At 41.6% G+C, this 63,504-nt stretch overlaps 1 protein-coding gene across 1 annotated transcript; it reads left to right on the forward strand.

Annotated features, from left to right (window-relative positions):
- Positions 1-30,364: 30,364 nt before the first annotated feature.
- On the forward strand, positions 30,365-60,135 carry ERCC4 (ERCC excision repair 4, endonuclease catalytic subunit). The gene is made up of 11 exons (XM_080680557.1): positions 30,365-30,602; positions 31,841-32,021; positions 35,229-35,424; positions 36,775-36,982; positions 39,190-39,370; positions 40,365-40,493; positions 41,877-41,987; positions 43,721-44,318; positions 46,080-46,172; positions 53,649-53,761; positions 58,399-60,135. The coding sequence occupies exons 1-11, from the start codon at positions 30,396-30,398 to the stop codon at positions 59,130-59,132; spliced, it is 2,751 nt and encodes a 916-aa protein (XP_080536683.1). The 5' UTR covers positions 30,365-30,395; the 3' UTR covers positions 59,133-60,135.
- Positions 60,136-63,504: the final 3,369 nt, after the last annotated feature.

Genomic DNA, 63,504 nt, shown 5'->3' on the forward strand with positions numbered 1-63,504 from the left:
AACCCTTTTTGGATTGCTTGCTTCTGGGCTTCTTGTCACATGAAAAAAAAAGTTACAATGTTTAAGCGACTATTTGTTCCCTGCAGCCAAACACATTCCCAATTGCTACACTGTTACATACAATCTAGAATTAGAACTTCTGAAGTTTGTCTAGGGTGACAAGGGATCTTACTCAAGGTACATTTGGGATACCAGATCATTCAGGCCAAAAGGTCAGGGTCTCCTCTGATAAGTGTCCCTCCACCTTCCCCCACCACAGACTGTGACCACAGATGAATGGAAGGCTACTGGGTTATGCTGGGAAGGGGAAAGACTTGCCCAGAGAGGACTTTTGAACTTATAAAATCTTTGTAAAAGCCTCTCTCCCTAAGTAAGGCTTGGGCCAGGGTGTTTCATGAGCCCCATGTTGTGGGATGTTGGAGTTTTTCCCAAGGCTGTGTGATGACTGGGGGCGTGCAAATCTCCCCCACTTCTGATACTACTAGGCCCCCACCACTCCAGGTGCTAGCGGCTTAATAAGGGCATCAGGAAACTTGTACTATGGGTTTTCACCTGAGGATCAATTTTTCAGTAATTCATTGAAAAGGCTGCCTGTGATGGGAGAGTCACCGAGTAGTACCTGACCCAATTGTTCTCAACCCCGGGACCTAAGAACGGTGCTAAGGTTTAAGCTCTCTGGACATGTGGGTCTGCCTCATCACCCCAAGCCAGAGATGCCTCCCAGGCACCAATCATTATCAGATAATGCTCTTATTCTTGTTTCTTATGGGAAGGGGAATAGAAATACAGACCCCTGGGATTCTGTACGCATGATCATGGCAGGGTTTTAGGAGTTTTAGATGAAAGTCTTCGTGAACCATGCATGCTGCCTATCTGAGTAAGCTTTCCAGCCCAGTGTTGGGTTCAACATGTGGCCCAAAATGCCCCCACTGTATAAATAGAGCCATTCGCTTTAATTCTCTCCAACCAGTGATCTTTGTCTTCATTACAGTGCAGTAGCTACACTGGAGGACCAGATCCTGGGAGCCAGGACAGAATTATAAAATCAGTTTTTCATGTCCTGCCCTCCCTCCTGTGTGCCCTGCCAGTGTCTCCCTTCCCATGGCCCCTCCCCCGCCTGCCCCACCTGCCAGTTAAACCAGGCAGGGGAGAAATGATGGCCATGATTAGGCCCCCAGGCCGCTCCATTTGAAGGCGGCTATTTCTCAAGAGGCAGAATGTGTCCCTGAGGGTCAGGAAAGCCTGTCCAACAGAGCAAGCCTCAATGGTCTGAGAGACACAGGGGAGGCGGGAAGGAAGGAAGACATGCTGAGAGCTGACAATGCTGTTGGCCTCAAGAGTCCTCGAGCATTGGAATAAACCCTGATTCAAGTCTCTCTGAAGGGGCTGAGGGAGGACAGCCAGCAGCCTCCTTCCTGAAGTGGCTCCAAGCGAGTGCACTTTTAGAGATGGAAGGTGAGGCGTTTGATGAGTTTGCTTTTGAGGGATGGAGTGGGGAAATGAAGCCCTCTGTCATGGTCTCCCACCCCCACCCCCTGTATGAAGCCTCTGACTTGATCTGCACGGTTTCCTTGGGAGCAGAGTGACAGAAGCTGGTACTTTAAGGAGTCTGTTGCCCCAGGAGCTGGACAGAGCTTGGAGCCAACCTCACTGCGGATGTGCACTTCTCTGGATGCCACTGACCCTTAGGATTTTGTGGGGGAGCTAGGGACGGGGAGTGGGGAATATGCCCACACAAGTGCAATGTATCTGTGAATGATTTTACATCATAGCCATTTTTAAAGCTTGACTGGTGATTTAATTAAAGCTATTAAATAATGTTTGGGGAGGATGACAAAAAGGTTAAAGAGACCCAAATTTTCATCTACAATAAATCTAGAAAATTGGTGATTAATGTTTCAAAATGATAAATCAAAAAGTGGAATAGCCACCATATTATTTAGAAATGTGGAGGTAGTAAGGACACTTGTATAAGCGATAGAGAGGCTTTTAAATCTCCAGGCTTTTAAATCTGTCTATCAACTTACAGGTAAAGGAGACACTGTATTAACATGGCCCGTATGACCCTTCTTAAGTGGTGCAGCAAAGACTCACCCACAGTGAACTCTCCACTCTGTCTAGAAACATCCATGTTTCATGTCCACGATTTTCCTTATTCCTGGAAATTGCTTCCCCCAGTTCTCCATCTAGTGAACCCTATTCCAACCCTTTCCCCGAGCAAAGTTAATCACTTCTTCCTCTGGTTCCCATAAGTGGTGTTCACTCCTCAATTAGCAATAGGTGACTCTACTCAAGTATCCCTCGTCCTGGCCACATGATTGCTTCTGAGAAGGGCTGGAGAGGCAAGCCCAGCCAATCAGAGCCAAAGAGAGGCAGTCCCACCACACTTGTTGAAAATGTTGGGAAATAACCTCTTTCCACTGAAGCTGCTAAAAGAAGAGAATATGGGCTTAGAATTGTTGACAGTTGTCTTATTCCCGGTGGAAACACTTGGCTGAGTGAGGCCAACACAGAAAAAAAGCAAGAGACAGAGACAGACATTTTTTAATGTGGTAAAATACCCATAAAATTTACCATTTTAAACATTTAAAATATGCAATTCAGTAGCATTTAGTACACTCACAATATTGTGCCACCATCGCAAGTTCCAGAATGTTTTTGTTATCCCAAAGGGAAAGCTACTACCCATTCTCCATTCACTAGCTCTCCCACCAGCCCCTGGTAACTACAAACATACAGTTTGTTTCTGTAAATTAGCCTATTTAAGACATTTCATACAATACTTGTCCTTTTATGTCTGGCTTATTTCACTTACCTTAATGTTTTCAAGGATCATCCATGTTGTAACATGTATCACAACTTCCTTTTATGGCTAAATAACATTCTATTGTATGTCTATAACACATCTTGTTTATCCATTCATTTATTAATGGACATGAGCCATTCCCACATTTTGTGTATAAACATTGGTGTACAAGTATCTGTTTGAGTTCCTGTTTTCAATTTGGGGATATACCAATATACCTAGTAGTAGACATTGTAGTTTATATGATAATTCTATGTTTTCTTTCTGAGGAGCCACTAAACTGTTTTCCATGGAGGCTACACCATTTTCCATTCTCACCAGCAATTCACAAGGGTCCCAACTTCTCTACATCCTCACCAATACTTGTTATACGATGATTATTATTACCATTCTAGTGGGTGTGAGGTTGCATTTTATTGTAGTTTTGATTTGCACTTCCATACCAACTGACATTGAGCATCTTCTCATGTGCTTTTTAGCCATTCTTTCATGTGATTTTTGGCCATATATCTTCTCTGGATAATGATCTATTCAAGTCTTTTGCCAATTTTTTTAATTGGGTTGTTAGGAGATACACAATCTTTTTCTTTCTCTCTCTCTCTCTCTCTTTTTTTTTTAAATCCTCATCCGAGGATATTTTTCATTGATTTTTAGGGAGAGTGGAAGAGAGAGGGAAAGACAGAGAGAAACATTGATGTGAGAGAAACACATCGATGGGTTGCCTCCTGCACAAACCCCAACCAGGGCATGGGCCAGGAAGGAGCCTGCAACCAAGGTATGTGCCCTTGACTGAAATAGAACCCAGGACCCTTTGGTCCGCAGGCCAATGCTCTATCCACTGAGAAAAACTGGCTAGGGTGGAGATACACAATTTTGTTGACATTACCTGAGCTCTGGGTATAGCCATGCCTGAAGTCTTGCCCTTGTCAGTTACAAATTAACATATTTTCTTTTCTGATTCAGCTATGTTCAATGTGTCTATGTCACTCACAACCAAAAAGTCCTGACAAATAGGCTAAGTCTAGGGCAGCAAACCTGCATTTAATCTACCACCTAAGTCATTATACAGTGGCCCATTAAATGATTGCTCCTGCACTTATACTAGTATTTGTTTCAGTCAGAACCTTTTTGTTTTTTTAATCAACAACCAACTTTAAAATTAGGGAGGTTTTGTGGTGTTTTTTTAGGGCAGTGAACATACTCTGTATAGTATTACTAGTATAGTAATGAAATGTATGCCATTACTTGTGTCCAAACCCATAGAATGTACAACACCAAGAGTGAACCCTTAAGTAAATGATGGACTTCAGGTGATTATGATGTGTCAATGTAGGTTCACCCTTGTAAAAAAAATGTTCCACTCTGGTGAGTGATGTTGATACTGAGGGAGGCTGTGCATGGGAGCAGGGTCTATATGAGAAATCTCTGTACCTTCCTCTCCATTCTATTGTCAACCTAAAAAAATGCTCCCAAAAGTGAATTCTTTTTTAACTATGACCTGAAGAATGAGGAGCTGGGGCCAACCAGAAGCTGTCTCCTTAGGCATATCAAGTACTCTCTGGTTTAGTAAAGTCCTACCTTTTCCAGCCCCTGCAGGATTTTGAGTTTGCAATTTCTCACTTAAAATATGTGTGGCCCAGCCAGTGTTGCTCAGTGGTTGAGCACCGGTCCATGAATCAGGAGGTCATAGTTCAATTCCCAGTCAGGGCACATGCCCGGGTTGTAGGCTCAGTCCCCACTGGATGGTGTGCAGAAGAAAGCCAATCATCTCATCGATGTTTCTATCCCTTTATCCCTCTCCCTTCCTCTCTCTAAAATCAATAAAAATATATATTTTTTAAAAAGATGTGTAAATTTAGCCAAGTCTCTTATCCTCCTTTTTTCTCAATGGTTAAAGTGAGAGTGATGATACTTCAAAGGTTAATGTGTGGTTTAGATATCAAGTAATAATAGTTATTATTATTTATTTATTATCATCATTATTGTTGACTGCCATTGTAGCAGACAAATTTTTAGATTGGCCCCCATAATCCCCACCTCCTGGTGTTTACATCCTTGTGTGTTCCCCTCCCTTAAGTGTAGAAACACCCCACGACCTGCTTATAACCAATAGAAGATGGTCAAGCTGACCAGCTATCCATGAATATGTGAAGTAAGCTTGTAGCATCTGTCCTGCTGGAGTCTTTCTCTCCTTTGTTGGCTTTGAGAAAGAAAGAGACAATCTTGAGAAGCTCCATGTCAAGAGGAATTAGAGGCAGCCTCTATGAGGCTGAAGCCCTTAGTCTCATAGCAAGGAACTGAAATTTTCCAACAACCATGTGAGCTTGGAAACAGATCCTTCCCCACTTGAGTGTCAGATGAAACCGCAGCCCCAGCTGACACCCTGAATGTAGTCTCCCAGAGGACCCAGCTATGCCATGTCCAAACTCCTGACCCAGAGAAACTGAGATAACAAATTGTTTTAAGCTGCAAAATTCATTGTAATATTGCTATGGAGCAAAAAGATAACTAGTACATTAACTATTAATGTACTAAGTATTAATTCATTAAGTATTAAGTAATAATACATTAAGTATTAATGTAGTAATTATTGATGTACATAAACTAGCAGGAAGAATATAGAAGAAACTGTCTAGATAAGAAGGAAGAGAAAAAAATGGCTTATAGGGGATTTCTAATAATTCTAGAACAGCAATCAGTCACACAGACAAGCAATGCAAAAGGCTTCATTTCCCCAGTTTCCAAGGACAGTTTATCCCTTTTCTGATCCACTCCCCCGCTCCCAAACAAACACTGCTTTTGACTGTCAATGAGAAGTTTCATGCAAATTAGACATCCTATTGGAAAAGATAGATGATCCCAGGGTTGGAGAGCAAAAAAGAAATCTGATTCAGTGGATCCTAGCCAAGGCGCTTATGAAACCAATATTTCAGGCCCTAACTTATAATAAAACGCCTAGCTAAGACTTGATTAAGTGTATCGCCGGAGAAAGGAAAGAGAGGGAGAGACATTCCCCATCTTGAAGCCGCTATACTTCACATTCGAAGTTATAAATGCAAAGATTAATGGTTCCTCACAACCGTAAATATTTTTTTTTCTCTTTGGTTAGTCCTGGGGGACAGGAATCTCGTTATAATTGGATGTGTTGCAATATTGCTTTTCATTTACAATTACAGTACCTAGAAAATTAAATGGAATAGCATAGGTTTGAGTGCAGTAGTGACTGAAAATGTGCACCATGGGACGAGGCAGGCCCTAGAAGATTGTGACTGCCACACTTCCTTTGGCTGACGTTCAAGGCAGGGCACATTTCTTCAGCTTTTTCTCTGTGTTTTGCCCATCTTAGATCATGACATAATTACCCAAATTTGGGAATCAAGAAAAAGAAGAAACTCTAATTTCTCCTGCCTTATCTTTGCTGCTTTCCTTCTCAGTTCTCTGCAGTGGAGTAAATGGACACTACCTGACCTTCATGCTTACTTGTTTCCATGGCATCCTCTCTGTGAATGCATTTACTAATGAGGGAGGATGTTAAAGGAAATGATATATGTAAAATACATTGCACTTGGTGCTCAGTGCCTTGTAGGTGCTTAATCAATGGGGTGTTTCCTTCACTCTTTCATATTACTCCCCTCCTTCTACCCCTCGCCTCACTCACATTCTTACTGAAATGCTTCAGAATTGGTCCCTGACTCTAACCTAGTGGTTCTCAAAGTGTGAAGTGTGGTTCCCCGAACCAGCAGCATTGGCACCACCTGAGAACATGTTAGAAATGCAAACTCTCAGGTCCCAGTCCAGACCTGCTGAATCTGAAACTCGGAATGTGAGACCTAGCAATCTCAGCGTTAGCGAGCCACCCAGAGGATTGTGAGTCAGGTTCAAGTGTGATACCCTAATCTCTTTTAGTGCCTAATGGATCATCCACATCAGTTCCCATTATGACAAATTCTAGATTCACTGGAATTGTTTTGGGAAAAACAGAAGGCCAAAACAGAGCTTAGAAATCGATTTGAGAAATTTCTCTTGCTGCATGTGGGTTGTGAGAGGCTTTAGTCTGAATAGTAAATATAACTTACTGATGAATTACTCTCTGGCTCCACTCTGTGGATCTTTTCTGTCTGTACATACCTGCATTCAGAGGTGTGCTGCTAAGTGTTTAAAATTACTCTCTGGGAATAACATGCCCTGGTGTGTAGTATTTGCCAGTTACCATGGTGTAAATACTCCTGCCGTGGCCTATGTCAGGCTACCAATATGACATCACCACATGCAGAGTTAGGAAAGGATGCGTACAATTGGCTCCTGCAAGCCAGCACCAGCTAGTTCCAGCACCTCACTGCCTGCTTTGCAACTAGAACCAACATTCTCTTTTTGGTAGAGAATATGTCTCCAGCTTCTTTGGCATTGCCCCCCAAGGGTCCTGACAGGGGAGGACAGGGTGTTTAAGCCTCCATACTTAGGGGGAGTAGGCTCCCTGACTCTTTCCCCAATCGTTTTGTCCCTTTTGTTCATGCCAGCCCATGGGAGGAGGACTTGCTGTGATTGATGGGGACACCCTGAGACAGTCGGGGGAGCCCATTTGACTAGTCAACAGGGTATGATGACAAAGGTAGGAGTCACCTAGACCCTTCCTCTTTCTCCTCTGTGCCTGTACAGGGTGGGCCCATTCCTACTTCTATTTCTCTTTCCCTGTCATGAAGCAAGAAGACTAAGCAGCAATGGCTGGTGGAGTCTGTGGTCCCTGAGAAGCTCACAAACTCAGCATTATGAGTTCTAGGGAGTACAGCCCAGGAAGCCCTCTCGGACTCCCACACCTGGGCACACACACAAGAGAAGTCCACTGCTGTGGAGGCAGAGGGAGGAAGGCACCAGGCACTGCGACCACCCTTAAGGCAGCCCGCACGTCACTTCTTTCTTGACCATTGTCTTGGGGGGTTGGGCAACCTTAGAATCAAACCCTAAAGCTCTAACCCCTAGCTCATTGCTTGGAAAAGAGCAGGTACTTAGTTCCTTATGGCATAAGAAGAGCCTGGGGTTGGTGTCAGACAGTCCTGAGTTTAAATCCCACCCTATCACTTATGGGCCAATGGCTCCTGAAAAAACCACTCAACCACTCTGGGCCTCAGTTTCCTCATTTATAAAATGGTAATAGTGAGAGCTACTTTTCAGAAGGGTTTGAATTGAATGAGATGATGTGCATAAGGCAGCTAGATCAGTGCCTGGGAGATAGTGAGTGCTCAATAAATGAGACACTTTTTAAGTCTTGTTTTATTGTGTCTTTAGCCAAAAGGCTCAAGTTTAGCCCAGTGTCTCAAGTTCAGCCTTTTAAGAGCTCCTCAGCCCTAGAGACCCTGGAGGTCTGTGCTGCCAACCCCCTCCCCAGGGCAGCAGGCCCTGTAGGGTAAGGTGGGCCCCACAGTGGTCAGCCCGGTCCCATGTGGTAGCTGCAATGCAGATCTCTCCACTCCAAGCCCAGGCAATTCCAGCCAAGTTTTCTCTACACAAATTAATTTACTGTCAAGGGGCCGTTCTCTTCACCATGTAGCTCATCTCCTTCAGGAAAGCAGGGCCAAGTCCAAGTTCTCTGCCTCCTTGTTTAAGGGTCCTACAAATCAAGGGCTGTGGCTGAGCATTTGTTTCAGTGAACCTGACATTGAAAGAAATCCTTATATAAGGATGGTCGTGCCCAGGGGCATAGAAGGAACCTCTAGGGTGATAAAGATAGATTCTGTTGCTTCTCACTAACCATGCACAGGAATCCCCTGGGGTCGTGTTAAAATGCAGATTCTAATACAGAAAAGTCTGGGGCAGGGCCTGACATTTTGCATTTCTATCAACTCCCAGGTGAGGCCAATGCTGCAGGCCCATAGGCCCTGCTTTTAATAGTAAGGGATTAGACAATAATGAGACTGCCGGCTGGGAGACTGGGGAAATACTGGCCTGCAGGGTATAAAGGCCCCCATCAACTGACTTCAAAAACAAATGAGGTTCTCTAACACCTTACTGCAAGGGAAGCTTTTAGAAAATGAGAAGAGTTTGGCTCCTGACTATATAAAAATTCAGGAACATGAAGTTAAGCTTATTTATGGTTTTATATTTATATCTTTAAAACTTATTGGTGGTGTGCAAATCCCATCCTTTTTTTTTTTTTATAACTCCATGCTTTTGTTACCCTGACATAATCCAGTCATAAATTAGAGTTATTGTGATTTTGAATTTAATTTAGAATTTTCTTTTATGTTGTAATCATGCTTAGAGGGATACGCAAAATCAATATATCATGTTTTTGCATGTTATTGGTTAGGATTTAAATACATTCGTTCATTTGACTACTCACTAATTGCATTCTTAAATATAATCTATTTTAATGCTATTTTTCTCTATCACACACAAAATATTTTAAAGCCATAAAATTTTGTGATGAACAGTAACTCCTGTTAGAAACCAATGCATTAGTGATTCCTTTGAAAAATTTCTTAAAAATGACTCTTCAAAGATGAAATAATGTGGTTGTGTCTATGTGACATCAAAAACATCTGCAGCAGGACTGTTTTGTCTACCCTGAGCCGAGTCTTGAGATAGTTACACTTTTGAAGACAGAGCGGAAAAAGCATCCTGGCAAATGACTGATGCCTGCGCCCAAGTAAAGATGGGGATCACACCAAATAACAGCAGGAGTTCAAACATCCAAAGGGAAATAAGAAGCCAGCAAAGGCCACAAATCACCCAAGCATCTCAATGAAATTACAGTCTACTTCAATCTAATTAGTGGCAGCCTCCAATGGAATCCAGACCAGAGCTAGGAGGAGAGGCTAAAATACCGCCAGGCCGGTTCTACGTGGGAGAGGATGATTCTGTCAAGTTCAAAGTAGAACTTGGCTAATTCTGTTGCAGTGTGGCCCAAATTCTAAAAAGTGTAACTGATTATTTCAGGAAGCAGGACTCCAGTGTGAGGGAACACCAGATCAGGCCATTATTGCCATAATAATGCTGCATAACTAATACTCCCCACCCCAACCCCCGTGGTTTACAAAATGAGGATTTATTCTCGTGTGTTCATGGGTCTGTTGATCGGATGGTTTGGCTGATCTAGGCTGCAATTAGCAGGTGCCTTGGCTCCAACCTCTGAGTTCCTTCAGCTTAGGTTTGCTCCAGGGCCCCAAACTGAAGGAGCAGTGGTTTCTTAGTCACTAGAATGCAAGAGAGTAAGTCCTATTATATAAGCACATTGCAAACCTCTGCTCACGTGACAAGCTCTAACATCCACTGGCCAAAACAAATGACAACCTGAACCCAAAGTCAAGAAATGGGGTGAAGGATTGAAGAACTGGGGTCACTAATAAAATTCACCACGCTAGATACACCAGTGTTTCTCAATCTTATTTTCATTGTCAATCCCCCTCAGGCTTTTTATTTTCCTAATCTCCCCTCCCGCCATGATATCCTGGATATGTTTTCGTACTGTTTATATCTGTGTCTTAAATATAAAAAGCATAAGATTTATTTACACCCCCCCAAAAAAAAACAAACAAACAGGATTTGTCCCCTTGGAGGCAATAGCAACCCTATTAGAATGCATGAGATGCCTTTTACCAGAAGTAAAGCAAAGTCCACTCACTCATTTCCTCCCAATGTTGCAATCTGAGCTCACCTCCACTGCTCTATAGGAAGATGAAACCTGCCACACATTTTTACTTCCAGTCCATTTGTTGCACACATCTACTCAACCACCTGTGTGACCTGGCTCTCACGTTCACATGAATCATTTTTGTTTAAAGAAATCATCTTATTTGATGCACCAAAGACTCTCAAATGCAGCAGGAGCATTATTACCAGTTTACCCAAGTTTGCATGACCTCTCAAACAGCCAGCCAATCAGAGCACTGATCCTGTGGTTGCTACCAAGATCTTGGCTGTAGCTGGAAGTGTCATCTTCTATTAGGGGAAAGGCAGGTTGCAGCTAACTTCAGATTATGCTTGTTATTGATATCACTAGCTTAATATTAGAGTCTACTTCCCCTTTAATAAAAACACTGCCATTTTTCACATTAATGACAACAGTGATTAATGTGCCTACAAGCACATCACAGAGACAGTGAAAAATGTCTGCATCAGCTAGGAATTGCATTCAGCAGCTAGTGACAAATCCCTAAAAGATAACAGTGGCTTAAACAAATTCAGGGTTTATTTTCTCATACATAAATGAAGCCCAGAGGTATATAGAACAAGGCTAGAAGGAGATGTACATCATGTAATTAAGCTTCTGTTTTCTTTCTACACTGTTATCCTCAGCAAGTGGCGTCTATCCTCATTGTTGCCTCATGGTAAAAAAAAATGACTGATAGAGCTCCAGATACCACATTCATGTACCAGGCAGGAAAAAAAAGGAGGAAAAGTGGAAAGACAAAGGGTATGCATTTCAGCAGATCCCACTGAGCTCATTTATTGCAGATGCTATTGATGTTGTTTCTGTGTACCATCTCAAGTTGTCTCTTGTACCACGGGAGGTACATATTACACACTTTGGCTGCAAGTACATGGGTGCACAATTGTCACTCTTAAATATGTCTTCTCTGAAACACTTCTCTTCCCCTTAGTTCAGTGTCCTTCATTCTCCCCAAGGTCACCCCCACAAAGTGTGCAGTTACTGTACTGTGACATTCCTATTGAAGACCCAGGTCAGCTGCAGAAGGAAACTTTGACATAGGAAGGAAAAGTTTCAAGTCCTCACTGCTGAGCTTTTCTTTTCTTTTCTTTTTTCTTGTTCTTAATCCTTGCCTGGGGGTATTTTTCCCATTGATTTTTAGAGAGAGGGGAAGGAAGAGAGGGGAAGAGAGGAAGACATAACTTCGATGTGAGAGAGGCAGATTGATTGGTTGCCTCCCATATATGCCCCAACCAGGCCAGAGAATGAATCGGCAACCCAAGTACGTGCCCTTGACTGGGAATTGAACCCAAAACCCTTTGGTGTGCAGGGCAAAGCTCTAACCACACCGGCAAGGGCTAGGGCTTTTCTTTGAGTTGCCAAAGAAAACCACCAACAAACATGGACCTTTCACAAGGCTAAATCCCTCAGGTGCCATCTTCTCTGCTCCTGATCTGGCTTAGCCTAACTCAGGTCTGCAATTCTCCCCCAAAACTTTTCTCCAGATCTCTCTGTTCAAATCTTTATCAAAACTTCCTGGGAAAGTGGGGAGGAGAGCCACTATTTTCTTAAAAAGAAAGAATACCTGCCCTGGCCAGTTGATTGGAACACCTCTCTTCACTAATCCGGAGTTATTTGGCTTTCTTTTCTATGCATCTGCTGAACCTTATTCTAACTGATACAGCAATCCCTGGCTTAAAGATTTCATTCCAAATGTGAGTGAACTCACTAGCTCAGTGGTTCTCACACCTTGGCATGCATCAGAGCCACTGGTTGGCTTGTTAAAACACAGATTGCTGGGCCCATCCCTGGAGTTCCTGACTTGGTCATTCTGAGGTAAGCCTGAAGATCTGTACTTCTAACCCGTCCCAGGGAGGCTCTGGGACCACACTTTGAGAAACATTAAACTGGCTCATTCATAGTTTATTTGGGTAATTTTCTTCTTAGAGACTGTGAAGAAAACAATCCACTGGGAACTAAGTCATTCTTATTCTTCCTTTTCCGGCTTTTTGGCCCAAGAATTCCTTTCCCAGACATAACACACTGTACCTTTTGCCTGATTTTTTTTTCTTTTTGGGCAACCTGCCCCTGCAAGTCTACCATTGTAAGAACCATTGCTAACTTGCTAACGTGGGCTTTTGGTCCTGGCAGCGATCCACGCAATTAATGTAAATCCACAATCTGTGCGCACTTTATCTTGTATCTTGTATTTGCGCATTTTCTATTTTCCTTTGATCTTCAATGCCAGAGTTTACACAAACAATAGCTCAAAATTGTGTTGCAAAAAAAAAAAAAAAAAAAAAAGGTTTTTGTGTTTATGGCTTTTGGTTTTATTTTGCATTCAAACATAGTTGTATACTATATATTTTTCCACTAACATAGTATTTTGATTCATAAAGCAGGTCAGTTCACCCACAGCCAAACATGAATTTTTTTCTTCAGAGCTCTTTCCAGTTAACACCTGTGTTTTTCTCTTCTAGAGGTTTCAACCAATGATAACTTACCATTCAATAATTTTTTCCACCCAGCACCCATTCTTCTGTATTTTGATAATAAGATTCTGGTTTCCACTTAACAATAACCTCCCCTCACTCTCAGCCCTTCCCTCACTGTGGAACATGTGACCCAACCATAGCCAATCAAAGCCCATATTATCCTTGTTTTGGGCTAAATTGTGTCCCCTCCCCAAATTCATATGTCAGAGTCCTAACCCTTAGAACCTCAGAATGTGACTGTATTTGAAGATAAGGTCTTTAAAGAAGTAATTAATTTAAAATTAGGTCATTAGTGTGAGTCCTAATCCAATATGACTGCTGTCCTTATAAGAAGGCAGTTGGACACAGACATGTTAACGGGAAACATGTGAAGACACAAGAACTCAACCATCTACAAGCCAAGGAGAGAGGCCTCACACAAAACCTAGTGACATCTAATACTTCCAACCCCCAGAATCATAAGACAATAAAGACGGTGCTTTTGTTTTGACAGCCTCAATGCAGCCATAGGCAACACTCAAAAATGAATGGGTATAACTGTGTTCCAATGAAACTTTGTTAAAAAATAAGCAGGTTGTCCCTGGACTGCCTTTTGCTGTCTCCGGCCCTAGATAATTAGTACAGGAGTAGACATGTGACTGAGTCTAGCCCAGCAGTCGGCAAACTGCGGCTCCCAAGCCACATGCGGCTCACGAGCCACGGTTTGCCACTCTGTTGACTAATGAGTTTGCCGGCCACTGGTCTAGCCAATCAGCATGATTCTATTCCTCTAGCCAGAATGTTTCAGTGTCCAATGAGAGCGGCTCTCAGAGATTGCTCCAAACTATCAGGAAAAGACACTCTCTTTTTTAGTAATGAGGAAGTGCAAATGCAGCTATTGTTTTCAGAATAAAACCCAAAGCCCCTTGTATGACTCCACGGCATCCTGAACTTCAGGCATACACCTGCCAACTTTTATCTCATCTTACCAGAAACCAAAAGTCAGCAGATGCGTGTAAATGCCTAAAGAACAAATAAGAAGTAATCAGCAATTTAACCTTTAAAAATGAATGGCCTTGGCTGTTCCCTTTTGACCAAGTCAACTGGACTGTTAATCATGTAACCGGAACCAAAGTTCAGCTGCCTGCACCCAGAAAACCAGACTTGTGAGACAGATGCTGGTAAAAAAGGAAAGTGGTTCTATTCAAGTGACAGTCACCTGAGGAGATGGAGGACTCTCATCACAAAGCCCCTCTCCACATCTCAGTGCAGGCAGAGGTTTTTATAAGGAGGGAGAGGGAAAGCAGAACAAAGAAATTAAGGGAAGGAGGTTGAAAAGTTCTCTACATACAGGCCAGCACAGTCCATTGACCTTGAAATTGGTCAAGTGATGGTCTAGTGTGGGTCATCCTGGTTCTTTGTCGTCTTGGTTCTATGTTTGAGGGTCAGAGTCTGTATCTTCTGAAGTTAGTCCTAGGGTTCTTATACAAGCATGCTGCTTATCTACAAGCTACATATTAGTCAGAGCCAGCATTTATAGAAACAATGTCAAAGGAATGGTGAGGTGGGTTATAATTTTCCAGTGTTACATTGCACTGCTTGACAACAACCTAAGGTCATACATCATGCAGTATTTACCTGGTGCTGATGTAATAGGAGCTTTAAAAGAATAACAAGACCCTGGGGAAAAAGCAAGAGGGAAGCCATTTATCCAGATTCTCTGAGAATGCCCGGAAACAAAGTAACTTTGAAAACATGTCTGGTCAATAATAAAGGAGATGTGGGGGCAGGCTAATTTTTTCCCCTCCAACTGAGTTATGAGATTTTAATTTATATCACCAACAAGAGACTTCAACATAGCTTCCCAGTGTGGGTCAGATAGAAGAAAATATTGGAGTTAAAAAAAAATTGAAAATCAGGAATTTTTTTCAGATTAACATTTATTTTTGTGTAGTAATTATTAACAAAATCTGATGCAGCAAGGAATAAGATATGCACATAAATGAAAGAGAGGAAACCATTCAGTTACTACTCAGTTCAGTTGTTCTTCAAAATGTACCTGTATACCAATGCCTGCCCATGACACTGTTCACTGACCTGTCATATAAGGGAAAAAATAAGGAATACATTATTATAAAACTAAATTGACAATTTGGTTCTTTATAATTGCTAAGTTAACAATAATGAGTGGCCTTCCTACAGTTTTTTGCTTTTAAAATGTCATTACTTTTGTGAATTGATGTTGATCTTAGTTAGGAATTGCTTATCTAATGCCCTTGTTTGGCAAAATAAAAAGTTGGCAGCCACCCATAACTTTCTCCATTTTTTTTTTTAAGTTACTGTGTCCATCTTTAAAATAAAATTCTGGGAGCCATCGATCTAGTTAATGGTTGTGCCTAGATCTTGCTTTGGCTGTATAAGGAAATGTACTTTTTGAGCACCCACTCTGTACTGTAACTCATGTTCCTTCCCTTACAACAACAAAGAGGTATGAGAGACTTAGAAGAAAATGCTCCTGATTATAATTTCTCAGTTGTTGTACTTTTCAACCCTCTAATAAACCCTTTATTCCATATTACTCCTATGGTTCTCTTCTCTGAAAGAACCCTGGATGATACATACAGGGATCCTCATCCCCGGGGCTGATTCTAGGGAATCTGATTTAAGACAAAGATCTTAGTAAATTATGGGCTGGCCTTGGCCGGGTAGCTCAGTTGGTTCAAGTGTCTCCCAATACGCCAAAGTCAGGGCACATACAAGAATCAACCAATGAATGGGTAAATAATTGGAACAACAAACTGACCTCTCCCCCCACCCCCTCCCACCCCCCCACACACCCCGGGAGCAGAAACTGACTAATTCTCAGCACAGGTGCTCTTGTCGAATCTTGATAGCTGGTCTGAAGTCAAAATAGAGTATCTCTGGATCTTTCTACACCAGCAGGTGTTTCTCACTCCCAGCGCCCAAAATGTATGTGCCTCTAAGACTATAAAAATAGACACCTCTCACATTTCTCTATAGGAACACTTAGAAATAAACAACATTTGGAAAGCGGCATACATCCTATATGAAGTTATTCCACTTTTACAAAGGACTTGCTAAACCTGATGTGTGAGCATAGATACTTGTATATTCATAAATTTCTGTTGCTGATGCACTTAAAATTCACTGATCCTGAGAAAGGCAAGAAGAGGCAGAACAACAATGAATAAGTATTGCTTTTTTTGAGAGTTCTTCACTAAACAGATTTTTAAATATCCAATTGCTTTATGTTATTAACACCCTAAATATGGTGAATTAAAATTAAAATATCAAATTTTAGGTAGGCTATTGAAAAAACCTCAAATAAAATTTAATTTTTTTAATTTAATGAATTATTACTACCAAATGAGGCAATGTTTATACCAAATATTATTCTTCTATATAAATTTATAACTATCCCTCTTATATCTAGACTTTCCTCTCAGTAGATGAAAATACATTCTACAGATCATAAGTTATTTTAAAACTACTTTTATTCTGGATGGAACTTCAGAAAATACACAGGATATGTTTTTGTTTTGTTTTTTTGCGTGCTCTTGTAACTTGGGACTCATAATCCATTGTCATAAAATATCACAGATTTTATTGTTTATAGGCAATATTTTGATAGACGTTAACTAAATGATGGAATGATTTGCTTCCTTAAAATTATTGTTCATATTGGAGGCCTATAAAAAAGGTACTAAAGCATAAAGAAAGAATTATTTATCCTAAAGATCAGAGAAAAAGCATAAATTAAAAATGATTGTCTAAAAAATAGAATTTTAAAAATATATTTTGGTAAATAGTAAGTAATTTTATATCTATCTGCAAATAGATAAGGAAGGAAGAAAGAAAAAGAAAGAGAGAAAGAGGAAGAGAAATGAAGAAAATCAAGAATCCCCTATGAAATAAAAGTAGGGAGTGAAAAGATATGAAGACAAAAAAGAAAAAAAAAAGCCAAATGACATTTTTTAAAAGAACTTAAACTTTAAGAGAAGAATTAAATCCACATTAGGGATCGTTTAAAGCAGAAAGGACACTGTAGAAAAGTGTCATACAGAACAAACTTGAAAAACCCTAAAAAATAACTGAGTAGGAAAAAAAAAGCAATGAAAAAAAAAATTTGAAAGATGCAAGTACAAAAGCAGTAATTATAAAACCAATGATCAGATGTAAAACCAAACATGTTTGTTGTGACAATAAATATATATGGCTTAAATTTCCTTGTCAAATGATTAGGAATTTTAAATAAGATTTTAAAAAATAAAACTTATAGATGTTACTTAAACTATATATACCAAAAGAGAAGATTAAAATAGTGGAGAAAGATCTATCAGGCAAATGCAAGCAAAAAAATGAAGCATGAATGAGAAAAAAGTAGGTGAGAATTCAGCATCTTTGCACATATATGTAGACAGGGTGTGCTGAAGGCATCCTGTACTGGCTCACAGAGCCAATTAGACACATCTCTTTTCACCTGTACGTTTGGTGACATCACATCGTTCTTGGAGAGCTGGTTTACCAGCACAATAAATGTATGTATGTATTTCTTTTCTTCACTTCACGCCTCAACATTTCCCAGTTTTATGAATATAATTTGTCCTTTTAGATCCTGGTTATTATCATTGAAGAACTTAATTCATTGTGATGGTTCATTCTATGTGTCAACTTTGCTGGGCCCTGGGGTACCCTGATATTGGTCATTATTGTGGAAGTTTCTACAAGGGTACAGTGTTTTTATATGAGCTTAACATTTTAATCAATGGAGTAAAACAAATTGCCCTCCATAATGTAGGTGGGCCTAATCCAATCAATTGAAGGCTTGAATGAACAAAACGAATCACCTTCTCCCAAGTAAGAGGGAAGACTCCAACAGACTACCTCTGGACTTCATCTCCATGATTGGCTTTTCTGGATCTTGAGCCTGATGACCCACAGTTAATTTGAACGTGCCATTCTCCATGATCATGTAAACCAATTCCTTATAATCTCTCTCTCTCTCTCTCTCTCTCTCTCTCTCTCTCTCTCTCTCTCTCTCAGTTCTTTTATCTTTTCTTAAGTTGATATTCATGTCTTTATCCTCAACCTCTTAGTTTTGGGAAAAATTTTGTTAGCATATCTCCCACTTTACTGGTTCCATTTTCTGTAATAGATGACCTATTAATAGACAATTATGTCCATTGCAGATTTTAATTTATCTGTCATGTATTTTTTCTCCATGCAGTCTTTACCAATCTCTACCTCTTTCCTCTTTAAAAAAAATCTGCAAATGTAGTGTTTACTAATGTAATGTTCCAAGAATTGTGTTAAAATATAATTTAGACATATTCTAAACTTGATGTATTCTCCCATTTTTTGAAGCACCTCTAGTTCACTAGGCAACTTTGGTTCTGACTGCTAAAAATGCATCTACATTTAAGCCAAATCAGATCTCTATATCTACCTTCAGTTCCTTCCCTTGGATTTAATGCTCACTCAAAATAAGTTCACCCAAAGAATTAATATTTAGTGTCCATTTATTTAATTTCAATCCTCTTTCTTTGGAACCATAGTAATTTTGCTGGAAAAAGAACTGAGGAAAAGTTTATCCTAACGTATTTGCCTTCCCTTGATTGCCGGGTTGCCTCCCACCCCTGAGGGTTCCCGGACTGTGAGAGGGGGCAGGCCGGGCTGAGGGACCCCCCACCCCCACTTCCAGTGCATGAATTTTCATGCACTGGGCCTCTAGTTTTAATAATATATTTTAATATTCAACAGATGCTAGGATCAAATTGTGTGAATAAAAAACTTGGAGGAGAAATATGCTTCCTCAGAGTGCTGACATTTTGATATGAAATATAGTTCTTGGAAGCTGCAGCTCACAGTAACAAAATTGCCTATGTACTGTCTCTTGACATGTCCACTCACCAAATTGCTCTGTTCTTGCAGGAATTCACTTCATTCAAAAATATCCTCCTCCTAGTACTTACTGAGCTCTGACTATGTATCAGGTTAGCTCAGTTAATCTCCAAACATTCCCATGAGTTGCTTTGCATTTCTGTATACCCATTTTATAGATGAAAAAAGTCCGAGGCTCAAGAAACTTGCCTGCAGCCACGTAGTTGGTAAGACGCCGAAGCAGGCCTGTCTGGTTCCAGAGCCTGCGTTTGCCAGTCCATTGGGCTGAAATGCCTTGGCTGGGGCTCCTTTGGCTACGGTGAGTACACCCACAGATACACTGCTACAGACTTTCAAAAGGAACCGCATCCGGCACGGCAGCTGTGCTCCAGTTATCTATCGCAGTGCAACAACCCGCAACAGTGCCTTAAAACAACACGTTTATTTTGCTCCAGTTCTGGAGGCCAGCTGGGCTCAGCTAAGCAATTCTCATTCAGCATCTCTCGTGTGCTTACAGTTAGTTGGTGATGGGCTGGGGTCATCGCAAAGGCTTTTTCTCTCACATGTCTGTCCCCTGGGCTGGGAAACCTCAAACAGCCAAGGACTAAAATGTCTAGTCTCAATTTCTCTCTCTCTCTCAAATAGCCTAGGACTGAAATGTCTAATCTCAACTCAATCCCTCCTCTCTCTCTCTCTCTCTCTCTCTCTCTCTCACACACACACACACACACACACACACACACACACTCCTTATTACATAGCAGCTGAAGGCTCCCAGAGTAGCATTCCCAGACACTAGTATGGCCCTTACTAAACTAAACTTCGCACAGCATCATCACTTCTGCCACATTTTTACTCATCCAGGCAGTCCAACCCAGATCAAAGGCAGGAGACCTGGGCAGCACCTATTGGTGGAAGAATGTCAGAGTTGGCAGGTAGGTTTCAAAAGCAGTCAGGGCTACTACTGTGTTGAGTTTGCAATATTCAGTCTTACCCACCATGATCCACCTGACTTTGTAGGGGACAGACCAGTGAATTAAGTGAGATATGATGAGTATGGCTATCTCTGCAATATTGGTTTTTATTTACTACATGGCTGGAGTGAAGGGGGGGTCACTTTTTGCTGATGGCCTGCTCCCACTATGACAGTTTTTGTTCCATAGGCCAAGGAACCAAGGTGGAGTTCTGCCAACCGCCAAATATGTCCTCGCCACTTATACACAGCTAGGCCCAGGAAGAAGTGACCTTGGGCAAGGTGGCCCTCTTCAGCTGAGAGCAAGCCTTAGAGAGACTCAGATGAGAATTGCTGGCCTCCAGCATTTCCAGCAGACAGATGTACTAGCTTTGAATAGACCGTGGGGATGGGGACCTGGGTGGCACCCCACAGCATCCACTGCGCTGACTGACCCACATATTCTTTGATAAAATTCTTGTTGAAAAATCAAGGACTTATCTGAAAGTGGCATAGGAGATAAAAGAGAAAGAATGCCATTTACTTTCATTTTTTCCAGACTGGGTAAAGAACTAACCTTTTGATTCCTTTATCTTAGAGTAATTCCCACAAATAAGCTTTTCCACAGCCTCAATTCTCCCACAGAAACGATACAGAAACTATCATACTATTTCCTCCTTTCTGTCATTCCAAGCAGTTGTCTTGCTTCTAAACGTAATTCTTGCGCTAAATGTCGATGCTATATATCATACTTTCCTGTGAAGGTCAAACTGGGCAATGATTACATCTATGTTAAATAATTATCAATTCTACTTTTGAAATGAGCCAACTTTGAATTTTCTAAACTGATTTTTTATGGAGGAAGGATTTACCCCAAGGCATTTCTTAGGAAAATATAAGTAGCAAACTCCAAATCAAGCATATCAGAGCTGAAAGGACCAGGCCATGAAAAAATTAAAAGACAGAACATTTTTTTCAAATAGGCTATAATTTAGATTTATTTATTTAACAACTTAGAGCCTTTATCCCAAGGTGTAATACAATATATGATCATTGGTATCTTTTTTATTGAATTCAATTTTTATATGTTAATTTTGCTTAAATTTTAATATTCTTAATTATATGATTCAAAAAATAAAAGATAAACAATGGGGGAAATTTTTTTTCTCTCCTTCTCACTCCCATCTGTTCAGTTTCTTCCAATAGAAAACCAACGGTCTTGGCTTCTTATAGATGCTGCCTGGATCTTTATGGATCGTCAAGCATAAATCACAAAAAGTTATTTCACATAGCACTCTGCACTTCGCTTTTTTCACTTAACAAAAGCAGCTCTTTCTGATTAATGAGAAGCCACAAGGTTTGGGGACAGGGGTTGCAGCAAAATATTATTACTTCAGATATTTTTGATAATCATAGTGTCATTGCGTGTATGCTTGGGATGATATCTATTACTTATAATTTATAAATTTAATCCTGTGTACATACTCCACCTCGATGACAAGGTCCTACAATTAAAATTACATGATTTGTGTCCTTTTAATGTTAAGTCACAGGTCACTCCAAGAAATGTGGTCCAATAATCACACCCAAATTTAATGTCATCTTCCACCTGTGCTTCTTCTTCTATCTGTGCTTCTATGAGACTGTAGGTAGAATAAGTTAGAGAAAACATCAAACATCTGCATTTAAGTCCCCTTGTGAATAAGATGCCCAAAGAAATGACCCCCGTCACCACCAACTTTCCCCTCCTCCACAAGAGCCTCTAACTCCAAAATCAGGCAAATATTTATAACAACAGCATCATCGGTGCCTACTGACAAAGACTGACAACTCAGAGAACATTGTCATTTGCAAGGTCAAACTCTTTGCCAGGACCAGCTCCCAGGCATGTGCAGTCACAAAGGGCCCCATGCTCAGAAGGGCCCTAAGTTTGATTGATTGCTCTGCTGTTGCCATCTTGAAATTCTCTATAATTTTTTATCAAGATGCCCTGCATTTTCATTTTGCACTGGTCCCTACAAATTATGTAGCTGGTCCTGTCCACTGCCCCTTCTCCAAAGACATTCTAAGAGAGAGGATGCAGTAAAGGAAAAGAAATGTCCCCATAACTCCATAAATAAGGGAAAAACACACTTCACAGAGCTTGCCTGACTTAGGTATTATTTTCCCCATGGGAAAGCCTCCTTGGGCTGCTCGTAAATCCCTACAAAAGGTTAATTGCCTGCTCCATAAGAACCACTATCATTTTCAGAACAGCCTATTTGTCATTGCAAAGAGGGGCAGCTAATTAGTTTTCATGTTGAGTTTCATTCTTACTGTTTTTTCCTTTTCTGTTAATGGTGAATGGCTTGTCAAACAGTAAAAGCATTTTTATTTTATTACAGTCATCAAAATTCCTTACTTCCAAGAGAAAAGATTCATTTAATGATTAAATTCCCTCTGCCTCCATGAGGAATAATTAGTTAACTAAATACTACTTCTCCCAGTGGACTTATGCTACAGAATTAGTATTGTATTAGCACATGAGTGACTCCATTTTCAGAGAATTAATGTAAGTGATACACACCAGTGGATTGCCTATGGATGTCAGGTCCTGGGAGAACTCTGCAGATATTGCAACTGCTTCCCCAGTCCTGTGTGTGCCAACCATTGCTTGCAGACAGAATCAGTAAGAAACTTCTCAAACTTATATAACAAAGCTTTGCAAATGTTTGTAGATGCTGTTGGGATGAATAAGTCCCAAATCTACATGCAAGTGTTGCTGAATTCACAGTAGCCTTTAACAAGTATTGTTGCAACCAATAGACACAAACTCCAACTGCCATCACGAGAGATTGATCCAAGAGTATTCTGAATTTATGTTAAAGGGTGGGGACCATCTGAGACACGTGTTCAAACTTAACTGATTCAGGATGGCAGTCAAAGCTTTACAATATTAGGCATCTGAGATGGCAGTAAGGGTAAGGGGGAACTTGGGCAAGGGAGACTGTGACACGTGACCTCTTGGCCTCTTTCTCAGTCCTGTCCTTCTAGACAGGGTAAGACATCTTCCCTGAGAGCTAGTCACGGCACTTTCCAGCCCCATAGAAACCTCCTTGCTTACTTCTCATTCCCCACACCTAGGCCTTCCCTCAAGTTCTTAACCCACACTCTCTTTAGTCCTCCACATAATACCTCCTAATTTCCTCTTTTCCTCTCACAATCATCTTTAAGACATTTTAAAATCAGAGCTCAAATGACTCACAACCACAAACTACTTTCTCCTTATTAGAGGGCAGGGAGGATCCAGGCATCAAAGGCTCCTTAGAAGTAAGGAGGGCCCAGCCGGCCTGGCTCAGTGGTTGAGCATCAACCTATAAACTAGGAGGTCATGGTTCGATTCCCGGTCAGGGTACATGCCTGAGTTGTGGGCTAGATCTCCAGTAGGGGTGCAGGAGGCAGCCGATCAATGATTATCTCTCATCATTGATGTTTCTATCTCTCTCTTCCTTTCCCTTCCTCCCTGAAATCAATAAAAATATATATTTTTAAAAAATAAGTAAGGAGGAATGTTTGGTTTCCATCTTAGAGGCACATGTGCCTCATGTATTAGAATAAGTTGGATCGTGTTAAGCAGTTGTCATTATGTTTCTGAATTAAAATTGGTTGAATAGCCATATCCTGCTATATTCTTCATCTCAATTAATCTACAACAAACCCATGAAATTGGTCATATTATCAACCCCATTTGAAAGATGAGGCAACTCAGGCACAGGGAGGTTAAGTAACTTGCATGAGGTCACACAGCTAGTAGGCAACCAAGATGAGCGCCTGAACCCTTAAAGCATACAAGCAAACTCTAAGGCTTAGGAGAGGAGTTAATCCCAGAAAGTGTTAGCTCTTTATCCTTTCTCCAGCCTCTGGATTTACTAGGCATTAACATATATACTGGGTGTCCCCAAAATATGTATACACACTTTGACAGCTGACAGCTCAATTTTGAAAATGAAACGTATTTTAATAAACACTGCCTTTATAATCAGTCAATTGTGTGTGTACATTGTTGGGGACACACTATATGTGAAACACCCAGATGGCTAAGAGAAATTACGATGGCCTCCTATGGCAGCCAAGCTAAGGGTATGGAGGTGTGCTGGGCTCTATCTCAGGTCAGGAGGAAAATAATGCTCAATCTCACTCTCAGCCCAATGTCAAAGGCCAAACATGACAGCCTGCCCAGTGTCCTCCTGGGCTAAACTGAAACTTGCAAAGTGACCTGGAGGGAGGATGGCTCTGGTGATCAGATTATCAAAAAAAGAAAGAAAGGTTTGGAGAATTATTGTGACAGCTAGATGGCAAGTGCGGGAAAGGGGCTAGTCCCTTCATGTTCCCCATGGACAAAACTAAAATGTCTAGACACAATCTGTTAGAATCTACAAAAGTCGCTCCCCTGATACCAACTTTTGACGTTAAGTATTACCCACCGCCCATATATTATACTAGAGGCCCGGTGCACAAAATTCGTGCACAGGGGAGGAGGGTGTCCCTCAGCCCAGCCTGCACCCTCTCCAATCTGGGACCCCTCGAGGGATGTCCGACTGCCCGTTTAAACGGGCTTAAACGGGCAGTCGGACATCCCTCTCACAATCCAGGACTGCTGGCTCCCAACTGCTCGCCTGCCTGCCTTCCTGATTGCCCCTAACCGCTTCTGCCTGCCAGCCTGATCACCCCCTAACCACTCCCCTGCCAGCCTGATTGATGCCTAACTGCTCCCCTGCCAGCCTGTTTTCCCCTAACTGCCCTCCCCTGTAGGCCTGGTCACCCCTAACTGCCCTCCCCTGCAGGCCTGGTCACCCCTAACTGCCCTTCCCTGCAGGCCTGGTCACCCCAAACTGCTCTCCCCTGCAGGCCTGGTCCCTCCCAACTGCCCTCCCCTGCTGGCCATCTTGTGGTGGCCATCTTGTGTCCACATGGGGGCAGGATCTTTGACCACATGGGGGCAGCCATCTTGTGTGTTGGAGTGATGGTCAATCTGCATATTACTCTTTTATTAGATAGGATAGAGACCTGGTGCACGGGTGGGGGCCATCTGGTTTGCCCTGAAGGGTATCCCGGATCAGGGTGGGGGTTCCCTTGGGGCGTGGGGCGGCCTGGGCGAGGGGCCTGTGGTGGTTTGCAGGCCGGCCACACCCCCCGGTGACCCAAGCGGAGGCCCTGGTATCTGGGGTTTATTTATCTTCTACAATTGAAACTTTGTAGCCTGGAGCGAAGCCAAGCTTTTTGCTTGCTCCGTGGCGGCAGCCATTTCTGTTGGGGTTTATGTATCTTCTATAATTGAAACTTTGTAGCCTTAAACAAGGCCTGGGCCAGCCAGGGTGTGCAGAAAGCTTGGCTTCCTCCATTGCCGCGGGCAACCCTAGCCTCCTGCTCTTTCCAGCTCCGTGGCTGCAGCCATTTCTGTTTGGTTTTATGTATCTTCTATCATTGAAACTTTGTAGCCTTGAGTGGAGGCTTAGGCCGGCAAGGGCAGGCGGAAAGCTTGGCTTCCTCCATTGCCAGGGAAACCCAAGCCTCCCTCCTGCTCTCTGTGGCCATAGCCATCTTGGATGGGTTTATTTGCATATTCGCTCCTGATTGGCTGGTGGGTGTGGCTGGTGGGTGTGGCTTTTGGGTGTAGCGGGGTGGTGGTTAATTTGCATATTACTCTTTTATTAGATAGGATGTAGAATTCACCAGGTGATATATTTTAGTGATGATGAAATATTTATGTAGCACCCGGGAAATTTTTTCTTTTGTCTTTATTATATAAGCAATATAAGTTCATTGTAAGAAAGTCAAACAGAAGGGAATGAACTGAGATATAAAGGTCTTACCCTAATGCCAACCACTCATTTTAACGCCCCAGAAATAACTGCTTTTGTTAATAGCTTTTCTATGCAGTCACAAGAAAGTATTGTTTGTTTGCTGATGTTTTTAGACATATGGGAAGATGCTATGCATTCTTGTTTTGCAAATGCTTTTTTCAGTATATAATACCATGTATTGTGTATCTTGCCACATGCAGCTTTTACTGGTTGCATGATACCCCACTTTTTAGGGATGCATGGAGAAATTTTGACTAGTCTTCTAGTGAAAATACCTCCAAATGCCTCCTAATTTCCTGAGAGCTCACAAAATAATGTAATGTATAAACATCATTACATTTGTACACAAGCTCCCAACTAGCATATAAGTCTTATGGTGGCAAAGATTTTGCCTGCTTTGCTCATTGATAAACCCTCAGCACTTAGTGGAATCTCTGACACATAGGGGATGCCCAATAAGCACTCATAGGATGAATATACCTTCATGTGTATATATGTACCTACACAGATATTTTTAAATTCCTGTATGTATTGACCAATCACCCTCCAAAAGTATTACTTTACCATGTACTCCTATCTATGTTTTGCTTTGTTTTGATCAGTTGGGGGCTTCATTTTCAGAGCTCAGTGTAATAAAAATTGTGAATGCTTGTGTATTAGTTTTTTGCTGCTGCTGTAACAAGTTACCACACATGTGGTGGCTTAAAACAACCCAAATTTATTATCTCTTGGTTCTGGAGGTCAGAAGTCCAAAATGGGTTGGCAGGGCTGTGTTCCTTCTGGAGGCTTAAGGGAAGAATTCATTTCCTTGCCTTTGCCAACTCCTAAAGTCTGCATTCCTTGGCGTGTGACTCTTTCACATCAGTCCAACCTCCGCTTCCATTGTCACAACTCCTACTCTGACCCTCTTGTCTCCCTCCTTCCCTGTGATTACACTGGGCCCATCTTGATAATCCTAGCTAATAAAAGAGTAATATGCAAAAGTAACCATCACTCTGCTACACCCACAAGCCACGCCCACCAGCCAATCAGGAGCAAATATGCAAATAAACCCAACCAAGATGGCTATGGCCACAGAGAGCAGGAGGGAGGCTTGGGTTTCCCTGGCAATGAAGGAAGCCAAGCTTTCCGCCTGCCCTTGCCGGCCTAGGCCTCCACTCAAGGCTACAAAGTTTCAATGATAGAAGATACATAAAACCAAACAGAAATGGCGGCAGCCATGGAGCTGGAAAGAGCAGGAGGTTAGGGTTGCCCCCGGCGATGGAGGAAGCCAAGCTTTCCACACACCCAAGCTTTCCACACACCCTTGCTTAAGGCTACAAAGTTTCAATCATAGAAGATACACAAATCCCAATAGAAATGGCTGCTGCCACGGAGCAAGCAGAAGGCTTGGCTCCACTCCAGGCTACAAAGTTTCAATTGTAGAAGATAAATAAACCCCAGATACCAGGGCCTCCGCTTGGGTCCCCGGGTGCATAGCCGGCCTGCAAACCACCACAGGCCCCTCACCCAGGCCGCCCCACGCCCCAAGGGAACCCCCACCCTGATCTGGGACACCCTTCAGGGCAAACCAGCTGGCCCCCACCTGTGCATCAGGCCTCTATCCCATCTAATAAAAGAGTAATATGCAAACTGACCATCACTCCAACACACAAGATGGCTGCCCCCATGTGGTCAAAGATCCTGCCCCCATGTGGACACAAGATGGCCACCACAAGATGGCCAGCAGGGGAGGGCAATTGGGAGGGACCAGGCCTGCAAAGGAGGGCAGTTGTGGGCGATCAGGCCAGCAGGGGAGGGTAGTTGGGAGGGACCAGGCCTGCAAGAGAGGGCAGTTAGGGGTGACCAGGCCTGCAGGGGAGGGCAGTTAGGAGTGACCAGGCCTGCAGGGGAGGGCAGTTAGGGGTGACCAGGCCTGCAGGGGAGGGCAGTTAGAGGAAAACAGGCTGGCAGGGGAGCAGTTAGGCATCAATCAGGCTGGCAGGGGAGTGGTTAGGGGGTGATCAGGCTGGCAGCAGAAGCAGTTAGGGGCAATCAGGAAGGCAGGCAGGCAAGCAGTTGGGAGCCAGCAGTCCTGGATTGTGAGAGGGATGTCCGACTGCCCGTTTAAGCCCAATCCTGGTGGGATCAGGCCTAAATGGGCAGTTGGATATCCCTTGAGGGGTTCCAGATTGGAGAGGGTGCAGGCTGGGCTGAGGGACAACCCCCCCCCCACATGAATTTCGTGCACTGGGCCTCTAGTCTAAGATAATCTGCCCATCTTGAAATCTCTATCTTAATCACATCTGCAAAGCCCTGTTTGCCATGTAAAGGGCATAATCACAGGTTCCAGGGACTAGGATGTGGATATCTTTGGGGAGCCATTATTATTCTGCCTACCACAGCTTAGGAGTCAGGTCTGACTTTCAGCGTTGTCACTTCAACTGCATATTCTAACTACATGTTGAGTCCTGACCTAGCTTACCATGTCCTGACCTAAATCTAAGTAGTATGCTAACTAGCTTGGTGGTCTTGCCCCAGTTACATATCCTCCCTGAACCTTCATTTTCTCACTTGCAGAACTGGAGAGCTCGATACCTCTCTCATTGAAAATGCTTTATGTAGAATGTCTGCAGACATTCCATTCCCTTTAACCAGCCTTCAGGAATGATTCTATGCTGTTTTAATGTTGACAAAATGTAAATAAAATACTGGGTTAAACAGTAACGAGGTAGAGAAGCAGATGCTCTTGTAAACTGCTGGTGTGAATCTGAATTGGTACAGGCTTTTTAGAGGGCAGTGTGGCACTGTGAATGTAATGAAAAGCCTTATAAATGTCTTTTACCTTTAGCCCAGTAATTATCCATTTCTAAAGTTTCTTAGGGGCATGGATAAATTTATGCATAAAGATGTTCAGTGAAATATTATCTATAATACTGGGGCAGGAAGAGTGGAGACTGTCAACTGGAGAAAGAAGATACCTACTAAGAAGAGCTTAGTAGGTGGCTCACTGGGCTCAAGGTTAAAAAGAAAGCCTGCTGTTTCTAAACAGGGGCCTCTTATGAAAGCCACAGTTCAGGAAGAAGCCTGCACTAAGGGGCCTGCCACCCACACTGCCTACACTGTGTTCCTAACTTTTGAGTCAATCCTTATAAAGGAGTTCCTGGAATCAATAGGACTTAGACTTTCCCTGTCATTCAGTGTTTCTCAGCTATATCATTAGCACCTTCACAGACCAAGCAGAGAGGCTCCATTCTGACCAATCAGAACAGTGCTTTTTGGACCAATCAAACTGTGAGGATTTACAGTCCTCATTTGCATGAGGATGGACTAATCAGAGACCAGGGGCAGAGACTTCTTTCTATAAAAGTCAGTTGCCCTCTGGCTCAGCCAGCACACTTTCTCTTTCACCAGTGGTGATTGTGCTTCCCTGGCTGGAGCTGAACCACCAAAGATATCTCTGCAATCCCAAATTGAATGGACTGGAGTGGAGCAGAGCAGGAATGGTGCACTGAATAACGTTTCCTTCCTCACCACACCCCAACTTGGGGATTCCTGTTGACATTGAATTGTTGCCAAAAATCATTGGCAAATGATTGGAAAAACAAACAGGTTACTAATAAGGGATTAAGGAAATAAGTACTATGCATCCTCATTACAAAAATCTCACCCTATGAAAGGATTTTGTGTAAGGATATTAAACACCATGTTCAGAGGTTTGTCAAATGTTAGTGACAAACTTAAATCAGGGTTACTTCTTATATCATATCAAAAAGAGAATTTTGTGTGGTGAGAGAATGTGTATATATTTGTATATTTGGGGTGTCCCAAAAATGTATAAACACACTTTGAATAATTATAAAGGCAGTGTTTGTTTAAAAACATTTCATTTTCAAAATCGAGCTATCAGCTGTTAAAGTGTGTACACATATTTTGGGACACCCAGTATATATTAAAAGTATACATTTCATGTTACAGAGGTTATTTCTGGACTATAGAATAACAAATGATTTTTATTTTGGCTTACCTATATTTTCTATTTTCTAACAATGAAGGTTGGAGGAGGGGGAAGGATTTCTACATAGAACAATTCTTTTCATTAGATTAACAGGCATTTCTAGATACAGAACAAAAACTATCAAAGGTGTCCCTCTAGTGGAAGGTGGTACAGGGCTGCTGTGGAACACGTGGTTGAGACTTTATTTTAAACAGCGTATTGTATTCGAGACCTTCCAAGAGAAACAAGAGCCCTGAAATTAGTAAACTATTCTACTTACTCAAAACATTCTTAAAGAACAAGAACACTTGGAAGATTGACAATTAACTTTTTCAATTGTAAAAGTCCGGGATTTAAACTCCTTGAATTTCATTCTCCTCTCCTACTTTTTGGTAGGTCCAGGTCTAGGATGCCGGACTTTGAAATCCGAGGTATCAGACGAGGTGGAATGACTGAAGGCTCGGGGGTGGAGGCTTATAGGGGGCACCTGTCTGGACTACTAGCACCTCCCTGTGACTCTATGAATCTTCGCTCCACTCGGCTTCTCGTGGACTGTGTTCGGCCAGCACTTGTCGGCTCGGCTCGGCTCGGCTCGGCTCGGCTCGGCTCGGCTTCCTTCGGGAGACGCACGGCTCGGCCTCGGTTCCTCTTCCTCCAGCGCTCGTGTTCTGGAGCTCGGCTCTCTTCGGCTACTTTCGGAAGATTCTCGTCGCGGCCTCGGTTCCCCTTCGGCCAGCGCTCGTCCTCTCGGGCTCGGCTCTCTTCGTTCGCGTTCGGCCGCGGCCCGGAAGGGCGCCCATGGAGCGGGGACTGTCGGCTCGACCGACGGCTATGGCGCCGCTGCTGGAATATGAGCGGCAGCTGGTGCTGGAGCTACTGGACGCGGACGGGCTGGTAGTGTGCGCCCGCGGGCTCGGCGCGGACAGGCTCCTCTACCACTTCCTCCGGCTGCACTGCCACCCGGCGTGCCTGGTGCTGGTGCTCAACACGCAGCCGGCCGAGGAGGTGCGGCCGCCGGCGCATGGCTGAGGGGACCCCGAGAGCGAGGGGGGCCTCCCGAGCGGATGCAGGCCCCGGCGCGGATGCGAGGCCTCTGAGGGCGGTGCAGGCCCCCCGACGCCGGGATGGGGGAGGCGTTGAATGAGGGGCCCTGAGGCAGATGCAGGTCTCTGACACGGATGCGGGGGGACCCGCGGGGCATGCAGGTTCCTGACCAAGGACAGTGAGAGGGATGGAGAGGCTCTGAGAGGAGTAGTGGAGGCCCCTGAAAGAGAAAAACGATGTCTGTAGGAGGATAGGAATAATGGTGGAATCCCATAGCTGGCTATTTAAAGGGTTTGCTGGGGTCAAAGGAGTAGGATTGGGGAAGGGGGTGGGAATGGGGATGGAGGAATCTCAGGGTAATGGGGGGACGTGAAAGATGCTGAGGCTGGGAGAACCTTGTAGGGAAGAGGAGGGACTAAGGTTCACCTGAGCAGTGGGAGGAGGGCATAGGATCAGAGGGGAGGGGAGGGAGCTGGAAGCTGAGGATATTGGGGAAGGGGACCTGGGGTTGAGGAGGGGGGATACACCTGTGCTGGGGGTGTTGAGAGGTGACACGGCCTGGTCTGACAAGGCTGATGAGCCGGAGACAGAGCAGGTGGCAGGAGGAACATGTCAGATGAGAAGAGTGACCACAGTCTCCTTGAGGGCAGGGATCCTGTGCCATCCACGTAGGTATCGCCTGTGCTTGTCAGAGGCCTTAGCACCACACAGCCCCACCCCCAGACCCCAGTAAAGGAGGTACTGAACTGAAGGTGCAAGGGCCGAGGGCTCCATTGACATGATGAAATTCCCTCTAGGGAGGATCTTGACCGAACTAATAATCTGCACGTTGCCTGGGAAGATATCCCTGGATATCTTCTCACTCGTACAAACCTGGCTGTGGTGGGAAGTATTTTTTTCTAGGTAGCAGAAGTCTTTTAACTCAGGGTTTGAAAGCCTTTTTTAAATCATTATTAAAATGCTAATAAGTGCAATGATTCCTTTGTGTAAGCCTCAAAACAAAAACAAGAAAACCCTAGTGAAGTGCAGACTGGCTGATTGATCAACATCAATTAGTGACTTGGTTTGTATATGCATGATTAATGTAGGTTCGTTATCGCTGAGGAAAGCAGCATATCATTTAAATACAAATCCCTGCAACCTCATAAAAACTGCCCCTTGTATTAAACAGCCTACTAATTAGGTTTCATTTGGTGTAGGAGTATTTTATCAATCAGCTGAAGATAGAAGGAGTGGAACACCTCCCTCGCCGCGTAACAAATGAAATCGCAAGCAATGGTCGCTATGAGGTTTACACACAAGGAGGTGTGATATTTGCAACCAGTCGAATACTTGTGGTTGATTTTTTGACTGATAGAATACCTTCAGATTTAATTACTGGTAAGAATTTGAAATGTTATCATATATAAATTTGCCTTTTTTGTGTGTTTGTCCCCTCTGCTAAACTACTCGAAGCTAGAAACTTCTTGTGAGTAGCATTGTATGTATTTTCTCAACATTGTCCTTTTAGCCATTAGCACAATATCTGACACATTATAGATGCTCAATAAATATTTGTGGCCTGAATAAGTAAACAAATAAATGTAAGACTGACTTTTTCTAAGCTCATATTCAGTAAATAACGTGGTAATTGGATGGCATTTGCTTTTAGAACCTAATCAGACTTGAAATGTTTATAAATATTCTTTGTATATTTCCTAAAATATTTGGTTTTCCTCTTTAAAGAGTATTTTTCCCATGATGTAAATTAGACCAAATAGTTGCTTAATTATTTTGAGAAGAATGGTTTCTTAGCTAGAATTAATATAGAAAAGGAATTATTATTATTATTACTTGTTTTTTTTAGAAACATTTTCTGATTTCCCCAAGACTAATTTAGAGGCTCTACCTCTGTGACCTCAGGTTATCCTGTGCTTCTCATAGCACTCAGAACACCATATAATATTTGCTTACTTATTTGTCTGTCTGGCTCATGAGAGAACAAGCTTTGTAGGCACAAGGAACAACTTGTTCATCCCAGGCTACAAGTAACTGGTGCACAGTAGGTACTAAACACATATTTGTTGGATGAATGATGCATGGGTGTACTGTGATCTGTAGTGAACTTTTGGAGGGCAGAGAGACTTAGGAAATTCATAATTGTACTTCCCGCTTTGTCTATCATATTGCTCTGAACCTAGGAGACCCTCAAAAAATATTTAATGAATAAACATAAGAATTAATTCTTTTTATGGTTCTTGGTGAGCTGATTGTTATAAGCTGTGGCACAGACCATGCAGTCAGAATCACCTGACTTTGGTAATGCCACTGCTTACAAGCAAGTTACTTAATTTTTCATTAATTTTTTTCATGAGTCCCAGTTTTCTCATTTCTTAATTGCTTAGTATTAGTGCCTGGTATGTAAAAAACACTTAATAAATAATATTAAAAAAGGGCATTTTATAACCAGAAATCTTGATAGATCCTAAAGTCTTTTACTCTTTGCTCCTTTCCTTTAAGTTGTTTTGTCTTTATTTTTTAGGTTGATAAAATGAAAAAAAAAATCTTGAAACCACCACCAGATGTCAGTATTGCTCTTTCAATAATAGTTCAACCTACTTAAGCAATCTGAGTCCAATAACTGTACAAAGTAGAGCTTATACGCAGTTTCTAATTAAAAGTTAATTTCTTTATGACCCAGTAACTCATCTGTAAATTGGAGGCAGTAATACTACCTTCCTTCTAGGATTATTATCAGGGTGAAATGAGATAACCAATGTAAAATTCTTAGCATTGTGCGTGGCACAGTAGTAAGCATTCTGTGATTACTATGTATTGTGAATGTTCCTGTCCTTAGTGGAGGAGACCGATGTAAAAAATATTTACAGTACAGTATGAGGTGAGATACAAGATGTTATGGGAGCATAAAAAAATTCAGTACGCTTTTGTGGGATTAGAATTGCCCCAGAAATATGACCTGCTTGTGTTGTTTTTATTTCTTTTTTTAAAAAGTGGGGTTCTCAGATGGTGTCACTTGGTAGGAAAAACTGGGTTTTGTAATCTTTGGTCTCCCATTCCTTGTTGGATGACCTTAATTAAGTTGCTTCCCTTTCCTGGTCTCATAATAATGCCTACCTCATAGAATTATTGTGAGGATTAAACTAAATAAAACTCTATAAAAGTGCCTAACCCCAGGGCCTTGGATCTTAGTTCTTTTCTCCTTCCTCTATTGGGTTCCAAAAAAATGACAGCCTGTTAGAGCACAGCATTTTCTTAAATTGAGGTTCACCTTTTCTTTAGAAGTTATTTTTAATTTTATATAATTTTTCAATCCGGGCCAGCAAATGTGGCCCAGTAGAGTACTTGGAAAAACCCACCTACTAGGTACAGAAACTTTTCTGAGTAGTAAATTAATTATGTACGTGTACTGGGATGATTGGGAATTCTTTGTTTACAAATTCTTAAACAATACTATTAATTTTTACCATATTTGAAAAACAATTTGCTTAGGGCGGCAAATAAATGTTAGCTCCATCCACCTTGATCCAGAATTTAAGCACTAAAATAGTAGAATCTGAATTGAATTTATTGAACTACTAGAAGGGGTCATATATTGCAATTGGTGTCATTTTCTAGAAACTAGAAGTGATGACAACTGGGGCAAAAATGTGCAAGTGCATTTATAGCAAATATATATAACAGTATATATAACAGGCTTGGTTTACGTCTATAAGACTGAGAATCATCATAGAATAATTGAGTTTTTGACCCAGAAATGATGTCTATGCATTTTTTTTTTTTTACCATCTCATGTTTGTCCCTAATTTATCACTAATCATACCACAACAAAATTATATATATATACATATATGAAAGGTCATCTGGTCCAGTGCTTGTTTTATAAATAAGGAAACATGTATAATTGTCCATGTTTTTGTGATTCAGAGGTGTTATCACCACACCCACACCAAAAAAATGTATGTATTAAACATACTCATTAAAAGTTTTTATTTTAACTGGACTAATTTACCTCTCAATTGAATAGTCTGATTCTGAAAATGGAATTATTTTAATAAGTGATGCAGATATTGCCGAAACTTCTAAAATGCAGTGATCATGTGTAGTCCACATCTCACTCACAATAAAAGGAGAATTAGTAACCCACATAGCTTTCAGAAGTGCTTCCACTGTGCCAGACACGCCCTACTCCAGGGCCTTTGCTCCTATGATTTCCTCTGTCTGGAGCTCTCTTGGCCCACAGAGTCTGCAAGGCTCATCTCCTCATCTGCCTTTACTCATATGACCTCAATGAGGCCACCCTATCTAAAATTTCAAACCACACCCTTCACACATACTCCCCCTCCTCTGATTTATTTTTTTCTCTTCAAATCTTATCACCTTATAACCAACTGAATATTTTACTTATTTATATTGTTAACATAATTGACATAAGGACTACGTGTTTTCTTTGAGGCTATACTCCCAGCCTAGAGCAGTGTTCGCCCATGCTCAAGTAGGCACTCAAGAAAAATGTGATGAATAAGTGAATGAAACTGAGCCTGAAAACTACGTCTATTTGGTAATTGAAATTATAATTTCCCCCTCCAGGCATCTTGGTGTATAGAGCTCACAGAATAATTGAGTCTTGTCAAGAAGCATTCATCTTGCGCCTCTTTCGCCAGAAAAACAAACGTGGCTTTATTAAAGCTTTCACAGACAACGCTGTTGCCTTTGATACTGGTTTTTGTCATGTGGAAAGAGTGATGAGAAATCTTTTCGTAAGGAAGCTATATCTGTGGCCAAGGTAAATAGCATTATGTGATCAATTTCTGAGAGACTGCTGTCATTTAACTTTGCACTTTAATGTAATGTAAAATTTACTGTAATTGGACTTGATACATGCTAGTCAGGTTCATAACAAGTGCATCCAAATATAAATAATATATGGTCACCACATTTGTGATTCTTTTAAAAGGAGAAAGATTTGATAGTTATTTTTCTGGTAGCCCATCAAAACCATCCAAATGCAGCCATGTTATCCTTTCTCATCCACTTAATAAAACTCCAAGAGAGCTATCTAGAGACTCATATATACAGTGGCTGTAGGTCAGTGGTCGGCAAACTGTGGCTCGCGAGCCACATGCAGCTCTTTGGCCCCTTGAGTGTGGCTCTTCCACAAAATACCACGGCCTGGGCGAGTCTATTTTGAAGAAGTGGCATTAGAAGAAGTTTAAGTTTAAAAAATTTGGCTCTCAAAAGAAATTTCAATTGTTGTACTGTTGATATTTGGCTCTGTTGACTAATGAGTTTGCCGACCACGGCTGTAGGTGAACTACAGATTTATTGGCCCACTTCCACTTTGAAAATAACCCATCAGGGAAATAATGCCCAAAGATTTTGAAGAATTTCAGTAAATTTCTAGGAACGACAGAAGGCTTCAGTTTTCAAACATTTTGCAACCTCTGCTAATAGGTATTTTGGTTACACTTTATGGTATTTAAGAGTAGTTACCTTTTTTGTTTCTTGATTATACCTTATTTTGGGTATCAACAAACTTTTCCCGGAAGGGGCCAGTTTGTAAAGATTTAAGTTTTGTGGGCCATGTAGTCTGTTAGTTATCCAACTCTGCTGTCCTAGCATGAAAGTAGCCATAGGCTATACATGAACCGTGGGCATGGCTATGTCCCAGCAAGACTATTTATAAAAATAGGCCCAGTCCTGGCTGCTGTGGCTCAGTTGGTTGAGCATTATCCAGTGCACCAAAAGGTCGCCCGTTCGATTCCTGGTCAGGGCACATGCCCAGGTTTTGGGTTCGGTTCCCAGTCGCAGTGCATACAGGAGGCAACCAATCAATGTTTCTCTCTCATAGTAATGTTTCTCTCTCCCTCTCCCTTCCTCTCCCTAAAAATCAGTGAAAACATATTTTAAAAAAATAGGCCCAGGAGTTAGCCCAGACCATAGTTTGCTGACCCCTGCTTTATTTGAATAATTTTCATTCATGAAGGTTAAAACTATTTCTGAAAACACTGTCATTTTGCTTTCTATTTTGTTTGTTTCTTAATTGCACTAAAAAAAATTAGAAAATTAAACCAAGACCAGAAATACGTAGCTGGTGAAACTCTAGAAAATATTTGAAAAATATTTGTCCCTTTAGGTTCCATGTAGCGGTAAACTCGTTTTTAGAGCAGTACAAACCTGAAGTCGTAGAAATTCATGTTTCTATGACACCTGCCATGCTTGCCATACAGACTGCCATACTGGACATTTTAAATGCATGTCTAAAGGAACTAAAATGTCATAACCCGTCGCTGGAAGTCGAAGATTTGTCTTTAGAAAATGCTATTGGAAAACCCTTTGACAAGGTACTCTATTTCTTTTCCTTTTTAAGCACAGTTTGTTATAATTTTAAAGAATGCCAGTTATTTTAATATTTGCAGTGTTCTTCATAGGAATTTGCTGTTGTTTATAATTAAATTGGAGGTGATTTAAAGCACAGATAGCGTCTTTGGTTTACTGGAAAGTAATCATTTGTAGTAAAATACGTGGATTGGCATATAAGCACAATTCTGATTTTGCAGTGATTATCTCATTTTAAATATAATTAAGAGGAGCATAAATAACCTTTTTGCTCTTAAATGACAGCATTCGGATATCTACAGGTAGAAGAATTTTACATAAGACTGCTTCAGAATGTATAATCTCTTGTTTAGAGTAAAAATAATTTGGATGAGTTTTCATTACTGAGAAATGTGAAATTTGTTGTCTTAAAGTTACATTCTGAATTGAGAAAATAGTAGGACTTTAGTTCAAGGAATTTTTATTCTAATTTTTCATCATAGGTTAACATTAATACAGATAGGTAAATGTCTGAGACTAAATTGTAGATCCGTAAAATGCTCACTTTTTAAGGATTCCAGGCACCTTTCTTTTTCATATTTTGGTAGACTAAGTTCCTTTCTTTAAAATTCTAAATCGGTTTCTTTGTCACTAGAATTAATACAGAATAGTTATAAAAAAGGAAAAATTTAAATCCTCATTTCTTTGATTCTCAAAAAAAAAATCGTATCTTTTACTGTGAAGTAATGATACATAAAATGAATTTCCTCTGTTTTTAAAGTAAAGCTTATTATAATTTAGTGTGTGGTGAAACCACACACACACACACACAAAAAAAAAAAAAAAAAAAAAAAACCCTTCACATTCTTTTAATAGAATGTCTATATCCTTAGAAAAATAAAACATAGTCTAATATGTTTTGCACTAAATTTCTGTTTAACATCCCCTTGCTAGTAATAATCAAAGTATTGTTTTCTATATTCTTTTAGTAACCAAACTAAATATAGCTACAACATGCATCTTGTTAGAAAATTTAACTCTTATAGATGATTTTACAAAAGAGACAGGTGTTACATGTCCCAGTTTGTCTAGAACAGTTCCGGTATCTGCCTGTTATTATAGAATAATTATTAATAGTATCATTTCATTTTTACCAGAATCCTAGTTTGGACAATAAACTTGTTAGATAAGATGCCATGTAGTGATACTGCTTCCATGTCATGCTGCCAGTATTATCCTTTTTAGTTACAGAGTCATTTTGTGAAGGAAGTGTTCATGTATATAGCTGTGGGTGTGTAGATATCTGCACTGTATTTACAGTACATAAAGTTGTTGTGTGTTTTAGACAACTTTTTATTATCTTAAAAAATAATCAAGCCTGGCCGGTGTGGCTCAGTGGTTGAGCATTGACCTATGAACCAGAAAGTCACAGTTCAATTCCTGATTAGGGCATCCAGATTGTGGGCTCGATCCCTAGTGTGGGGTGAGCAGGAGTCAGCCAATCAATGATTCTCTCTCATCATTGATGTTTCTATCTCTCCCTCTCCCTTTTTCTCAAAATCAATAAAAATATATTTTAAAAAAATATTCAAATTTAGTCAGTTTGTTAATTTAACAATTTAGTCAATTTAACAGTTTAGTCAGTAATTTAACACTATTTTCCCATCCATGAATCACGCTTAAAAACAAAAAAGAGCTAAGATCTTTTGCACCAACAAATTAAGATACAATTATTTAATTTAATGCCATGTAGTTTCCCTGGTTTATGCCCTCTGCTCCATTGTCCAACTGGACCCCACAACTTTATCAATCCAGGATAAAGTCACAGCTAAACTTGGCAGAAATTGAATGTCTGAGCTACATGCTTTGACTCTTCCTAAAAAGAAATCATTGATTATCTGATGTTTATCAGGCCTTTTTCTCCTCTGACTAAAACTGTACATATGGACAATTATGAATTGACTCTATCTGATTATAAAGATTCTACTGATGAGGCACTCTGCATTGTATTTGAAAAATTAAACATTATTTTTAGGATCTTATGAACTGAAATTTCTATCCACTTCCTTAGATGATAATATTTTGGGTATTTTTATTGTGATAAAATATATATAACATCATTTTAACCATTTTTTAGTTATATAGGGGATGATATATTTTGAAAGTATAATCTGTATTAATAATAGCTATATTGAACATATTTTAGCAATACTAAATCTTATTATTGTTTTAGACAATCCGCCATTATCTGGATCCTTTATGGCACCAGCTTGGAGCCAAGACCAAATCCTTGGTTCAGGATTTGAAGATATTACGAACTTTACTGCAATATCTCTCTCAGTATGATTGCATCACATTTCTTAATCTTCTGGAATCCCTGAGAGCAACAGAGAAGGCTTTTGGTCAAAATTCAGGTGGGAGATAAAAATACTAATATTCTCCTAGAAGCTGATTTGAATATAGTTCTGGGTTTTGTTGAGGAATCTGGTGTGAGGAGTGCTATAATCACCTACATGATATACTAAGGCTTCAAATTACTTTTTACATTCCTAGCGCAAGGATATAGGCTTTATTGATAGCTAATGTTTCCGCCTACTTAACTTCTGTTCTCTCTAATAATAAATATTCATATCCATTCTGGGCAATTTTATTTCTAGAAAAAAATCTGAATAATATAAGCAGTTCCCAACCTAGAAATAGCTTGCATTCTGGAATGTTAGTTGTTAAGAATTTAAAATTCATTTTCCATGCAGAAACAGTAAGGCAGTATGGGGTTTCATCAGCTAGAGTGCTGAAGACCAAAGATGAGCTATTTGTAAGGAAACATAGCATGCACATATGACAGGGCACTATCTTGCTCTGCTGTCAGTCACATCCTTCCCTCACTGTTGTGGCCTAGGCGGGCGATTTTCCAAGTATGGTCCATGGGCCCCTGAGGCGAAGATTTAATAGGATTCACAATTTTTACTGCTTCATCAGGGACATTCTTGAGTGATAAACTGCAAATGCATTGAAATGAAGAATACATTGATGGTTGGTACACTTCGGTTCCACTGCCTTGATGGTGCTTAGGCACCAGCAGTGTTACGTACTAACGCTTTTGCACCATCATAGGAAATGTCAATGCAGTGGGAAAAAGTCAAATAATGAGTTAGTATTATTATGAGAATAGTTATATTATTATGAAGATAGACCCCCTGATAATATGTTGGGGTCCCCCAAGAGCCTATAGGCCACACTTTGAAAACCACTGGTCTAACCAAACCGCGACAGAGGCCACAGGAGGAGGGAAGGTGTAGTTCAGAGAACAAGATGGCAGCCAGGTGTATATATAGATCATGGGACCATCAGAGATTCTTTAAAATTTTAAGGGTTTTTTGTGTGTTTTTTTTTAACTCTTTATATTAGGTTGGCTGTTTCTTGACTCCAGCACCTCAATGTTTGTAAATGCTCGAGCAAGGGTTTATCGTGTTCCGGATGCCAAAATGAGTAAAAAAGGCAAAATGTCCGAAAAAGTGGAGATTAAAGAAGAGCAAGGTATCTTGTAGGCTTGAGTCTTTAAATGTGTCTTTTATTTCAGTATTTGGTGTGGAATTGCTTATCAAGTTACACTGAAATTTTAAATCTTTTTTGGCCATGTGAAAATGTGTACCTGTCTGTTAAGTGTAGGTTATATGTAATGTATGTTAAAAGTATTCACCATGGCAAAAAACAAACAAACAAAAGAAAAAAGTATTCACTGTGGAAAATCCTTAGAATCCATTACCAAAGAATTCAAAGTAACAAATGCCAAGTATCAATCGAGTGTATTCTTACTGCTGCATAAGGAGTATGGATTTTTATTTTAACTTCAGAGTAATTACTAGTTGGGGCACTTAAAGTCTTAGTGGAACATTTTAACATCCCTTTAGTTTTTAGAGAACATAAATATACTAGAATGAGGCAAATACAGATTTTATTCCAATGTAATTATATCATTATGTTTTTAAAATTAAATTTATTGGGGTAATGTTGGTTAATAATACCATATAAGTTTCAGGTGTACAATTCTATAATACATCATCTGTATACTGCATTGTGTAGTCTCCTTTCATCACCATATATTTGACCTCTTGCCCCTCTGATAACCACCATACTGTTGTCTTTGTCTATAAGTTTATTTGTTTTGTTTGTTCTTTTGTTTTATATCCCACATGTGAGTGAAATCATATGGTTCTTGTTCTTTTCCATCTGACTTATTTTACTGAACATGATACTCTCAACCTACACCAAACTAAAAAGTTTCTGCACAGAAGAAACCATCGACAGAACAAAAAGGCAACCAACTGAATGGGAGAAGATATTTGCAAACTATATCTTTGATAAGGGGCCAATATCCAAAATATGTAAAGAACTCATACAGCTCCACAACAAAAATCATTGGTTCCTTAAGGCATGGGATAAGGTTAATGCTTACTTTCTAGTTCAAAGATCTATCTTAAAACTTAATTAAACATATTAGTGTTGTGAAATAAAAGTTTGACTGTTATCTACTTCTATTTTATGTTCAGGATTGTGAAAACCATGGGGATTTTAGAAACAGGGAATACTGTTACTTTGTACTGATTGTTCTGTATAGCAGGTCATATATAGCATCACAATTGACAACTAACACAGACTTATCTCTTATTAGTGACCATGAATATCACTTTCTAGCAAGGCATTATGAAACTTGAATTAATGTTGGTTTGAAATGCCTTTGATTTAAACCACAAAGAGACTTTTTTCAAGGAAACAGATTCTCCCTGGCATTATGGAGGAAGCTCAAAGGAAAGGGCTTATGGAGTGATGCTTGTGTTATCTTTTGATTTGAAAATCTTTGGAACACTTTGTGGGTAAAAATTATCACATAGAATGAGATTATCTTTTATTTCTATACAGAAACAAAAAAGGAACTGGTCCTAGAAAGCAACCCAAAGTGGGAAGCGCTGACTGAAGTACTGAAAGAAATTGAGGCAGAAAATTCAGAGAGTGAAGCCCTTGGTGGTCCAGGTAGGAAAAGGAGATGCTGACATCTGCTTTCAAAAATCAAACCAATGCGTCTTTTTTATTAGCTCTTTAAAAATAGCTTACTACTGGGTTTATAAAATATAGAAGAATAAATGCCAAATGAACACAGAAATCTAGCAGCAACCTCCTATCTCTATGACTTTCTCCAGGTTAAATCACTGTGTATTCATGAAAGCAGGTTCTTTTACTGGTTGGATTCTCAGGAATTCTATTTAAAGACACAGCTAATCTCCACATATATATTTACCAGGCTTGAAATCTGGAATCCCCAAGGAGAAAGCTAAAGGGTCTTATGTTTTATTTTCTCAGCAACTATCTTTTCAGGGAAGCCTAGCCTTACAAAAAGTTCTTGAGACATATTACCACATTGATTTACAAAAGGTTTTTATCAACTTCTGTTTATTCTAGCAGTATAAGAGTTTATTTCTTTTTCACTTAGGTAACAATGACTAGAGAGTCTGTCTATTTGTGTATATATCTGCACATACTATATAATAAAAGGCTAATATGCAAATCGACCCAATGGCAGAACAACCAGTCTCTATGACGCGCACTGACCACCAGGGGGAGCGTTTCTCAACGCAGGAGCTGGCCCCTGGTGGTCAGTGCGCTCCCACAGGGGGAGTGTCGCTCAGCTAGAAGCCAAGCTCGCCAGTGGGCTCACGGCTGGCGAACGCAGAGGTGGTGGCAGGAGCCTCTCCTACCTCCGTGGCAGTGCTAAGGACCCCTCGGGGGTCCCGGACTGCGAGAGGGCACAGGCCGAGCTGAGGAAGGCCAACCTCCCACCCCCCAGTGCACGAATGTCATGCACTGAGCCTCTAGTACAGGGGTCCTCAAACTAAGGCCTGCGGGCCACATGCGGCCCGCCGAGGACATTTATTTATCCGGCCCGCCGGGTGCTGCTGCCTGTCCTGCTTAGCAGCCGACTCATCCTGGGCCCGCAGTACGCATAGGAATTTGTTCATAGTTTTTTTTTTAAACTATAGTCCGGCCCTCCAACGGTCTGAGGGACAGTGAACTGGCCCCCTGTTTAAAAAGTTTGAGGACCCCTGCTCTAGTATATGTATAATTTATCAATTTGATTGGAGAAAAATATTACCTTGTTTTAAGTTTTGATGTTTGATAGGCTCAGAATTTTCTCAAATGCATTTCCTCTTCTGTCTTAGTTTTCTTTGCCAACTTAGGCTATGTCCTTAGTTTATATCGTCTTTTTATACAGTAAAGATACTAACATTTACCATTGTTGCATAACGTTCTTTTTTTGTCTTTTGTTTTTTAATGCACAGTGTTTATTCTTATAGAGTCAGTCTTAACTTATAGATATCAATCTTCCTGAGATTTTTTCTGTTGCTTTTAAGCCTAGAAAATCATCTGTAGCCAGACAGATGAAAAAGAGTCACCTTTTTTTTTTTTTTTAATAATTTAATCTTTAACATTTGACTCTGAAATCCACTTGGAATTTATTTTGGTGTATAATATTCTCTGGGAATTATTAATTAAAAAGAACTTTTTAAAAGCCTCCATTATACAATGGCTATACTTTCATAAGATTAAATATTTCTGGTTTCAACTTTACTTAAAGTTTTACATGATCCTGCATCTAAGACCCCTTTTAAACAAATTTAGCACCAAGAGATAAAATGTGTCTTCCTTGTGAGGCAAGCGGTGAGGGGGCCCATGGGGAATAGTGACATAATATTGTTTTCTAATTTTAGGTCAAGTACTAATTTGTGCAAGTGATGACCGAACGTGTTCCCAGCTAAGAGAGTATATCACTATGGGAGCAGAGGCCTTCTTGCTGAGACTCTACAGGAAAGCCTTTGAGAAGGATAGCAAAGCTGAAGAAGTGTGGGTGACTTTCAGAAAGGAGGATGGTGCAAAGAGAACTGTGAAATCTAACAAAAGACCCAAAGACCCCCAAAACAAAGAAAGGGCTCCTACCAAAGAAAGGGCTCTCAAAAAGAAAAAACGAAAGTTAACGTTAACTCAGATGATGGAGAAACCTGAAGAACTTGAAGAGGAAGGGGACAGCAAAGAAGGATACCCTGGAGACTTATGCAGCACCCCAGAGAGCTGCTTAGAAGAAATCAAGCACGAGGAGTTTGATTTAAACTTGTCATCGGATGCCGCTTATGGAATTCTGAAAGACCCCCTCACCATCATCCACCCACTTCTGGGTTGTAGTGACCCTTACGCTCTGACGAGAGTACTCCACGAAGTAGAGCCAAGATACGTGGTTCTGTATGATGCAGAGCTGACATTCGTGCGTCAGCTCGAAATTTACAGGGCAAGTAGGCCCGGGAAACCTCTCAGGCAAGTTATAAAGAGTGTGGAGTGTGAACTGCATGTTTAAGGCTTCAAATTCACAGTTCTTTAGGATTTAGCACTGCAACTGTACCTGTTTGTTGCATGTGGGTTTTCTTATCTTTTACATTCTGCTGTTATGTGTTGGTTATATTTATGAAACCTTATTTTACTTTCTGATGAATCTGGGAGTTTACATAGGAAGGATATCCAATGTAGCATAACAGTGAGTCCAGAGGACTGCTCCTGATCTCTACTTGCTGCTCTGTTGTTATGTTCCATATTCTTTATGCACTGGTTTGTACCTTATGGGGTGCTCTATCTAAACAAGTCTAGGAAATTTATATCCTAACTTCTCCTCAAAATTAGCGTCATTATGACTCGGCTAAATAATTTCAATCTTCTAAAATGTCTTTCTTATAAATTTTAAGAAGTGACTCTGAGTTACATTCACATAAAACTAAAGTATTTGAGGAATTATTGTGCCAAGTTTTCTTGAGTTTCAAGAAATATCAGGTGAACAATCTACAGAAATATCAGATGAGAAAATGATGCCTCCCAAAGAATATAGTGTTCTGGCTCTCCAGTTATCTGAGGGGAAATAAACAACAAAATTAATATCCTGAACACAGTCTGAACCAAAAACAGAGCCAACGAATTTTTTTCTAGCAGTTTAACGAATGCAGCCTTTCAGAGTAGAGATGAATGGAAGAAGTGGATCAGAAATAATGCAGAATGAAGAGATTAGATGAAGCTGGTAAAATAATTATAGGTTGGTAAATTTTTCATACTTTGTTATTGATCAACTTTGTAGATAGCTTGTCTGTTCTTTGTTGCCTGAGAATAAAATAGTGTGATATTTGCAAACAAAATGTCAGAATCAGAAGGAACCTGGGAATTCAACTGTTCACTCTGTCAGTGGGAAACTGAAGCCCCCAAGTGGTGAATGACTTCCCTCGGCCACGTGGCACATTCATGGAAGAGCTAAGGTCCCTAGACTCACTGTCCAGTGGTCTCTTCCCTGTTCACACTTCAAAGAATCTGGGAAGATGAAGTCTAAAAGAAAAATCAAGGGCTGAAAAAGGGAAATATCTCTGATAGAAGGTACAGGAAAGGGACAGAAAAGGTGCTTAATTCATCTTCATAGCAACAAGCAAGATAGAAAAGCAGACCTTTTCTAAAAGAAAAGCACATATCGAGTTATTTCTTGAGGAGCCTGATGTAATCCATATGTCTTCAGTGTCTGTGTGCTTATGTAAAATGTGCGATGGTTCAGTGCTGTTAAGACATGAAGAAAAAAGAACTGAGAAATTACTTGTGAAGATAAAGTTCATATAGATTTCATTTGTTTATTTTTCACTAACATGAACTTTCATAAGCTGCTTTTCATAACTACTGTCCAACGTTTTAAATGCTTGTTTGGCAGAGATGCAAAGAAACATTGAAAATAGAGAAGCCACTGAGATTTTGTGTTTTCTGGTTTGTTTGTAGTTATAAGGAGAGAATTATTCTATCCCTCTTGTTCTCTTTCACTGTTTACCTAAACTCCGTTCTTCCTTTGGCAAAAGAAAATGACCCATGTGGCAATGAGACCTGTAACAGGTGGGGTTCGGGCAGATGAATTTCAGTATGATTAATGGAACTTGTATCCTTAGTCACATATTTATTATTTGAGCACTTTAGGTTGCTGATTTCAAATGCTATGCGCTTCCTTTCAGGGATTACAAGTTACGTCTTTGCAATCTAAAAGAGTTCCGTCCTAACTTGCAGGGTTTACTTTCTCATATACGGAGGTTCGACCGAGGAACAACGCTATCTCACTGCTTTGCGGAAAGAAAAGGAAGCTTTTGAAAAACTCATCAGGTAATTCATGGACAGTATGAAAGCACGAACTCTATTGGAAAGGCTGCTCTGGGTGGGGCAATGTCTAAGAGCCCTCTGGGAGGATGGAGAGGAGAAGAGGTTGGGGAGGATCACATCAAGGTAAATCCTTCTCTAATTGCTTTTCAGTGCTTTAATAGGATATTAGAAATGTGAGGAAAACTACCTTTCTGCCTGTAAAGAAATATAACCTAAAACACCAGAAATATAACTAAAACACTACTTTCAAAGATAAATGTTCTTAAAACTCTCTCTTCCTCTCCCCCATGCACAAGATTTCTCCCATTCCTTTGAATTTTTTTAAATCCCTGTACAATTTGCATTGTCTGTGGTGTGTGACTGCTTGACTGTTTACTGGGAAATACTTCTACATCCAGGTCAGTTTAGATCAGATCGCTCTGTGAAAACATCTTTGAAAAGGTGTGATCTTTATCTGAACCTAAGTGTATGCTTTTGAGAATGAGTGTCCTTTAATGTTCTACGTCTAAATAGAAAAGGCTTCTTAATTTAATATAAGGAAAATGTTTCTAAGTGAGATATTCACAAACTGGATGGCTACCTCTCACCCCTGGTAGTGTTTGAGAAATCTGAGACCCTCCCACCAGGGACATTGTCAAGGAGATCACAGCTTGGTGAGGGAAAATGGATCAGATGATCCCTGAGGGGCCTCAGAAGCCAGGGCAGGGCTGGACAGGGCATCCTGGAGCTGAGGCAGAGAAAAGGTTAGACCAGAAGAGACTATGACCTGAGCTGAGAATAACTGGGCCATACCCATCTTCCAGGCCTCAGACATTGGCAGTGTATCAGTGGCAATGAGAAGGCAGAGATCATTTTTAGTGGTAGCTAGCCTGCCAGGGCCCTAGGCAAAATTTCAGAGTCGACAACCATCCTTCAACACTGGCTGTGGACTCTCAGTATATGCATAAAATAATAACATACCCAGTTTGTCCAGAGGTGTTGAGTGAATCAGTGCCGATGAGTCCCTTGGAGGGGCTCAGCATACTACATGGATATATCTTTCCCCTCCTCTGCTATTGTGACGTGCCTTATTCGTGGAGTCTTCAGCTTCTAGTCATGCAATTATTAGTCAGTCCTTACAGCCTATGGAAATATATTTTCTATTAACATGTTCTGTGGAATGGTTTATATGGTATGTGTTTGGGTGGGGGGTGTATGTTTTTTGAAAAAGTATTTCAGAAAGAGTTATAACAAACAAGGTATTATATAGGCTATCTGTTCTTGGTCCAAAGTTTTTGGTGCCTCTCTGTGTCTTCTATAGCTTTACTTTCCTCAGATTCAGTCAACAGATATTTATTGAGCATCTATTATGTGCCAAGCCCTGTGCTTATATTAAAGTGCATAAGTTACAGCAGTGGTGCAGAAAATGTCTCTGCCCTCCAAGAACTTGACCTCTAGTGGGAAAGACAAACATTAAATAATTAAGCATTCAATTAATATTATAATAAATTGACACGTGCAGAGTGCTGCTGGCTGTGAAGGTAAAAGAGATGGGTGTAATAAGAGAGTGTGTCAAAGAGATCTAACCCAGTGTGGGGACTAGGGACATCTTCACTGCAGAAGTGATATTTAAGCTAATACATGAATGTGTGCTAGTTGTGAGGTAGACGAGGTGGACAAGGGGGTTGTGTTGACCGAGGGTGTGTATGAAGATTCAGCAGTGCAAGAAGGCTGTTAAAGGATTTAAGACTTGACTCCGAAGGCAATAAGACACCATTGAAGAGTTCTAAGTATGCTTTTAAAGGCTCTCTCTGGCATCAAACTGAGGAATGGATGGAGCAGGGAAGTGGTCAGAAAGCTATTGTAATTGTCTGATAAGGTGGTAGCCAAGATCCAGTTGACGAAGAGAGAGGAACAGATTTAAGAGAGATTTAGGAGATGGAATCAGAGAATTGGTGATACTGGATGTGGGCTTCGAAACATTTCTTCACTCTTTTTAAAACATCCTTTGCCTAAGGCTTCTGTGATTAAAGTAAGTGCCACCAAGTTACAAATGAGCACATAAAGCTAAAATATTCAGATTAGGTTACTCACATTGGTGTTCATGTTGAGGATCCCCAAGACTACCCTAAGCTCGGTCATTCACTAGGGACCCACAGGAATCAGAAAAGGCTGGTATCTCACAATTACAGTTTATTACAACAAGATACGGATTAAAATCAGCCAAGGGAAAGAGGCACCTGGGGTAAAGCCCAGGAAGATCCAGGCATAGGCTTCTGAGTGTCCTCTCCCAGTAGAGTCACATAGCCGAGCTTAATTCTCCCAGCAGCGTGCTTGACAGTACACGCAGTGTTGTCATCAGGGGCCCCACCTGAGCATCTTTATTGAGGGTCGGTCAACAGACACAGAGTACCAACCTGACAGACTCTACCCCCCGCCCCCCCGAGCAAAAACACATTTTAGCATAAAGCATCTGATCCAACTGGTGCTGTGTGGCCCCAGGCCTCAGGCATACAAACACCAGGCAGAATACTCCAGGGGCTCAGAGCTCATGTCCCAGAAGCTGGCCATGGGCCAGTCCCCAGGAGACAGGCCTTTGGTGCAGGGTTTGAGCAGCCCAAGCCTGCTGAGTTAATACTTTGGTGCACAGTGCTGTAGCCTGAGGAGCCTGGCCAGATGTGGGGAGGAAGGTACTGAGGAGGTGAGTTTTTATGCCCCAGGCTTCCTTCGTGAGGCTGCCTCTTTGGTACATTGGGGAGAAAAGTACTTTAGCAGATTGTAGCACGGTATTGGGGACCCCAGGTCATTTCTGGTTTATGTAAGTAATTCTGTAGATCAGAGGGCTCAGTGATGAGGTGTGGATAAACCTGGCACTTACTGGAAATCTTACTCAGCAAAACCCAGAATGTGGACTGTCTCCAACATTTCAATCCATAGCAGATGGAATGTACTAGTAATTTTATCTAAGACCTGTCATAATTTTCTAAACTCTCTCAATGGTGATTGTCTACTTATTATTAGTTAGATCTTCCCATATTAAATAGCAATCAGAGAGTTATACTATTTAGAATCTTAAAATATTTACTTTCCCAGAAAACCTGGGGAATTTGAGAAGTGTTTGTTTTGAAAAGCAAAATATATGTAAGGTGCATTGCTGAAAGAGCACTTGCACTGAACCTGTACTTGGAGAAAAATTTAATGTCAGAGTCAGATAATGTGCTTTTGCCAGGACCTCCTTCATGGGTGATGTAAGAATAAAAGCAGTACAACTATTTAAAATAACCAAAGAAGAATGAATCAAGCAAGCGAGCTGGTGATGAAAAGATTGTTTGATGAGAATGAAGATCAGTAGATTACAGATGAGTAAAGAGAAAAAAGATTGCACTTGTAAGTATTTATAATAAAATGCTCCCTGGATAGGAAAATTAGTAATAACATTCTGAGTACACATAGTTTTGTAAAGGTCACTGCTTTTCAAAGGAAGGGGTAAGATTATCTGTAATGTTACAACTAGAAAATACGATCACAAAATGGGTTAGCATGAGGGCTTGAGTAAAGGCCCATTAGAAGAGACTTCAGTTCAGTGCCTCCTCCCTCTATTGTCATGTACGAGCAATTCATGCATCATTGAAGATGTTGAAGGGAAAATAAGAAACTTCAGTATTTTAGATTAAATGGAAGTAGGAATCTGAATTTTTAAATTATTTTGTGTCTGTCACAGAGAGTAACTTGAATAATTATGTAAATGCTGAAAGCAAGGGACTAAATATAATTATGGCAAATTTCTGTTAAATTAATTTGAGAAGACAATATTTTCTTCACAGCTGTGGTTTCAGGAGTATATTTTTTCTCAAATCCAGTTTGCAGTTATGTTACAACATTTAATGGTAAACTAGCTCTTTTATTTAACAATACTAGAGGTCCGGTGCACAAAATTCATGCACGGGGGTGTGTGTCCCTCAGCCCAGCCTGCACCCTCTCCAATCCGGGACCCCTCGGGCAATGTCCGACTGCCGGTTTAGGCCCAATCTGGGATCGGGCCTAAACCAGCAGTCGGACATCCCTCTCACAATTCAGGACCGCTGGCTCCTAACTGCTCACCTGCCTGCCTGCCTGATCGCCCCCAACTGCCCCCCCTGCTGGCCTGGTTGCCCCCCCCCCCCCGCGCTGGCCTGGTTGCCCCTTACTGTCCCCCTTGCCAGCCTGGTTGCCCCCAGCTGCCCCTCTGCTGGCCTGGTCACCCCTGCCACCCCTGTAGGCCTGGTAGCCCCCAACTGCCCCCCCGCCAACCTGGTCGCCCCCAACTGCCCCCCCTCTGCCGGCCTGGTCGCCCCTCACTGCCCCCCTCTGCTGGCCTGGTCACTCCTAACTGCCCCCCCCCAACCCCCCGCCAGCCTGGTCACCCCCAACTGCCCCCCTTGCTGGCCTGGTTGCCCCTTGCCCCTCCCTGCTGGCCTAGTTGCCCCCAACTACCCCCCCTGCTGGCCTGGTCACCCCTCTTTGCCCCCCTCTGCCAGCCTGGTCGTCCCTCACTAACCCCCCTGCCGGCCTTGTCAACCCAGGCAGCCTACTGTTTGGTCGTTACTGTGAGGGCGTCCTGACCAATTTGCATATTACCCTTTTATTAGTATAGATTAATTAAAACAGTTGTGAAATCACTTAAAAGTAATCTTCAGTTTTTTAGCATAATCATAGATAATTAGGGGATGAGGTTACCACATTATAAGAAAAGTACACTTAGGTCTGGCCAGTATGACTCAGTTGGTTGGGTGTTGTCATGTGCACTAAAAGGTTGCTGGTTCGATTCCCTATTAGGGCACATGCTCAGGTTGTGCAGGAGAGGGCATGCAGGAGGCAGCCCATCACTGTTTCTCTTTCATTGATGTTTCTCTCCCTCTTCCTTCCTCACTCTCTAAAATCAATAAAAACAGATTAAACAAAGAAAAAGTGCACTTATAATAACAGTAAACCTTTATTATAGTACTAATTATGTGCCAGGCACTGTTCTGAGTGCCTTACATAAAATGTGTAATCCTTATAACAGTTTTTTGAGATAGGTTTTATTATCCCCATTTTATAGATGAAACCAAAGCACTGAGCCATTAAATGACTTGCCTAAGACCACACAGCCAGTAAGTGATTTCAAATCCAGGAAATAAGGATTCTCCAGAGTCTGCACTGCACCATGCTGTCCCGCCACTCACAGATTACAAATCGATCAGGAGATGGGAGTGCTCCCATGTGTGATATGCAGCTTAGCCAGTGTAAAGAATAGAAATAGAGAGAGAAAATCCTCAATGTTAACCCAAATGTGAAAGAAAAAGAAATTTAAGAGCAATAATTTTTTTGAATGATTGGTCCTTTGTCCTCAACTAGAGTCTAGTAGATATAATGGAATAGTAATGAGCGGCTGCCAGATTCATTGTCATTGCAAAGAATTTTCCAGCAGGCAACACTTGGCACTGGTATTGAGGATAAGGAGGGAAAATTGAATCGGAACTACTGTCTAACACTTTGTGTCTAAAATGGTGTACTGATTATAACTGTGCATTTGTATATCATTTCAAATCGTATGGAAATTAAAATTATAATATCTATTCTTTAGTGGTATCATTTAGTGATACCCTGCTCTAAAATTTCCTTTGTCATCCAGAGTGGTTGGAGAATTGGTCCATCTGGTTTCATTTCCTTCCATTGGAAAGTCTTTGCTATTTAACCCTTGTTGAAATTATTAGTTAATATTGAAGATTCCTCTTCTGTTTCACCTTACCCTAGTCCAGGGGTGGGCAAACTTTTTGACTCGAGGGCCACATGGGTTCTTAAACTGGACCGGAGGGCCGGAACAAAAGCATGGATGGAGTGTTTGTGTGAACTAATATAAATTCAAAGTAAAGGAGCAGAGGGGAGAGCAAGAGAACCCTCTGCTCTTTTGGCTCCGCGGGCCGGATAGTACAGCCGAATGGGCCGGATCCGGCCCGCGGGCCGTAGTTTGCCCACGGCTGCCCTAGTCTCTTAGTGCAGTTTGTTCCATGTCCCCCCATCTCTCATGGTTGCTTTGTTTCCTCAATTCAGTTGCAAGCCCTACAAAGGAAGAGAATAGCCCTATTCTTCTTGTCTGCCATACCTTGTACTAATTGGATACACAGTACTTACTGTTTCAAGGCCCTGGCCAGTTTGGCTCAGTGGATAGAGCGTCGGCCTCCCATCTGAGGGGTCCTGGGTTCAATTCCAGTCAAGGACACATGCCCGGGTTGTGGGTTCAATCCCCAGTAGGGGGTGTGCAGGAGGCAGCCGATCAATGATTCTCTCTTATTATAGATGTTTCTATCTCTCTCTCCCTCTCCCTTCCTCTCTGAAATAGAAGAAGAAAAAAAAGAATATAACGTACTTTTTCTTTGGTTAATGATGATCTTGTCATGATTGTAGTTCCTGATTACAAACCTTTGTTATGAATGTGCAGTTCTGTTGATCTATGCAGTATAAGGTACTGAGCTACCTTGAAGACAAGAATTACCGTGTAACCATATTTGCATCTAGAGTACCTAGCACAGCACATAGGCACACTCATAAATATTTTTAAATAAATTCACCAGTGAGTGAATCAGTGCTAAGATGCTGATGTTTTTGTTTAAATCTCAGTTGGAAATTTGCTTTCTTGAATCAACCCTGATTTTTCCTTTAAAATTGAGAGTGTTTAATGGAGTTTTTTCAAATCAGAGTTCTATCATGTATGTTTTCATTTTCTAAAATCATTGATTTTTAACCATCCCTATTTATGATTACTCTGAACGTATCCTATATAATAAAACACTAATATGCAAATCGACCGAATGGTGGAACGATCAGTTGCTATGACGCACACTGACCACCATGGGGCAGACGCTCAATGCAGGAGCTGCCCGTTGGTGGTCAGTGCGCTCCCACAGAAGCCGGGCTCTTGGTTGGAGAGAGCAGTGGCAGTGGCGGGAGCCTCTCCTGCCTCCGCAGCAGTGCTGAGGACCCCTTGGGGGATGTCTGACTGTAAGCCGGCAGGTGGACATCCCCGAGGGGTCCTAGACTGTGAGAGGGTGCAGGCTGGGCTCAGGGACCCCCCCACCTTCCAGTGCACAAATGTCATGCACTGGGCCTCTAGTTGGAATACAAATTACTTAAATTATTTTTAATGCTCAATAACATTAGCATGTTTTTTATTAAAAGTTTCAATAATTTATCTGCAGTGTTTTTACATGCTTATTTCATATCTGAAAGTGGTTAAAGAACATATAAAATAGAAAATAAACAGCAGCTTTTTTAACTCTGGAAAATTGGAAGTAGTACCCAACCAAAAAATCCTTTTCTTGCCCATCACTTGTCTGGGCATATTGACTTCTAAAGTATTTCTTGTATTCTTTTTTACCACTACAGTCATGTTGGTCATTTTCGATATTGTAATTTACAAAAGATTAAAGTCTGGAATTTCTAAATTAATTCCAAAATGTTTAAAGTGTTTTTCTCTCGCAGGGAAAAGGCTAGCATGGTTGTCCCAGAAGAAAGGGAAGGCAGAAGTGAAACAAACCTAGACCTGGTAAGAGGCTCAGTGTCTGCAGGTGATCCCACCGACACTCGGAAAGCAGGTGAGTTCTGCCCTCCTGTTCCCTCTAAAGGAGGCTGTGAGGTTCCAGACTTTTTGTGCCGAGACTTGGTTTTCTCAACACTTAAAAATGGATGTCTGCTCCCAAACCCTAGTCTCCACTCTGCCATTTATTAACCCTGTCCTTCCTGAATCTAAGGCTCCTCACCTGTAAAATAAGGGGGTGTAGTTGATGCACCCAGCTTGGAAATTAGTTATGTTCCAGCACTGCTTTTAAATGTGGTTGGTTGAGACTGAATGTACTTTTGCAAAGAAATTTTTGTAAATGGTGATTAGGTTCTTATCTTAACTGGAAGGAGCCAGTTTACCCAGAGATAAATAGGTAGGAGTTATTTAGGTACATTCCCACTTGTCTTTCTGGATTTGTTTATTGCTTCTTGAAGCTTCTCCAGATCCCAGGTGTGTGTATTCTCATTGCTGTGCAGTATCCAAACTGCAACAGACCACCAAGACCTGCTGAATTCTAAGCACATCCTGATCCAGGAATAATTCCCCCATCCCATTTCCCCACATCCCATTTCCCCATGGCAGCAGCTGAGATCAGCCAAGTGACAGAGAAAAGCAATATGATTGAGTTGATTTAACCTTTGGTGGGGTCAAGCACAGTTAGAGCAGTAGGTCTCAGAATTTAGTGTAATTAGGAATAACCTCAGCCCTGGCCAGGTGGCTCCATTGGGTGGAGTGTCATCCCATATACCAAAAGGTTGCAGGTTTGATTCCTGGTCGGCGTGTGTACAGGAAGCAGCGGATCAATGTTTCTCTTTCACATCGATAATTTCTCTCTCCCTCTCTCTCTCTGTCTCTCTTTTCTGTCTCTCTACCTTCCTCTCTCTGTAATCAATAAAAACATATCCTTGGGTGAGGATAATTAAAAAATAAAAATACCTCAGATGCTTGTTAAAACTGTGGAATTACAGGCCTCAGTTCATAGGCATTTCAATTCAGTAGATCTGAAAGCGTCTCAGGGGCTTTGATGGACGTGGTCCTTGGATCATCTTTGGGAAACAGTGCCTCAGAGCATCTAGGTCTTTGGGAAGAAGATTCTTATTAACTTGAACAGGTTGGTGGCATTTCATGCAGAACTTTAGAATGTAAGGCAGTATGAAGGAAAATAGATTTGAGCGTGGAGGTGCCACTCAGAAAGCTACTCACAGAAATCTGCCCGTTTGAGTTCAGTCCTCTGAGCCGTGTTAGTTGCCTATGGCTGCTGTAACAAATTAACACAAACTTAGTGGCTTGAAACAACACACATTAATTATGTTACAATTATTATCCTACTAGGGGTCCAGTGCACAAATTCATGCACCTTGAAAGGAACTGTGGGCTGCAAGGCTGCGGTGGGCACAGGGGCGGGTCTCAGCCCATCTTCCGCACCCCCCCACGGCCCCTGCCGCCATAGCCCCCGGTCCCCTATCTTCCAGCAGCTCCTCTCCCTCCGCCATTGCTCCCAACTCCGCTCACACCCACTGATGACATGGAGCAACTGGGGCCGGTGCCATCAGCGGGTGTGAGCAGCTACTGCTGTCCCAATCGCCCCTCAGGAGCAGGGGGAGGTGGAGAAGCCCTTGGGACTGGCGTGCGGGTGCAAGCAGCGGCTCTGGTGCCGGTAGTGGGTGTGAGTGGGGCCATTGCTGGCAGCGGATGAGAGAGGTGGCTGCTGGCCCCAATCACCCCTCAGGAGCAGGGGGACATGGAGAAGCCCTGAGGGGCAATCTGGGCCGGCAGCAGGTGTGAGTGGTGGCTCCGGCGCTGGCAATGGGTGCGAGTGGGGCTGGCACTGGCAGGAGGTTTGAGCACCAGGAGGAACCACAGCACACGAGAGCAAATAATTTTCAGTAACCTCCAGAGGCTTGCCCCAGTTACAGTGACCTGTGCCCCACCTGGGTCTGGCGACCCCGCTCACCTGCTCCACCATCCCACGGCAGCCAACACCCGCCATGTTCTGTGCACACCCCCTGGTGGTCAGTGCACATCATAGCACCTGGTTGTTTGGTTGTTCAGTTGTTCCGCCGTTTGGTCTATTTGCATATTAGGGTTTTATATATATACTAGACTAGAGGCCCAGCACTCGAAATTGCGCGAGACCAGGAGTCCCGCCTGCCAGCGCCGCAGGACCCAGAGCGGAGTCCCGCCCGCTGGCGCCACAGGACCCAGAACTGAGTCCCACCCACCGGTGCCACGAAACCCATCAATGCACCTCCTGGTGAGTCCAGTCGTTGATCCTTACAGCTACAGGCCTTTTATAATATAGATAATTCCAAAGTCCGGTGGGTCTCACCAGGCTAAAATGAAGGTGTTGGCAGGGCTGCATTCCTCCTAGGGGCTCTCGGGGAGAACCCCTTTCCTTTTCAGGTTCTAGAGGCTGCCTGCCTTCCTTGGCTTATGGCCCCTTCATCCACTTTCAAAGCCAACAGTTCCAACTCTAATTTTCCTGCTTTCCTCTTTCACGTGTAAGGACACTGGGTCCTGCCTGGATAATCCCAAGTCTCCCAATCTTAAGCTCTGTAATTTAATGACATTTGTATGTAAAGTCACATGTGTACCGGTTCCAGGGATTAGGACATGGAACTCTTTATGGGCTGTTATTCTGCCTGTCACAGCCTTTGTGTAGTAAAGTCCTTAACCCAAAAGCAGTAGCATCACCTGAGAGCTTATTATAAACTAGGGCTTATTATAAACGAAATTCGTGCAAGGGGTTCAGCCCTCACAGCCCCAGCCAGCTCTTGCAATCCCGGCCAGCCCGCATAGCCTCGGCTGGCCCTCACAGCCCCTTGCAGCCTCAGCCGGCCCTCACAGCCCCTTGCAGCCTCAGCCGGCCCTCGCAGCCCCTCACAGCCCTGGCTTCATCCGGAAGGTCATCCAGAAGGACATCCAGGAGGTTGTTCAGCTGTTTGGTCTAATTAGCATATTAGCTTTTTATTATATAGGATGTACTCTTAGACCCTATCTCAGACAGAGCCTGGGATTGGCAAAAGTAGGTTTATAGTTGTAATACAAATAAATAATGCAATAATCCTATACAATAAAGAGGTAATATGCAAATTGACCTTCACGCCCTCGTGTCACAAGGTGGCTGCCCCCATGTTGCCACAAGATGGCTGCCCCCATGTTGTCATAGATGGGCACACCTCATGTCATCACAAGATGGCCACCACAAGATGGCCACCACAAGATGGCCTCCCCCACATTGTCACAAGATGGCCGGCAGGGGAGTGCAGTTGAGGGGGACCGGGCTGGCAGGGAAGGGCAGTTGGGGGTGACCGAGCCTGAAGGGGAGGGCAGTTAGGGGCAACCAGGCCTCCAGGGGAGGGAAGTTGGGGGTGATCGGGCCAGCAGGGGAGTAGTTAGGTGTCAGTCAGGTAGCCCCCACATTGTCACAAGATGGCCGGCAGGGGAGGGAAGTTGGGAGTGACCGGGCCTGCAGGGGAGGGCAGTTAGGGGCAACCAGGCTGTCAGGGGAGGGCAGTTAGGGGTGACCAGGTCAGCAGAGGAGGACAGTTAGGGGCGACCGGGCTGGCAGGGGAGGGTAGTTGGGGGCAACCAGGCCTGCAGGGGAGGGGAGTTGGGGGCGACCGGGCCAGCCGGGGAGGGCAGTTAGGGGCGACTGGGCCTGCTGGGGAGAGCAGTTGGGGGGCAACCAGGCCTGCAGGGGAGGGCAGTTGGGGGTGATCGGGCTGGCAAGGGAGCAGGTAGGTGTCAATCAGGCAGCCAGGCAGGCGAGCGGTTGGGAGCCAGCAGTCCTGGATTGTGAGAGGAATGTCCGCCAAGGGGTCCCAGATTGGAGAGGGTGCAGGCTGGGCTGAGGGACAACCCTCAGCCCAATTTCGTGCACTGGGCCTCTAGTTAATAATAATAATATAAGAATAAATTGTTTTGTAGTTTCACAACTGTAAACCTACTTTTGCCAACCCCTATATAGAATTTGCTCTTTACCATATGCTTTCACTCATATGTGGGATATGAAACAGAAAGTAACAAACAAACAAACAAACTCATAGACAGACAACATGGTGGTTACCAGTGGGGAAGGGGGTAGGGGAGGAGGGAGAGGGTAAAAGGGGTGGTGAGGGAAGGAGACTTGACTTTGGGTGGTGAGCACACTATACAGATGATGTATCACAGAATCAGCCACCTGAAACATATGATGTTAGCAAACAGTGCCACCTCAATAAATTTAACTTTTTAAAAAAGAGTAAATCTGGGTAGTAGGAATAAAAAAAAACACAGAATTTGCTCTTTAGCATGATCCTGGCTGGTTCACATGCAAATTACAGTGTGAGGAGCTCTGTTCCATGGTGTTCTTGCTTTTCCTACCTTCTTCTGTTTTCCCACCTCAGGACCCATTGATGTAAGCACTCAAAGTTCCAAAATTGTTCCCAGCAGCTCGTAAGGCAATTTATTCAGCGAGTATTTTTAGGGATCTGCAGTGTGCCAGGCTCTGCCCTAGGAGCTGGGAATACAGTAACCAGTAAAATGTGTTCAGTGCAATGGTGAGGGACTGTAGAGGGAACGGCACAGGGAACGTGATAGCACATAATTTTAAACTTTAATTACTGTATTCCATCTTCTACAAATGCTTCCTCAGTAATGTTACTTAAAATGCTACTTTTTTCTTAATAGGTGGCCAAGAACAGAAAAGTATACAGCAAACTATAGTGGTGGATATGCGTGAGTTTCGAAGTGAACTCCCATCTCTGATACATCGTCGGGGCATTGACATTGAGCCAGTGACCTTAGAGGTTGGAGATTACATTCTGACTCCAGAAATGTGTGTGGAACGCAAGAGCATCAGTGATTTGATCGGCTCTTTAAACAACGGCCGCCTCTACAGCCAGTGTGTCTCCATGTCCCGCTACTACAAGCGACCAGTGCTGTTGATCGAGTTTGACCCCAGTAAGCCTTTCTCTCTCATTGCCCGAGGTGCCTTCCATCAGGAGATCTCCAGCAACGACATTAGTTCCAAACTCACTCTCCTCACCCTGCACTTCCCCAAACTCCGGATTCTCTGGTGCCCGTCGCCTCATGCCACCGCAGAGTTGTTTGAGGAGCTAAAACAAAATAAGCCACAGCCTGATGCAGCGACAGCCATGGCTGTCACAGCAGACTCTGGAATGCTCCCCGAGTCAGAAAAGTATAATCCTGGGCCCCAGGACTTCTTGTTAAAGATGCCAGGGGTGAATGCCAAAAACTGTCGCTCCTTGATGAACCACATGAAGAACATTGCAGAATTAGCAAGCCTGTCACAAGACAAGCTCACAAGTATTCTGGGGAACGCTGCAAATGCTAAGCAGCTTTATGACTTCATTCACACCTCTTATGCAGAGATTCTATCTAAAGGGAAAGTGAAGAAATGAACAATGGTGGCTGTTTACTTACCCCGTGACTGTGCTTTTCAACTGCTCTTTGCCAGCTGTAATAGGTCATTATTAATTATTAGCTCAGTATCTCATTCTTTCCCCATGTTTTTAATGTTTGTGCTGTGTTTCCTAGTTCAGTGGATCAGAAGCCAAGATTTCTCCCTGAACTTTGCATTTAAGCACCTTTTTAACTTGCTCGTGCCAGCTCTCCCTCCCTCCCTCCCTGCGCTGTCCATGCCTGGGTGCGTGTGTTCAGTTTTTAAATAAGGTGTATCAGGATCAAGTAAAGGTTCTATAAGTGCTTATAGAAGGCCACTTTTGAGACAAGCTGAAATTTATGTGTCCTGCACAGACTGACAAAGCACACAATCGTGTTTTCACCCTCTGTCTGTAGAGGGCCCCGGGAACTCTGAGAAGGAAACATTACTTTGCCATTCCTGACCAGTTTCTCCCCACATCTTCCACAGACATCCTTCTGCCACCTGTCTGCCTCTAAGAAAACTCATGGGGGCATCCTCCTACTAATTTAAGAGAACCACCTCTAAAACTGGCCGGTTAATTTTCTAGTCACCCGAATAGATATAGATGAAGCACTCAATCGTTCCAAACCAGTATTTTTAAAACATAAAATGAATTACCTATTTACAGAATTTTATGGTGTTGGTGAGGAACGCTTAGAATTCTGTTTTTACTGATAGTTAACGTCCTAAAGAGTTTTGTTTTCCTTCCTTAAGTTGAGTTAAAAGGACTGTAAGTAACTGGAAAATCAACTTATAGATTATATAAAATTCTAAATAAATATATATATACGTATTTAAAAAATTATAAAGAGCCCTGACCGATGTGGCTTATCATCCCATGCACTGAAAGGTTGCCCACTTGATCCGCAGTAAAGGTGTGTGTGGGAGGCAACCGATTGATGTTTTTCTCTTCTTCTTTCTCTCTCCCTCTTCCTTCCTCTCTCTCTCAAAAGAAAACCAATAAAAAATATTTTTAAAACATTCATAAAGAAAACAATCTCATTGTAAACCTGATTGATTTCATTTGACTTTTAAGGTGTACATAAGGGGCATTCATAACATCTTTGTGCAGTTTTTAAACTTTTATATTTAAACATTATTAACTTAAGTATTATTCACATACTTAATAACGAGTGGTAAAATTTCTACCTCAAGGGCTGATGTAGACATCAGTTCCACTAGCCATGTCCCATAGGGTAATGTTTCTCTAGTGTCAGCCATGTTTTTGTTTGTCACACTAAGTCTCGATCAGAGGATACAGTGGGCCATGTAACACAAAATGGGCTTCAACTTCAACAAAAGTACTGCTTTTAACTGTCCTCTCTAAACGGAACCATACTGATTCCTTGGTTTCTTGGTATGTTAACGAATGTTAATACAGCTAAAAGTATATGTGGTTTTTGCAAGGATACTGCAAAAATGAATTGAGGGGCATCAAAGAGCCCTATTGATTATTGTAGAACTCTGTTCAGAGATTTGGAGCGTTAGAGAAGAGGACAAGAAACAAAAATTAGTTTAAGGTAGATTAAAGATTTGGGCTGCTAATTTTGTTTAAAATAGGGTTAAAAATATACCCTTGAGAATAGAAAACAAAAATGTCAGCTACGCATATATTTTACACTAAAATCATAATTAAAAGGAACGTTAAAATAGCTGTACCACCTCAAATAATCATGGTTAATATCATTTTTATTCACCCTATTCTATCACTTTAGCTTGAGGTATGTAATTTCTATTATTTCGTTATTTCTTCTTGTACATTCCACCTGCCTTTTATTGTTCTTTCATTACATAAAAGGAAAAACCTGACATAGCACATTCTTTGATAAGGGTTTTATTACAAGTTAAATTTTCAAAAATAAGCTCTTAAAGCTACCATTTTAAACAATCCTAGTTTTTAGTACAACTGTGTTCATTGTATTTAGAAAGTGTAACAGTGTTCATTGTATTTAGAAAGCCAGTGGCCCCTGACTCTCAAGTTCTGTTACTTGCCATTGTACCTAGTGGACATTTGAAAAGAGGTGCATACTCTCCTGTGTATATTTGACTTACGAGCGATAGTTTCTAAAGACTCTACATGGTCATTATAGATGAAAGGCTCTCCCTGCCGCGTCCTCTCCCAACCTAAATGTATGTATTTTAAATGTGTTTCCAGTTGTGGGAAGCCTTTAATACACCATCATGTGTTTACTTTTATCAAATATTTTTTTTAAATTTTACAATCTGTGGCAAAGGAACTAGAAATGCACAGTTGAAAAATTACTATAACACTTTATAGTCTAGCATCATTTTGTTAGCTCAGCCTTTTCAGCCTTTTTCTTTGAAAGTCGGAACTATCCAGTATACATATGAACTCGCGCTTAGCTTTTAAAAAACTTGAGATCAGCGTTATTTTACTTCATGTTTTTTACATAAGAACTTGAGCATATGAAATAGTGTGATAAGTTGATTTGTTTACATCGTTGTGCCTCTGTGTTTCCTTAAAATTATACAAGAAGAAATCATTTTTAATAGTGGCCATAAATAATGTCCTTTGACAATAAGTTGCTGTTTCTTCGATCTGTTTCTTCAATCTGAGGCTTAATATGTCTACTTATGTTTTAGTACAGCCAGGATGCAGTTTCCCAGCTCATGGGGGACTAAAAATAACTTTAGTCCCATTCATCAACCCATTGGGAACATTGAGGGTTAAATCTAGATTTGGTTGTGTTGAGAGCATAAAATTAATAAATGGCCTTGAACAGGAATGCCTACATTGAAACAAATCTGAAGAAGTGGGTGGGGGCAAAGTGGCAGACATTAGTCTTTGCTTTTGTTTTTCAAGCATAATTTGATTTTCCTTTGGCTCAGAAAACTCTTTAGGGAAATTCCCTTCTCTTTGGTGTTTAGTTTAACCTAGAAATGTCCTCTTAAAAACCAACATTGTAGGAAAATTCTTTTCTCGGGCTCAAGTATATAAAAATTTATCCAGGCTTCTGCATGAGTTGTCATTTTTCTTAATTATTTCGCTGTGTATTTTGAATTATATCTCTTTCCTGTTTGATTCTCAACTTCAATACTTAATTTACCGTCTTTATCCACAGGTTTTTCGTGGCTTACAGGACAGTTTTTTGATTTAAGGATATGGAAGCCAAAATTGGGGTGGGATGGAGACACAACTGATTTATATCAATTTGTAACAGAGTTTGTGTGTTTTTAATAAAATGTGTATTTATTCAGTATTTTCCTCAGCACCCTGTGGGTAAAGTAAAAATAATACATACTGAAAGGGCATAAATTTCCAGTGCATTATATTTACCATTGTGTTAGTAAATATAATTTTTGATTCAGAGAGTATTTAGTTTGGTTTCTTTTTTGTTCTGTAGAATAAATGATTAAAGCTGAACTGCTCTTTGAACCATTGCTATTGCATGTGACGTGCTTGGTCAATTCACTTTCTAAGGCTTCAGCATATTTTTCTTTGGGTGTTTTTTTTTTATTATTTTGTAGCAATTCTCTTTAAGGAAGAAAAAAAAATTATTCTCCTTCTGAAAATACTCATTTGTTGACATATAATGACTATGGTGAGCACAATGCCTGGACGTCTTAACAGAGATTAATTTCCTGCCACCCCTGACTCATACATTTTTGTTCCTTTAACGTCAAAGTTGAAAGAAGTGAATTATCCTTTAACACATCTAAAATCTATTAATCCCTTAACAAGTTAATTATTAGTTAACTAATTGGCTCATTACTATGATTTAATTATTTTGCTTCTGCTTTAAAATGTAGAACCAAATCCCTTTTTAACAAGGGGTAAGACAGGTTATTTCTCAAAATGTTGTAATGTCATAATAAAGACCCTAATAGAATAATTAACCCTTTCTTTGTAGTAGTAATGTACATTATCTCATTTAATCCTCATAACAAAGCTATAAGGGTACTACTATTTAAAATATTTTACTCTGAAACTGAGGCACAGAGATGTTAATTTACCTGACATCACCCAGTTGTAATGATGGAACCCTAGGGTCTGACTCCAGAGTTCCTGATGAAACACTGGTGGTGAGCAGTGGGAGGAGAGAATGGGAGACTGGTTAGTGTCCACGTTTATATATCTAATTACAGATAGTCATAGAAAAAGCAGATTGGTTTGTTTCCATGCACCTCTTAGTTAATAGTGTCAAGAGCAAGTATGCAAAACTTGACAAGAGGTCAAAGTGAATTCTGAGCACCCTCTCTGTAAAGAGCTGGATGTGGCCTCAGCCTGTGCTTCCCGGGGATTATGATTTTCTAGGGTAGTAAACCTCATGCTGACTGATTAGGAAGGCTATTGTGCAACTTTGTAAGAATAGACAGGTTAACCTGTA

This window comes from Plecotus auritus (assembly GCF_963455305.1).
Source record: "Plecotus auritus genome assembly, chromosome: 7".
NCBI classification, from domain to species: domain Eukaryota; kingdom Metazoa; phylum Chordata; class Mammalia; order Chiroptera; family Vespertilionidae; genus Plecotus; species Plecotus auritus.

What these genes read in the sequence shown, in the direction of transcription:
- ERCC4 (XM_080680557.1), top strand. Translation starts at nt 30,396, where the DNA reads ATGGAGCGGGGACTGTCGGCTCGACCGACGGCTATGGCGCCGCTGCTG. An exon ending in AAGCTATATCTGTGGCCAAG is followed by an intron (nt 35,425 to 36,774) that starts GTAAATAGCATT and finishes TTGTCCCTTTAG; the next exon opens with GTTCCATGTAGCGGTAAACT. An exon ending in GGCTTTTGGTCAAAATTCAG is followed by an intron (nt 39,371 to 40,364) that starts GTGGGAGATAAA and finishes TCTTTATATTAG; the next exon opens with GTTGGCTGTTTCTTGACTCC.